Below are 72,089 nucleotides of genomic sequence, written 5' to 3'. Positions count from 1 at the left end.
TATGTGTTGAACTTTTTTCAAGAGAAATCTAGCGTGAGGTTGAAATAGGATCTGGAGCAGCAGGCAGAGCAGTGATGACAGAGAAGTGAGCGCATCAATGAAGGATGCAAAAAGGAGAGACATTGTACGAGGTTAGGCACTGTGAAGGAGGGATGTATATAATTAGGGTGTCAGTGCATTTAAGTATGTATGTATGTATGTGAGTACATGTGAGTATGCATGTATGTGTATGTATGTATATGTGTGAGATATATATGAGTGTGTGTGTGTGTATGTGTCAATGGCAGTGGGTATTGGCTAAGGTGAAAGGAAGGAAGTCTTTGGCTTCATAGCATAACCTCAGTCCTCAGAAGACAGAAGGCACTCAACTGTATTAACTACTCATTCTTCACAAACAACCGGTGTGACACAAATTTATCTATTGTATTTAGACACAAATTCAGGGTATGGAAAGATAGGAATATGTTGCTGATTTTTCTCTACAAACTTGCAGGATTTAAAATGGCCTCAAAAAGCCAGAAGTTGGCCCCTAATTGAGAAGAACAAATTTAGCAAGGTAACCTTGGCCAATCCATTTTGAATGGGTCACTGACAAATTAGATGATGCAATAGAGGGTAGTCACAAATGGGAAGGATGCACACGTTTGTGTTATTGGGAAGAGGAACATGATCATGGGAGTGTTTAGCTCAAGAAGGAGAGATGACAAAGAGAATAGAACAGTGGTTCATGTACACAGCTCAGAAACTAAACTCATCCTACCCTCAGCAGAGTTAGGGGCTCTACTGACTGCAAAGAAGTACTCAGCAACAACAGTGTCAGCTGTTCTCAAGAAAAAGGGCTGCTCCAGCACATCTGGTTCTGAAAGTGTCAGGTGTAGCTTGAGAGGAGTTCCTATGAGAGGTGAATGAATGACTGAGCATACTCAGGCTCTTTCAACTCAGAGATCTTTTTTCCCCAAATACAATAAAAATGACAGAATTCTGTAAACAGGGTATGTGAAAATGCCCTTTTACTGAAGGCAGTAGACGACTAAGGTTCAAGTCCGGTCTGTGTGACTCTGGACAAGTCACTTAGCATCTCTGTGCCTCCACTTCCCTATCTGTAGAATGTGGTTAATGAATTCTAATACCTAGGAGAGTGATTGCAGAGGACAGTTGATGGTAGGAGGATACTTGCTGATAGAAAGGAAGAAACTTTGGTAGATGTCAGGCACCCTTTTAGCCCATGAAAAGCAGAGATGGGGATCTTTATTCCATTCCTAATGCAAGGGTATGGAAAGAGCCTGTGCAAAGTTTCTCCTTTGGCAGTTAAAACTTCCTTGATGGACTTCTAGGCTGTCTGACCATCTTATTTCATATTGCTGGTTGGAAGACTAACATTGCTGAGGAAGACCTAGTCTTCTGGCTCCTGAAAATTTGACAAATACTCAAAAGGGGCCAGGTGGATAACAGCATTTCAGAGGTTTTTTGTCATTAAAAGCTGACTCAGAGAACATGAATTGGAGCTGAAGCCAAAACATTGCTTCCTAGATTTTGCCAACTGAAGGGAAATTTTGTGCCCAATTGGGGAAAACCAGGTGGAGCCCTGGTCCTTAGCCCACTTTTATAAGAGACAGCTAATGCCCATCTGCTCTTCTGAAGTAAAACTCTAAGATAATATTACTTACATGCACATGTAATTTCAAATTGTAGGTTGATTTAGTGTCCTAATTATAATATGAAGGAGAGGTAAAATGTTAAATTATGACATCTCATATGTGCTTTTATGCATTCATTTTAGGATGCAAACACATATGGTAGGGTATTGAAAGACCAATGATTTGGTGGACACTAGAATGAAGACCCATCATTGCAAAAATTAATAATAAGTTAGGATTTTTTGTATTAATAATAGCTTAGGATATTTGTATTAATACATTCTGGGAGAATGAGGGACCCCAACTTCATAAAGTAAGGATAGCCATTGGGAAGGTGGTGGGCTGTCAGCATGGAGGAAGTGAGGCAGTGTGATCCCTATCCCCTAACCTCTACTTCCCCTGTGAACATGCTGGGCCTGTGTGGAAGTATAGTGAAGACAGAATTCCTCATGGCATGGGTAATGTTGTCATGAGTCCATCCCTATCATATGGCTCTGGAGGCATGGGAATAACACAGGGTCAAGAAAAATGATCTTTTGTCTTACAACCTCACAAGTCTGGGCATTTATTCAGTCTTCACTAGTTAAAGAGACTGGTATGTCATATCATTTGATATGTAATAGGAAAAATAATTTAAGTAATTTTTATGCTAGATCCCTGAGGAAACAACTATGGCCAATTATATATATATATATGTTTAGTGTGCTATCCTCACAACTGAGATTTTTATACTGTGGTTATGTGTGTATGTGTATGCACACAAATATTTTATTACAATTATGTAAATTGTTTTTTAAAAACAACTTATTGATACAATCAAGTGAAATCTCTGAATTTCAAATGTCTCTGCCAACATGATAACACCTGCTTCTAGGGCTGCATGACAAGTCTTCATTCTGCTCTTTACACGGTGGTTACCAATGTTCTAAGTGAATGTCCCAGCCTATTGGGTAGGGTAAGGAGGAGGAAGGAGAAAGGGAGGAGTGAGCTGTGTTTTTAATGACAAACACTTATTAACCCTGTTTGAAATATAAAAAGCAATGTGTAGCCATTTAAATTTTCTCTAGAAATGTAGAAAATTATGAGAAAGTAAAATTTACCCAAAATTCCAGTGACCAGATAGAGTCACATTTAACATGTTTATAATATTTTGTGTTTATATATTTTCAACTAAATTGGATTAATCCTATGTATTTTTTCCATTAAATATTATATTATTAAAATTTGTCCATGCTACTATTCCTATATACTTTATCTACTTCGCTCCCCCCCTTTTTGGATACCTGTCTTTTAACGTGCTTAATGCTTATAAACAGTGTTCTTTACAGGAAATTGCAAGCATGAATCTCATTTTTGCCACACGAGTAGCTACATACACTTGGTATATCATCTGAAGCTCAAGGGAAACATTTTTCAGCAGCTGATTAGCTGGACTCCCATTTTTATTGTAAGGATGTAAGCATCATAACACTTCAAATATTTTTGTCTATGTAATCACAAACCACAGTAAAAATAAATAAAAGGTTTGTTTTTTTTCCAATTAACTTAAAATTATACTGAGATCTGGGATATCTCTCATTTTTTAGAGAACTCTTAAAATTTGTTATCTCTATCAGAGACACCTTATTGTCAAGAAGAAAATGAGACATATAATAAAAGTTAGGTGACTAAAAAAAATGCTAAGAATCACAGCTAAACCAGATGGTTAAGAAAGTACTAAATATGTATGCTGCCAAAAACAACAAGTGGAGTAGAGTTTGCCCAAAGCCTTTATTAAGTATATAAATGAACTAGATTTCAAGATTCTAAAATGCACAAGGGATATAATACCAAAAGCATAGTTAACAAATTAATATATATATATATATATATATATATATATGTATATATATTGAACTTCATCAAAAGTAAATGCTTTTATGTACCAAAGGATACTATGAATAGAGCGAAAAGGCAACCAATACATGTACATGGAGAAAATATTTGCAAGTCACATGTCTTATAAGAGGTTAATATCCATAATATATAAAAAAACTCTTCCAACTCAATAAGGAAACAGAAAACTTGATTAAACATACGCATAGAAAGACATTTTTCTAAAGAAGATAAACAAATGGTCGATAAGAACATGTTCAACATTACTAACCATTAAAGAAATGCAAATTAAAACCACAATGAGATATCATTTTACATTTATTTAAGACGGCTGTTAAATACACACACACACACACACACACACACACACACATAGAGAAAATAACAAATATGAGACAGGTTGTGGAGAATTTGAAATTGAAATCCTGTGTACTTCTGCTTACAATCTAAAGTGGCACAGTTGCTATGAAGATTCCCAAAATTCTACATCATTTTCTGCAGTGGCTGTACCAGCCTGCATTCCTACCAACAGTGCACTAGGGTTGTGTTTTCTCCACATCCTCTCCAACACTTTTTGTTTGTCAATTTGTTTATGATGGCCATTCTCACTGGTGTGAATTGGTATCCCATTGAGGTTTGAATTTGCATCTCTCTGATGGCGTAATACTGAGCATCCTTTCATATGCATCTGGGCCCTCTGTATGTCCTTCAAACTGGATACCCTTTGGTTTGCAGCCTGCCCTCAATCCACTGAACTATACCAGTGAGGGCAGTAATGTGAATTACATTTAAAGATTTTATCTACCTTGAGTTTATTTTGTGCATGGTGTAAGTGGTGGTCACATTTCATTTTTTTTTGCATGTAGCTTTCCAAATATCTCAACATCGATTGTTGAAGAGGCTATTTTTATTCCATTTTATGTTTCTGTCCCCTTTGTCAAATACTAATTGACCATGGAGACTTGGGTTCATTTCTGGGCTCTCTATCTCTTCCATTGATCTATGTGTCTGTTCTTATGCCAGTACCAGGCTGTTTTGATTACAGTGGCCTTATAATATAGTTTGATATCAGGTATTGTGATTCATTTTACTTTGTTCTTCTTTCTCAAAATTGCTGCAGTTATTTGGGTCATTTAGGGTTTCATATAAATTTCTGAAACGTTTGTTCTATATCTGTGAAATATGCCATTGGTACTTTAATAGGTATTGCATTGAATCTATAAATTGCTTTAGGTAGTATGGACATTTTGATGATGTTAATTCTTCCAATCCATGAACATGGAACATGCTTCCATTTGTTTGTGTCTTCCTTAATTTCTTTCTTCAGTGTTGTGTAGTTTTCTGCATACAGGTCTTTTACCTCCTTGGTTAGGTTTATTCCTAGGTACTTTAGGAATAAAGTATGAAATGGGATTTTTTCCTGATTTCAGTTTCTGATATTTCATTGTTGGCATACCAATATACCTTTTAATTGTGAGTATTGACTTTGTATCCTCCTGTTTTGCCAAATTCATTTATTAGGCCAAGTAGCTTTGGTTGAGCCTATATGATTCTTTTAAAAAATTATATTTTATGGTTGTTCAAATACAGTTGTATGCCTTCCCCCCCCCCCAGTCCCCCCTCACCCCAGCCATCTCCACCTTCATTTCCTGATTCCACCCCCCCTTGGCTTTGTCCATGTGCCATTTATAGTTGTTCCTGAATAACCTTCCCCCTTTTCTCCCCATTATCCCCTCCCACCTTCCCTCTGGTTGCTGTCAGTTTGTTCTTTATCTCAATGTCTATGGTTATATTTTGTTGGGAACCACTGTGCCTGGTTTCAGGAGTTGTAACTGCCCCCGCCCCCCACCATGGCTAAGGCTGAGTGAGCGACCTTTAGACTGTGAGCCACTAAGGAGACAAAGCTTATCTCCCTGGCAGCAACACTGCTTCAGCTTCATCCATCCCTGCCCCCAATGCTTGGTAGGTTAGTCAGTACTGGGTAAGACTCCTCAGAGGAGGGGCAACCTAAGCCAGACATGATTATTTGGGAGGCCCTCAAGGAAGGACTCGGGGGACTGCAGCAAAGAGAGTGATGGACCCTCACCTGCCCCCCCCCCCCCCCCCCCCCCCCCCCCCCCCGGCTATTCTGACATAGCCTGAGTCCCCATTTCCATCCGGGAGAAGCACTTCCTGGCTCTAATCCACTTAAGCCTAAAAACCTGCGATGGGGAGGGAGGTGCAGTCCTTTGCCTGCTAGAGTGGGTTCCTGGTTGATTGGGTGTAAGCAAGAATTCACAAAGTCCTGTTAAGCCTGCTTTGCTAAGAGTGCTTTCATTCATATAATAAGGGTCCAAGCAGGAAATGAGTATGTCTCCCAAAGTTTTTGCAACCCCTTTACCCGACAGACACTGACTCAGACTAAGCCCTCAGATTTCTTTGAAATGTTATCTATTGTTTGACCCTTGCAGCCTGACATTGATTGATGAGCTTTACCTGTATTCCCATGTGTTTCAAACCTAATAAAAGCCATTGGAGAAGAGGTTCTTGGTCCTTCTCCTGTGAGAGATTGACCACCTCTCCTCCCCAAGCAGATCATGTCTTGGTAGAGTTATTTTAATCTGGGGCAGACAGGGGGACTTGCAGGCAAAGTTGCCTCCAAAATATTTTGCTTCCTTGTTTGTTTTGTTGATTAGGTTTCACTTACAGGTGAGATCATGTGGCATTTGTCTTTCACTGCCTGGCCTATTTCACTTAGCATAATGCTCTCCAGGTCCATCCATGCTGTTGCAAAGGGTAGAAGCTTCTTCTTTTTTTCTGGTGTGTAGTATTCCATTGCATAAATGTATCATAGTTTTTTGACCCATTGATTTACTGATGGGCAGGTGGTAAACCCAAATAAAAAATGTGCAAAATTTTTCAGTGTCTCTGAACAGACACTTGTCCATGGAGGACATACAGATAGCTTAGAGACATATGAAATGATGCTCATCATCACTAGCCACCTGAGAGATGCAAACTCAAACCACAATGAGCTACCACTTCACATTGGTCAGAATGGCCATCATAAACAAATCAACAAACAACAAACATTGGAAAGGATATGGAAAAAAGGGAACCTTAGTGCACTGTTGGTGGGAATGCAGGCTGGTACAGCCACTGTGAAAAACAGTATGGAATTTCCTCAGAAAACTAGAAATAGAACTGCCTTTTGACCTGACAATTCCCCTTTTGGGATTATACACTAAGAACTCCAGAACACCAATAAAAAAAATATGCACACCAATATTCATAGCAGCACAATATATAATAGTGAAGTGCTGAAAGCAACTTAAGAATTTTCCATGAACACTATCATGTCATCTCCAAGCAATGAGGTTATTGCTTCCTCTTTTCAAATTTGGATACCTTTTACTTCTGTTTTTGGTCTGATCACTGTGGCTGGGACTTCCAATACTATGTTGAATGGAAATAGTAAAAGCATACATCCTTTTCTTGTTTGTTATCTTAGTCATTACTCTTTTACTTTTGACCATTGAGTATGGTGTTGGCTGTAGGTTTTTCATATATGGTATTTATTACATTAAGTTATGCTCTCTGTGCTCCCACTTTGCTGAGCATTTTTATTATAAATGGGTGCTGTTCCTTATAAAATGCTTTTTCCATATCTGTTGAAATAATCATATGATTTTTGGTCTTTCATTTTGTTTATGTGATGTATTACATTTATTGGTTTGCTAATATTCTACCACCCTTGCATCCTTGGGATGACTTCCACTTGGTCATGGTGTATGATCTTTTTCATGTATTGCTAAATGTTATTTTTCAATATTTTGATGATTTTAAAATTTATACTCATCAGAGATACTGTTTTGTAGTTTTCTTTCTTTGTCTCCATCTGGTGTTGGGATTAGGATGATGTTGGCTTCATAAAAAGAGTTTGGAATCTTCCCTTGGAGTTTTTGGAATAGACTGAGAAGGAAAGGGGTTAGCACTTCCTTGAGTCCATTGGAAAATTCTCCTGTTAAACTGTTTGGTCCAATGCAGGCTTTTTGTGTCCTGGGAGTTTTTTATTACTACTTCGATTTCATCAGCTGCTTTCAGTCTGTTCACGCTTTCTGTTTCTTCTTCATTGTATACTGGGAGATTGTATGTTTCTAGAAATTTGTTCATTTCACCTAGGTTTTCAAATTTCTTGGCATATAGTTGTTTGCAGTAATTTGTTAGAATCCTTTGTATCTATCACTATGGTATCAGTTGTAATCTCTCCTTTTTTATCTCTGATTATATTTATATGGATCCTCTCCATTTTTTCTTGATGAGTCTGCTTAAAGGTTTCTCATTTTTGTTTATCTCTTCAAGAAATCAGCTCCTTGATTTATCAATCCTTTCAATTGTTCTTTTAGTCTCTATGTTGTTTAATTCTGTTCTGATGTTGGCTATTTTGTTTTTTCTAGTAGCTATGGTTTTTTTTGTTGTTCTTTCAGTTCTTGTAGCTTTAGGATTAGGTCATTTATTTGAAATGTTTCTGTCTTTTTTAGGTAGGCCTGAGTCACTATGAACTTCCCTCTCAGGACTGACTTTGCTGTGTCCCATATGTTTTGGGTTGTTGTTTGTTCATTTTCATTTGTTTCCAGAAATTTATTTATTTCTTCCTTGATCTCATTGCTAACCTATTCATTGTTTAATAGCATGATTTTAATCTTCATGAATTTGAGTGTTTTTAATTTTTTCCTTGAAGTTGGTTTCTAGTTTCAAACTCTTTTGATCTGAGAATATGCTTGATATGATTTCAATTTTCCTGAATATGTGAGGCTTGTTTTGTGTCCCATCATGTGGTCTACCTTTGAAAGAGTTCCATGTGCATTTGAAAAAAAATATGCATTTTGCTTTTTGGGGATGAAACATTATATATATAATGTTTCAAATGTGATGTGATATATATATATATATTAGTTAAGTCCATTTGACCTAGAGCATTGTTTAATGCCACAATATTCTTGTTGATTTTTTGTTTGGAAGATCTATCCATTTTTGACAGAGGGATGTTAAAATCCTCTAGTATATGTGTGTTGCTATCTTTATCATTCTTGAAGTCCTCCAGATTTTTGTATGTATTCAGGTGGTAGTCCCACTGTTTGTGTACCCTGTAGGGTACACATATGTTCGTAATGTTTATGTCTTCTTGATGGAGTCCTCCCTTGAGTATTGTGAAGTGACCTTCTAGGTGTCTTTTTTTTTTTGGTCCTTGTTTTTAAGTCTATTTTGTGAGATATAAGTATTGCTACCACAGCTTTTTTCCCCCTCTCCATTTGCATGGAATATTTGTTTCCAGCCCTTCACTTTCAGTTTGTGCAGGTCTTTTATACTGGTGTGGGTGTCTTATAGGCAGCATATGTGTGGATCATGTTTTCTTATCCATCTACTATCCTATATATTTTGATTGGAGCATTTAATCTGTTTACATTTAAGGTTATTATTGATATGTAGTTATTTATTGCCATTTTACTTCCTTTGTACCTTCGTTCCTTCCTCTCTCACTGTTTTACTTCCTCTTCTTAAGGTAGTCCCTTTAGCAGATATTTCAGTGCTGATTTGGTGCAGTTGTTTTCTTTTAGCTTTCTTTTGTCTGGGAAGCTCTTTATTTAGCCTTCCATTTTAATTGAGAGCCTTGCTGGATAGAGCAGTCTCAGCTGCAGGCCTTTGTTTTCCATTACTTGGAATATTCCTTGCCATTCCCTTTTGGCTTGTAATGTTTCTGTTGAGAAGTCAGCAGTTAGCTCCCTTGTATATTAATTCAAGTTTCTCCCTTGCTGCCTTTAAGATTCTCTCTTTGTCTTTAAATTTTGCCATTTTAATTTGATGTGTCTTGGAGTGGGCCTCTTTGGATTCCTTTTGTTTGAGACCCTCTCTGGTTCCTGGACTTCTTCTCTCATGAAATTAGGGATGTTTTTCATTATTCCTTTTTTCAAATTGTTTTTCTATCCCTTGCTCCTCTTCTTCTGATATCCCTATTATATGGATGTTATTCCATTTCATGTCATCCTACATTTACTTTAACTCCTCTTCTTTCTTTTTCAGTTTTTTTTCATTGTTCTTGCAGCTTTGGGATGTTTTTTCCTACTTTGTCCTCCAGCTCAGTGATTAGATCCTTTGCTTCATCTAGCCTAGTTTTGATTCCTTCTACTGTGTTCTTTAATTCAGAAACTGTATTCCTCAGTTCTTCTTAGTTCTTGTTGATTGTTTCTAAGTCCTTTTTTATCCTGATATAGTTTGCCATAAGTTCCTTGTAATTTCCCTGTAGTTTCTAGTATTCACACTGAGTTCATTGAGCTTCCTTATAACTATTGTTTTGAACTCAATATTTGATAGTTGACTTGCCTCTATTTCATTTAGCATTCTGCCTGAGGGTTCTCCCTTTCCTTTAGATTGGGGGTTGTTTCTTTGTATTCCTACTGTATGGGAGACTCTCCTTGTTTGCTTATATTTCTTAAATTGATCTGTTTTGACTTTCTGACTTTGTGGCATGAACTTCTTTGTTGGGAGGTCTGTGAGATACAGTGGTGAAGTCATCTTGATCACTAGAACTTGATTTTCTTGGGATGTCCTTTATACATTTTATGCTTGTTTTCTTGATGTAAGTGGGTTTGATTGTTGGGTCATTCTCTCTCAGGTCCTCCCCACCTGCTGGTTGACTGAAGGTCATTTCATCCACTACATCTTGTTTGCTGTTGTGCAGGTTCTGTCTTATCAAAACCACAGAGCCCAAGAAACAAACTCGACCCACAAATATAACTCCAGTGACAATCTCAATATCAATAGCTCATGAACCAGTATTATTAAGCGTGTAAGGAGATTAAGACTATTATAAGAAAAGAGAGTAGATATGACATGATCTAAGAAGAAGAAATGATTTTGAGAGTGTAGGAGGATCACTGATAAAAGTTGGGAGTTGGAACAATGGAAGGAGAGAAGGTAAAATTTACCTTATGAATATAGAAAGGGAATAAAGAGTTTAAAATGAAGTATGAGAAGGGAAGAATATAATATTAGGTTTAAACAGAAATTAAAATAGTGTAAAATAAAATAAAGCGAGAGAGGGGGAAAAAGGAAGGAAAAAATTAAATAATTAATAGAAATATAGGAGAAAAACTGGAAAGAAAGATCCACCAGAGTGCTATTAACAACAAATGAGCTAAAATTAATATAGATGGTATGGAAATAAGAGGGGGAAAAGGAAACAAAGAAAAGTCTAAGAGATGTTTAGAGGAATGGAAAGTGATTCTCTAATGATAGAGGGAGAGGGAATACTAAGAGCAAGGGACAAAAACTAAACTAAGTGAGGAAAAATTTTAAATTTTGGATGTAAAGGATTAGAAAAAGAGGAGAATAAGGAAAAATAAAAGGACAGGATGAAAGAGAAGTAGAATAAAGACAAAAAAGAAAAAGAATAAAAAACAGGCTAAGATGGAATAATTAAAATTTGAGTCAAATAAAAGTAGGAGAGGGGTACAGTTATTTAAAATACAGAATTAGTGAAGTTCTAGAGATAACCTTGAGAAAGCAATGCAGCAATTACCCTACCCACAACCAGCTAGCAAAGTTTGTTACAGTTATAGAGAGAACACAGGTGTTTTAAATAGCTGGCCAAAAGAATGGGAAATGATCTTAGACAGGAGAATTTGTTTTGAGTGTCTGGACAGGGGAGAAATAGTAAGGTTTGGGATGGAAACAAGTTGTAGCTCAAGAGAAAACCAAATTTGAAATGAGAATGTTGCAAGGACAGAGGAAGGTAAGATGGGCTAAGAGAAGGGTGGGGCAAAATATGTGAATTGAAATACACTATAGTGTACAACCTAGTGAATTATTATATACAAATTTGTTGGACAAGAAATGAATGTTATAAAGCTATGCAGGAAAGAAAATACTGCAAATCATGAAGAAGACCACAGTGGCTTTCGTTTCAGTAGCCTCTTGTATTTACCACTGTTGTTTTTTCTTTTTTTTCTCTCTGGATCTGTCACTGGCTGTCTCCTTCCATTGTTAATATGGTCCCTCTCCACTCAGCAGTCAGGTTTAAGCACTGTAGGGCGGAGCCAAATCCCTCCTTTGGTGTGGGCTATTGTTTCCCTTCATGCTGCTGCTACTGGGAGGAGGGCAGTGGTCTGTCTGAGCTGGATGGATGCTGTATACGGGGGTTGGCTCAACACCAGAATCCCAGCAGCTACTTTCTCAGTTCCCTCTGCAAAGCCTCCATCCCCAGTCTGTCTTCAAGTCTCTCTAGTTCACTCTTCCCCACTTTTGCCAATGATCTACTGTCTCTGCCTCTCTCCTTTGGTTGTTTATCTGGTCAGTAGGACTCTAAAGTCAGGCTTAAATACCAAAGGTCCAGTGCAGAGACCCTCCAGGGGTCAGGGCTATGGTTTCCCCTCAGGTTACTGGTGCTCAGAGGGGAGTGGTCTTCTGAGCACAAAGGCTGCTGCCTTCTGGGGTATGACTCAGCACCGGGATCCCAGTGGCTACTCTCAGTTCTATCCCCAAGGCTTTTGTTCCCAGTCCCTTCTTAGGCATCTGCAGCCCACTCTGCCCCTGACTTTGCCTGAGGCCCAGTAAGTGGCTGCAAATGTTAATTCTTCCAATCCATGAACACGGTATATGTTTCCATTTATTTGTGTCTTCCTTGATTTCTTTCTTCAGTGTTGCGTAGTTTTCTGCATACAGGTCTTTTACCTCCTTGGTGGGATTGCAGACTGGTACAACCACTATGGAAAATAGTATAGAATTTTCTAAGAAAACTAAAAATGAACGTGCCTTTTGACCCAGCAATTCCACTGTTAGGAGTATATCCTAAGAACCCTAAAACACCAATCCAAAAGAACCTATGTACCCTGATGTTCATAGCAGCACAATTTACAATAGCTGAGAGTTGGAAGTCACCTAGATGCCCATCAATAAATGAATGGATACAAAAACTATGGTACATTTACACAATGGAATTCTATGCTGCAGAAAGGAAGAAGGAACCACTACCCTTTGCAACATCATGGATGGAACTGGAAAGCATTATGCTGAGTGAAATAAGCCAGGTGGTGAAAGACAAATACCATACGATATCACCGTTAACAGGAATCTAAACAAAACAAACAAGCAAGCAAAATATGACCAATGACACTCAAATATGGAACAGGCTGACAGGGTCCAGAGGGGAGAGGGGAGAGAATCATAGGGGAAAAGGGGATGGACTCACATGAACAAGTATAAAGGACACATGGACAATAACTAAGGGTGGGGGGTGGAAATGGGAGGGAGATGAGGAGCATGGGGCGGGGGGCGGGCAGGGTTGGGAATATAAGACAGAAAGCTGTACTTGAACAAGAATTAAATAAAAAAATATTTAAAAAATACAAGGGGGTCTGATTTAAACACTACTTTATATTTTAAATTTTTTATGTATTTATTTTTAGAGAGAGAGGAAGAAAATGAAAAAGGGAGAAAAATATCAATGTGGGGGTTGCCTCTTGCAAGCCCCCCACTGGTGACCTGGCCTGCCACCTAAGTATGTGTCCTGACTGGAAATCAAACCAGTGACTCTTTAGTTTGCAGTCCCATGCTCAAGCTACTGAGCTACACCAGCCAGGGCCAATTTCAACGCTTCTATTTAACATAATATTGGAAGTCCTAGTCATAGCAATCAGACAAAAAGAAGAAATAAAAGGCACCTACATTGGAAAGGAGAAAGTAAAACTATCACTGTTTGTAGAGAATGTGACAGTGTACATAGAAAACCATATAGACTTCACCAAAAACTGCTCAACCAACTAAGTGAATTTGGCAAAACAGCAAGATGCAATTTAGTATTCAGAAATTGAAGCACTTTTGTACACCAACAATGAAATATCAGAAAAAGAAATCAGGAAAAATTCCCATTGCCATAACAGCAAGAAAAATAAAGTACCTAGGAGTAAAGCTAAAAAGGAGGAAAAACACCTTTACTCAGAAAACTATACAACACGAAAAAAAGAAATTATTGAAAATACACAAAAATGGAAGCATATACTGTGTTCATAAATTGGAAGGATTAACATTAACAAGATGTCTGTACTACCCAAAGCAATTTATGGATTCAATGGAACCCTGAATGAAATATCTTGCAGGTATAGAGCAAACATTTCAAAAATTTATATGGAACACAAAATGACCCTGAATAGCCTCAGCAACTTTGAGAAAGAAGAACAAAGTAGGAGGGATCATAATAACTGACATCAAATGATACTATAAGTCCATGGTATTTAAAACATTTTGGGATTATAATTGACTGTTAACATCTAAAAAATTGACTGTCAAATGCAGTTGTGATCACTAAGGAAGTCTTCTGTGTGTTCTGTATACAAAAGCTGCACCAAGCACTTGACTCATAAGTATGTATTTATCATTGCTACATGAAAACATGCAAAATGGATCAAGAAACTAGGGAGAGGGAGGAGAAAATGGCGGTGGAGTAGGATAGAGTGACTCCAGTTCTCGTACTCCTGGGAGAAAATCCTGGAAGATCTATTGAGGAACAGAACAATCAATTCCCCAACCAACAATTCCCCAGCATTTATGAAAATAAAAGACCAGAGATAGTGATGGACCAGACAGCTACAGGTCGGTGGGGTCTCAGGGACATGAGTAAGGATGGAGGTGGCCTGGCCAGCAGCCCTTGGTGGGCACCTAATGACCTCGGAGCTGCCGCTGCCACAGCGGTCAGGGCCCAGAGGCTTCCGTCTGCAGCCAGAGCTGAGGGCATCTGCCATGGAGGACTCGTCAGGAGCCTGGCACCCAGCGGAGCCTTGGGCTGGCTGTGGGGTCCTTGGAAGAGAGCTGGCTCCATCCACCCAATCTAGGCAGGGCTGGGTGGCAGAAACCTCTCTGCCTAGGTTTGCAGGGAGGGTGGCAAGGACAGGGGGCTATGTGCAATTGCGATGTCTGTGGTCACCAGCCTGCCAGCCTAGGGGATTTGAGAGGAACATTGTCCTAACCAGTAGGGTTGAGGATTAGGCTGGGTTGAGAGGAAGGCTTTCTGGGGAAGTTTTTACTGGAAAGTGGACTGAGGTGTTCTCCTGTGAAGGCAGCTTGACTTGCTTCTCACCCAGGCACAGGACTGGGAAGGACCAGTACCAGATCCCGTGGGACCCAGGCAGCCTGAAGGGAGGGCGGGCACCCGCACCCCAGTCTGGTAGTCTGGTTGGTGCGTGGCTGTTCACCTGTGCTTACAACCCAGCCCACAGAGGGGTCCTGCTGAAACCAGAAAAAACAGATTGGACAGTTTGAAACCAACAAGGAAGGGTGTTTTTTTTAACTTTTTTAAAACTTTTTTTCAGTAATTTTATATATATTTTAATTTTATTATTGCTTTATCTTTAAATAATTTGTTCCTCTCCTTTCTTTTTTCCCGTTTTAGTCCTTCTTCCTTTCACCCCAAAATTATTGCTTTTTCCTCCCTTCTCCTGCCCTTTTCTTTTTAGTTTTATTTGTTTGTTTCTTGCTTTCTATACTACTGTAAATACTTCACAACACATCTCTCGGGTCTTAGCCCACTTTACAGGTTCCTGAATTCTATTACTGTAGTGATTAACTCTACCTGCTCACATGCTACACCAATTTACTATTCTTTACTTTCACCTTACCTCAAAATCTGACCACCCGCAAACTCACTGCTTTCTAGATCCAACCCACAAGCCTTCCCTCCCCAACAAGAGACTTATCTTTCATCCATCCTTTCTTAAAAGAGGAAATTTGGGTTGTAAATTATGGCTAGTCTAAACATAGTCTATCTCTTCTCTACTGGCTGTGACTGTAAATATCTTAAAGAACACTCCTGTTGTCATAAACAATTTTGCCTCCCCTCCAACTGATCATTCACACACAAAGAAAGTAGTAGGTGGAAGTGGAGGACATCAAGATACCTGCAGAAGACTGCACCACTGAATCCCACAGGTATTCTACCACAGAAGTTCACACCACAAACCCAGGGAGTCAGGACAGATCAGTTTAAGAAGCTGAGGCTAACAAGAACAGTCTCACAAACAATGGGAAAACAAAAGAAACAAGGCCCAAATGAAAGAAAAGGTGGAAGTCTCAGAAAGAATGTTAGATGAAAGAGAGGCAAGTCAGCTATCAGATATTGAATTCAAAGCACTGGTTATCAGAAAATTAAAAGAGCTCACAATGAGCTACCAAAAACTAGAGGGGAGCTACAATGAGTTCTCCACAAACTATATCAACATGAAAAAGGAAACAGAAACTATCAGCAATGACCAAGAGGAAATGAATAATACAATTTCTGAACTGAAGAACACAGAAGAAGGAATGAAAAGCAGGATTGATGAGGCAGAAGATTGGATCAGCGAGTTGGAGGACACAGTAGAAAGAATCTCCTAGAAAGAGCAAGAAAAGGAAAAGATGTTCAGAAAGAATGAAGAGGGATTAAGATAAATGCAAGACAATATGAAATGTAATGAAATCCAAATAATAGAAATACCAGAAGGAGAAGGAGAAGAACAAGGTATAGAAAACCTATTTGAATGAGTAATGATGGAAAATTTTCCTAATTTGATGAGAGAAAAAGTCACATGAATCCAGGAATCACAGAGACTCCCAATCAAGAGGACCCCGATAAGGCCCACTTCAAGACACATCATCATTAAAATGCCAAAATTCCAAGACAAAAAGAGTATCTTAAAGGCAGCAAGGGAGAAACAGAAAGTAACATACAAAGGAATCCTGATAAGGTTAGCAACTGACTTCTCAATGGAAACACTCCAAGCAAGAAGAGAATGGCAAGAAATATTTCAAGTAATGAGAACCAGAGGCCTACAACCAAGGCTAATTTACCCAGCAAAGATCTCAATCAATATAGAAGGCCACATAAAGAGCTTTCAATACAAAAGAAGTCTAAAAGAATATGCCTGCACCAAACCAGCTCTACAAGACCTACTAAAAGGACTGCTTTAAGGAAAGGAGGGAAAAGAGAGAGAGACAGAGAGGAAATCAGGTAAAAAATGGCAATGAATAAGTACCTATCAATAATAACCTTAAATGCAAATGGATTAAATGCTCCAATCAAAAGACATAGAATAGCTGAATGGATTAAAAGCATGACCCACACATATGCTGCCTACCAGAGACCCACCTCAGGACAAAAGACCATCACAGACTGGTCTTTTACAGGTGAATGGCTGGAAACAAATTTTCCAAGCAAACAGACAAGGGAAAAAAGCCCGGGGAGAAATTCTCATATTAGACAAAATAGACTTCAAAAAAGGGGCCATAAAGAGAGACCCAGAAGGTCACTTCATAATACTCAAGGGAAGAATCCACCAAGAAGACATTGACATCGTACATATATAGGCACCCAACAAGGAGCACCCAAATATATATAAAAAAATCTTTAGAAACCTCAAGAAACATATTGACAGCAACACAATTATAGTAGGGGATTTAACACCCCACTGTCAAAAATGGACAGATCTTCCCAACAAAATATCAACAAAGATATTGCAGCATTAAATGACACTCTGGATAAAATGGAACGAATGGATATAGAGAGAGAGCCCTTCATCCCAAAGAAGCTAAATACACATTCTTTTCAAATGCACATGGAACATTTTCAAAGATAGACCACATGGTAGGACACAAAATGAGACTCAACAAGTTTAGGAAAATAGAAATCACACCAAGCATTTTCTCTGATCACAAGGGACTGAAATTGGAAACTAACCCCACAGGAAAAAATCCCAAACACCCAAAATCATGAAGATTGAATGGTATGCTATTAAACAACGAAGGGGTCAAGATAGAAATCAGGGAAGAAATCAAAAAGTTTCTGGAAACAAATGAAAATGAACTCACAACAACCCAAAACTTATGGGACACGAAGGCAATCCTGAGAGGGAAGTTCATAGCAATACAGGCTTACCTAAAGAAAATAGGAACATTCCAAACAAAAAACCTAACCTGACGTCTGCAAGAACTCGAAGAACAACAACAAAGACAGCCCAGAGCAAGTAGAAGGAAGGAAATAACAAAGATCAGAGCAGAATTAAATAACATAGAGACTAAAAGCATAATTCTAAGGATCAATGAATCCAGGAGTTAGTTTTTTAAAAGATAAACAAAATAGACAAGTCTTTAAGTAGGCTCATTAAGAAAAGAAGAGAGAGGACCCAAATAAACACAATCAGAAATGAAAGAAGAGAGATTACAACTGATACCACAGAAACAGAAAGTATTGTAAGAAATTACTATGCAGAGCTGTATGCCAATAAGTTTGAAAACCTAGGTGAAATGGACAAATTTATAGAAAAATATAATCTTCCAAAACTCAATGAAAAAGAAGCAGAAAACCTGAACAGGCCAATAGCAGCGGACGAAATTGAAGAAGTAATCAAAACACTCCCATCACACAAAAGCCCTGGACAAGATGATTTCACAGGAGAATTCTACAAAGCTTTTAAGGAAGAAGTAACCCCAATTCTTCACAGACTATTCCCAAAAATCCAAAAGGAGGGAAAACTCCTGAACTCTTTTTATGAAGCCAACATCATCCTAATTCTAAAGTCAGATAGAGACACAAGAAAGAAAGAAAACTTCAGGCCAATATCGCTGATTAACATTGACGCTAAAATCCTCAGTAAAATATTGGAAAATCACGTACAACAATACATAAAATAGATCACACACCATGACCAAGTGGGATTCATCCCAGGGATGCAAGGATGGTTCCATATCCATAAATCAGTAAATGTAATACACCACATAAACAAAAGCAAAGACAAAAACCACATGATCATATCAATAGACGCGGTAAAAGCTTTTGATAAGGTGCAACACCCATTTATGATAAAGGTACTCAGCAAAGTGGGAATAGAGGGAACATTCCTCAATATAATAAAGGCCATATATGAAAGACCTACAGCCAACATCATACTCAATGGGCAAAAACTAAAAGCTTTTCCACTAAGATCAGAAAGAAGACAAGGTTGTCCACTTTCACCACTTGTATTCAATATAGTATTGGAAGTTCCAGTCACAGAGATTAGACAAGAAAAGGAAATAAAGGGCATCCAAATCGGAAAGGAGGAAACAAACCTGTCATTGTTTGTTAGGGTACATGGATAATCCTGTATCCTCTACCAAAAAATGTTCGAAATAATAGATGAATTTGGCAAAACAGCGGGATACAAAGTCAATATCCAGAAATCAAAGGCATTTTTGTATACCAACAATGAAACACCAGAAGCAGAAATCAAGAAAAAATCCCATTCGATATTGCAAAAACAAAAATAAAATATCTAGGAATAAACCTACCCAAGGAGGTAAAGACCTGTATGCAGAAAACTACACAACACTGAAGAAAGAAATCAAGGAAGACACAAATAAATGGAACCATATACCGTGTTCATGGACTGGAAGAATTAACATCGTCAAAATGTCCATAGTACCCAAAGCAATTTCCAGATTTAATGGAATACCTATTAAAGTGCCAATGGCATATTTCACAGACATAGAACAAACACTTCAAAAATTTATATGGAACCATAAAAGACCTCGAATACCACCTGCAATTTTGAGAAAGGAAAACAAAGTAGGAGGAATCTCAATATCTGGTATCAAACTGTATTACAAGGCCACTGTAATCAAAACAGCCTTGTACTGGCACAAAAACAGGCCCATAGACCAATGGAATAGAACAGAGAGCCCAGAAATAAACCCAACTCTCTACAGTCAATTAATTTTCGACAAAGGGGGCAATAACATAAAATGGAGTAAAGACAGCCTTTTCAACAAATGGTGTTGGGAGAACTGGACAGCTATATGAAAAAAAAAAAAAAAAAAAATGAAACTTGAGCATCAACTTACACGATGCACCAGAATAAATTCAAGGTGAATAAAAGACTTAAATATAAGCTGGGAAACCGTTAAAGCCCAAAGGAGAGCATTGGCAGGAAAATCTCAGATATTTCATGCAGCAATATTTTTACTGATACATCCCCTAGAGCAAGGGACCTAAAGGAAAGAATAAACAAATGGGATCTCATCAAAATTAAAAGCTTCTGCATGGCTAAGGGAAACAGTATCAAGATACAAAGAGAAGCAACAGTTTCCTAAAACATATTTGCTAATGATACCTCAGACAAAGGTTTAATCTCCAAAATATACAAATAACTCACACGACTCCACTCAAAGAAGATGAGCAACCCACTTCAAAAATGGGCAAAGGACTTGAACAGACATTTCTCCAAGGAGGACATACAGAGGATCCAGAGACACATGAAACGATGCTTGATATCGCTAGCTATCAGAAGGATACAAATTCAAACCACAATGATATATCACCTTACACCTGTCAGAATGGCTATCATAAACAAAGAAACAAACAACAAGTGCTGGAGAGGTTGTGGGGAAAAGTGGACCCTAGTTCACTGTTGGTGGGATTGCAGACTGGTACAACCACTGTGGAAAATAGTATGGAATTTTCTAAGAAAGCTAATAATGGACGTGCCTTTTGACCCAGCAATTCCACTGTTAGGAGTATACCCTAAGAACCTTGAAACACCAATCTAAAAGAACCTATGCACCCCGATGTTCATAGCAGCACAATTTACGATAGCCAAGGGTTGGAAGCAAACTAGATGCCCATTGGTCAATGACTGGATCAAAAAACTATGGTACATTTACAGAATGGAGTTCTATGCTGCAGAAAGAAAGGAGGAGCTACTACCCTTTGCAATAGCATGGATGGACCTGGAAAGCATTATGCTGAGTGAAATAAGCCAGGCAGTGAAAGGCAAATACTATATGATACTACCTTTAACAGGAATCTAAACAACAAAACAAACAAGCAAGCAAAATATAACCAAAGACACTGAAATGCAGAATGTGCTGATAGGGTCCAGAGCAGAGGGGGAAGAGAATCACAGGAGAAAAAGGGAAGAACTGAAATGAAGAAGTGTAAAGGACACATGGACAATAACTAAGGGTGGGGGGCAGAGATGGGAGGGTGGTGGGGAGCACTGGGGAGGCAGGGCTGGGAATACAAGACAGAAAACTGTACTTGAGCAAGAATTAAATAAAAAATTTTAAAAATGTCCTTAAATTAAAAAAATGAAACTGAGTGACCTAAAGAAATGGCTGGATATTCCATGTTCATGGATTAAAAGAATTAACATTGTTACAATGTCCATGTCACCTAAAATTATCTACGGAATCAATGCAATGTCTACCAAAATTTCAAGTGTATTTTCTCACACAAATAGAAGAAAAATAATCTAAAATTTGTATGAAACTACCAAAAATGCCAAAAGAATCCTGATGGGAAAAAAAAGTGGAGATATCACACTTTCTGATTTCAAACTATACTACAAAGTTTTAGTAACAAAAACAGTATGGTACTGGCAGAAAACGGACATAAAGATTAATGGAACAAAATTAAGAGGCCAGAAATAAATGCACATGTATATGGACAACTAATTTATGAAAAAGGAGCCAAAGATACACAACAAAAAAGAAAAGACTGTTCAGTAAATGGTGTTAGGAAGACTAGACTGCCACAATCAAGTTAATAAAACTAGAACAGTATCTTACCCCATACACAAGAATTTACTCAAAATTAATTAAAGACTTGAAAAGCTAAAACCATAAAAAATAGAAGAAAACTTAAACAGCGAGCTTCTTAACATCAGTCTTAGCAATGTTTTTATGGTTCAACTCCAACAGCAAGAAATACGAAAGTAAAAATAAAGAAATGGAACTTCCAGTACATCAAACTAAAAAGCTTCTGCATGGCAAAAGAAACCAACAGCAAAATGAAAAGGCAACCTACTGAATTAGAGAAGATATTTGCAAAGCATGTATCTGATAAGATATATGTGTATGTCTGTGTAGTCACATACATATCAACAACAACAACAACAACAAAATAAACACACAACCAGGTTTTTAAAAATGGGCACAGGATCTGAATGGACATTTTTTTCAAACAAGACATAGAGAATGCCAGCAGAAAAGATGAATGCCACATGAAAAAATGTTCAACATCATTAGTTTTTAGGGAAATGCAAATCAAAACCATAATGAGATATCACCTCACACCTGTTAGAATGGCTATCCTCAAAAAGATAAGAAACAACAATAGTCAGAATTTGGAGAAAAGGGGACTCTTTGTCACACTGCTAATGAGGATATAAGTTAGTATAGTAAGTCCTCACTTAACATTGATAGGTTCTTTGAATTTAAAGGAAACAAGATATAATGAAACCAATTTTACTATAGTCTAATAAACAAAAGTTAAGTTCTTGTGGCATCTCATCAATGTTATAATGTTATAATGAAATGATGTTATTCAAGGACCTGCTCTACAGCCACCATGGAAAACAGTATAGAGATTCCTAAAAAAATCAAGAATAGAACTACCATATGATCTAGCTATTGCACTTCTAAATGTTTATCCAAAGAATACAAAAACACTAGTTTGAAAGAATGTAGTCACACCTGTGTTTATTATAGAATTATTTATAATAGAATTATTATAATTATTTATAGAATTAATTATAATTCTATTACTTATAATAGAATTAATTTATAATTATTTATAGAATTATTTATAATATATATACACACACATACATATACGCACAGAGACACACAGTAGAATAATACCTAGCTATAAGAAGATGGAATCCTGGCATTTGAAACAATATAGATGGATTCTGAGGATATTATGCTAAGTGAAATAAGTCACATGGAAAAAAGACAAACCATATGATTTCATTCATATGTGGTATATTTTAAAAAACAAAAATAAAATAAATGAACAAACTCATACAGACAGACAACAAATTAGTGGTTCAAAGTGGGGAAGGATGGTGGAGAAAGGATAAAAGATGTAAAGGGGATCAAGTATATAGTGAGATGGAAACTAGAGTTTTGGTGGTGAGCACAATGTAGTATAAACAAATGATGGATTATATGTTGTACACCTGAAATTTATATAATGTAATAAGCCAAAGTTAATTAAAAAAAAACTAAACTAAGCCCTGGCTGGTGTAGCTCAGTGGATTGAGCATGGGCCTGCAAACCAGAGGATCTCGGTTCGATTCCCAATCAGGGCACATACCTGGGTTGCAGGCCAGTTCCCGGCAGGGGACACACGATACATTGTGTGTCCTCAGCAGAGGCAACCATACATTGATATTTCTCTCCCTCTCTCCTTCCCTTCCCCTCTAAAGATAAATAAATAAAACATTAAAAAAAACTAAACTAAGTTAAATTTTATAGGTACTTTAAAGGAAGGAAAAGTGCCCCAAGCAAGGAAATTAGAACCTAATTCAAGTGACACTGAAGTTCCGGGAAGCTCTCTCCAGAAGAGGATATTTAAAGAAGACATTAAAGACTTGAAGGGAGTCAAAAAACCAAACAAGAACCAATGATAATACCAGGAAAAGAAAGGAAGTTTCAACAACACTGGAGGGGGCCTGGTGACTGCCAAAATAGACAAAGACCTTTTGTGTAGCAGCCCTTTGGGAGGTCAAGTATAGCTTAACTTAAGGTACAGACAAAACCTCTCCATGAAAGTCCTTGTGGGATCTTGTAAAAGTTTGGGTGAGAAGAAATTTAAGCAAGAACTGACATTCCTGATTTCTGAGAACAGAATGGATTCTGAGAAAGCCATTGAGGATTGCTGAGGGCAGAGAGGTGTTTCAATAGCATTCTCCTATAATTCAATTCAATTCTGACACTAACTACCTAAAGTTAGTGTACACCACACAATTTAAGGACAGAGTCTTTCACAAGACTATCCCACCTGTACTTCTTTTTTTAAAGATTTTTATTTATTTTATTTTATTTTTTTAGAGAGGGAAAGGGTGGAGAAAGAGAGAGAAGGAAACATCAATGTTGTGGTTGCCTCGTGTGGCCCCCACTGGGGACCTGGCCCGCAACCCAGGCATGTGCCCTGACTGGGAATCAAACCTGCGACCTTTTGGTTTGCAGCCCACGCTCAATCCACTGAGCTACGCCAGACAGGGCAAGATAACCTGTACTTCTGACCAATTAGCTATAACTTTGAGGATTCACATGACCCCCTTAAGTTTAATAATTCACTAGAATGACACACAGAACTCATTGAAAGCACTACACTTATAATTACAGTTTTATCATAAAGGATAAGGATCAGGAATAGTCAAACGGAAGAGGTACATAGATCAAGGTCCTAGAGAGAGAGAGCTCCCATGGCCTTTCCATGTGGAATATGGACATGTCCCCTCCAAGTACATCACTGTGTTCACCAACCACTGATGGTTCAATGTCCAGAGTTTTATTGGGGTTGTATCATGTCATTGGCCACATGATTAAATTCAGTCTCTATCTCCTCTCTCCTCCCTGGAGGTTGATCTTTTTGATGTGGCTAGCCCCTCCTTTGAAAGTAAGGGCCCACCAGGAGTCATCTCATTAGCATATAACCAGACATGGTTCAAACGGATTCATTATGAATAACCAAAGATACTTCAATCACTGAAGAACTTCCAAATGTTTTGAAACTCTATTCCAGAAATCAGAGACAAGAACCAAATGGATATATTTTTTATCATATCATAAGAGTCAGAAAAATTGGGTGGGTGACCTTTCAATACTTAGCAGTTAGAAACGTAAAGAGATTTAGCCTTTTTAAAGATGGTCAGCAAAGAAGAGGTTGTGGTTGAACCAGAAGATTAAAAAAAAAAACCCCACAAAAAACTCAGGCAGGAATCAGAAATGGTTCCAAGGAAAGAAGCAAGCAGGGTAAATAAATTCCAAGGTTTTTTTTTAAAAAACAAAACTTACAGTGGACTCTATCATGAGCCTGGGAAATAAATCCAAGGAGGAAGAAATGAATGTGTGTTCTAACACAACTACCATCTTCTATAACTCTGGAGTTTTTGTGAACATTTTGGTTTTGACACAGTTTTCATAGCTGTGAAGAGATTTGTATTGATAAGTGAGATTAAATGACCAAGAAAAAGAAAGAAAATATTCTCTAATAGAACATTGTTTTACTCTTAAAAATAACAAAGCTAACCCGTTCACATATCTGTGCTGGGAGATTCAAATTTAGGACCTCATTGTTAACAATTCACAGAAATTCCCCTTCAGCCTTTAGGGAGGTTAATCTACATTGCAATCTGTAATTCCATGGGCAAATTATCTTCATTTTCATTTAGCTTAAAATTCCCAGAAGAAAAAAATAGTGAAAGTGATAATTATTTTATGAGCACAAAGATGAGGCACATAAACAGCTTGGCACTAATTTTTGTTAAACTGATATACAATAGAAAAGCAGGACTGAGCATGAGTATGACATAGCTGAATGATTTGTGAATACCTCAGGTATTATGTCAGTCTGGCTGGGGAGGAGGGACAGAGGTCAGTCTGGCTGGGGCGGAGGGACAGAGGTCACTAGGAAAACTCCTGTGTTCAAAGTCCTAAATATAGTTCCTAGCTGCCTGAAACTTGGAGCAGTAGGCTTATTGCTAGTTTTCCCTCCATTTATAGCTGTTACCAGCCTGTTCTAGGAAGGGTTTGTGCTCTGAGTTTTGCATTTGCTGTATGATATCAAAAATACAGCTTTGTGCTGGCTGAGAGCTAACATTTTATCTAAAATAATACTCTGATTTATGATACCAATGGCCTTAAACAAAATGGAGGATTTGAAATTTGATTGAACAGAGCACCTAACCATTAACTAAGTGAAGTGAATTCTTCACCCTGCGCCCACCTGTGACATCTTGGATCAGATCTGGGACTTCCAAACAAAGCCTGATGATCTACTTATTTCTACATATCCTAGAGCAGTTAGGTAGGTGGAAGGGAAGCAGAGAATGTAAAGAAGAGAGTTAGGAAGGTAAGAGGGAAAGATGCATTAATAAAGAAATTGATTTGGGTTTGAGTGGAAAAGTGCTTACTTGGAAGAATGATAAAACTAAAAAAATCACTGTGGAACCTGAAACTACATAAAATATTACAGTGACCTACTATTTTTATTAATTCAATTATTCCTGTACTGAACATTATTTTTTACTTCAGCAGAAAAGAGTGAATAAAACATTTAAGAACAAAAAGGCTAGAGTTATTTATTTATTTATTCCCCAAACAAGTCTTTATTGCAGATTTTGTAAAAAGCTCCTTTGTGTGAATGAGCTAGAAAAGGGATCTCGGAGCTGAATTGGGGACAAATTAGGGAATCTCTGGCTCTGCAATGCTGTTTTCACCTCAGCAGCTTTCAAAAGCCCTCAAAAGTCTCCTGATTCAGGGTATGAACATTTCTTTCTAAAGAACGATGCAGCTAAATCAACAGGATAACAATCCAAATTCATGATTGTGGCAAACAAAAATGACCTCTGTATTTATCAATATAAAGTCTACTTCAAATTGTAATCTTTTAAAAACATTTCATATTATTATGAAACATTATATAAAGAATGATGTTTTCTGAACATTATGACCCATTATGAATCCAGCACCAAAATTCACATAAATGTTCTGACAAGTATTTGATCATCCTTTAAGGAAAGTAGTATACTAAATGTGTATGCATCTTCATCTTCCATGTAAAATAAGAAACACCATGGACTCAGGAGATAATGGACTTAATAATGGATGCTGAGATAGTGGATGCTGAGAAAAGTTGATGAGCACCTCCTCATGTGTGATTTCTTTTCATTGAATGAATAATCTCATCCAGAGGATCTGGTAATAATCTCACTTAGATGTACTCCTAAATATATATTTAAATGTTTTAATATCAAATAGCTTTCTCAAAATTCTAGGCATTCAAGCAATTATTGATAGTTTTGTGGCTTTGTCTTTCTTAAAAATCTATATCTGGCCATTGCTGTACTCCAGCCATTTTCTAATGGACTTGCGATGTATACAAATGTTAAATTTTGATTCTCTAATTAGAAATTAATTTTACTCCACAAGGATGAGCCTAAGTAATCCCGTGGTTAAAGGTTTGAATTTTTAGGTTCTTATTTATTTGGTTTGTTGTTATTTATGGTTAGAAATTGTTCTAGCCAAAAAAATTCACTGATACGTTAGGCATGTTCTTTCAGATCAGATCTGAAGACAGTTACAGTGCTCTTAAAAACTGATTAAAATTGTTCAAGTGTTTCTAAGGTTGCAATAATCTAGGCAGCACTATTTTGAAACAAATAGAAGAAAATAGTGAGGAATAATTAAAAAAAAACAAATTTTACAGGTTTAGAACAAGCTAATGCAATGCCTTCACCAGGGACCCTGAAGACACATCTTCCCATCTACTTGATGCCTCTATCTTTCCTAGAGAAAAATGTAAGTTAAAAGGAAAAAGGAATTCTGAATTGTACTCTGGTCTTCATTCTATTTTCTCTTAAAACACTTCACTTATTATTAAAGAAAAATAGTTCACCTCTTCACAATGACTGATATGCAAACTAACATGAAACCTTTCATCTCCCATAAACACTAAGATTGCAAGAATGCAGCGTCAGAAAAATACACCTGAAGAAAATGTATCCGTCCTAACATAATTTAGGTAATAATTATAAAAAGGTCTAATCTTGTTTCTATTTCTTCCTCTCCTCCTACCATTCCCAGATAATCTATGTAGAAAAAAATCCCAAGGACAATATGGTGTCTTATTTCCATTTCCAAAGGATGAAAAAAGCACTTCCTGCTCCAGGAACATGGGAAGAGTATTTTGAGAGTTTTCTGACTGGGAAAGGTATAAAAATTCAGCTTTGAATCCTTCCTTTGTCAAAATCCTCAATCATTATAGGGAAATTTTTTTCAGAGAACAGCACGGGCTCTGCCATCTTTGGTGTGAAGGAATAGTCAATGTGACATTCAGGAATTCTCATTTTGATGTAGTATTTGTTGGTTGAGCTCATGCGGCTCATTGCCCTGTTTCACATCCTGTCTTATAGTGTGCTGGGGCTCTTTGTATGACCATGCTGAAGGATGGTGAGAAGCTAAAGACCAACACTGAATTCTCTATCTCTTCTATGAGGACCTGAAGACGGTGAGGGGCAGTGATGCCTAATATGTCATATTTGATCATAAAATACTTAAGTCATGGTGCATAGAACCCATCAGGAACTCACAGATTGAAACAAAGAACAGAAAATTGTTGCATCTTATTGGCTATAGTTGTCCATGTATCCAAATGTACATGGGATGTCATGAGTTTATATATTACATAGTCTCACCTGCAACTTCTTGGTGCTTCGTGGCATGGTATGCCTTTTCCTTATGGGCATATTTATTATTAAAATTCTGTTTAGAAAGAAATTTTTCTACCACATTTTTTCATTAGTACTTGAGTAACAACATCAGTTTCAAGAAACAGTTCTAAGTAATTGTGGTTTAATGGAAAGTGCTAATGCTTAGAGTATTGAATTTTCTAAGAAAGCTAAAAATGAATATGCCTTTTGACCCCACAATTCCACTGTTATGAGTATATCCTAAGAATCCTGAAACACCAATCCAAAAGAACCTATGCACCCCAATGTTCAAAGCAGCACAATTTACAGTAGCCAAGAGTTGGAAACAACCTAGGTGCCCATCAGTAAATGAGTGGATCCAAAAACTATGGTACATTTACACAATGGAATTCTATGCAGCAGAAAGAAAGAAGGAGCTACTACCCTTTGCAACAGCATGGATGGAACTGGAAAACATTATGCTGAGTGAAATAATCCAGGCGGTGAAAGACAAATACCATATGATCTCACCTTTAACGGGAACCTAAACAACAAAACAAACAAGCAAGCAAAATATAACCAAAGACACTGAAATACAGAACAGACTGACAGGGAGCAGGGGGGAGAGGGGAGATAATTTCAGAGGAAAAGGGGAAGGATTCACAGGCACAAGTACAAAGGACACATGGACAAAAACTAAAGGGGGTGGAAATGGGAGGGAGGTGGGGAGTACTGGGGGGGGTGGGCTGGGATGGGAGTAAAAGACAGAAAACTCTACTTGAACAATAATTAAATAAAAAAATTCTTGATTTCAAATTCTGGTTTTATTACCTACTGACGATTTTTCTTAGTGAAAACACTTAAAATCTTTAAAACTTACTTAGTTTCTTCAAATTAAAAAAAATGAAATAGTAGTATATACTCCTCTGAGCTCTGTTATGAGGCCTAAGTGAAATGATGTTTACAGGAGCTAGTTGTAAATGATAATCTACTTAGTACGTGCTGTTACTCTACTAAGTACAGATATCTATGAAGAATTACAGTCTCTCTTCTTGAGTTTATTATTGAAAGCCTTGGTAATCAAAAGATGCCTCACAGATGAGCAGCAAGGACTCTTAGAGTCTATACCAGGCCTGCTAAGTCACAGTGGGCACTTTTACAAGATTTCTAGGAAGTTCATGTGCAGAATAGTTTTGATGCACTTCTCTTAGGCTAAATTATAGCTGGCGATTTTCTAATTGTTCCTAAAAATATCAAGTATGAAAAACACAAAATCATTTTCTGTTTTTTATAATTGATATATAACAATATATTAATTTCAAGTATACAACATGATGATTTGATATTTGTATACAATGCCAAATGATCACCACGATAAGTCTAGTTAACATCTGTCACCACATATAATTATTTCCTTGTGATTAGAACTTTTAAGATCTACTCTCTTAGCAACTTTCAAATATGCAATACAATATCATTAACCCTAGTCACCATGCTGTACATTATAGCCCTAGGACTTACTGACTTTACAAATAAAAGTTTGTACTTTTTGAACTCCTTCCTCAATTTCTCACAATTCCCTACTTCTTGCTTCCTACAACCATCAGTCTGTTCTGGTATCAATTAGTTCTTCTTTTGTTTTGTTTTAGACTACATTCTATGGTTTTTCAAAACAGAAAAGTTACTACATTTCTGGTGTTCTCAGAACCATGATTAAAGAGCTATCAGGACAACCTACACAGTTATCAGTATAAAATTCCCTCTCTTCTTGTGTTTACTTGATACAAAAGCATTCAGACACCACAGAGTCCACTGAAAAACTGAATAACAGGAAAGCACACAATAAGAGATTGTCATTGACCATGTGCTGAGGAATACCTTTTAGATATATGCACTATTTAAGTTCAGAGAGTTATTTAATCACAGAATCACAGATACTAATGTTCAATTAGGGACTCGTCAACGTAAGAAACACCCAAACCTGTAAGAATTTTTGAATATTTGAACCAAACTGATGACAATTGTCAGAAAGAAAAATCTCAGTGGATTAAGAAAATGCTCCAGAGAATGGCAGTGCTGCACTTCATTTTATACATTACCATCACAGGTGGAGGACTAGGGGTTTACATAAAATCTATTGGTGACAGATTAGGGAGGTGGGTGAAAGCAAAGCAAGGGAATGGAGGGGAATGTCTGAGATTGCATAAAAAGTAAAATGATAGACATATGTTTCTTTTATATTGGCTGATACAGCATAGTTATCAGTCAGTAATTAACATGATTATGATAACAATGAGGAGATTTCTCCTCTCTGGTGGATTAATTGTGCTTTGAGAAGTCAGGAAAAAAGGAAGTCACTTTTATATTCCAAAGTCCTAATTGAAAAAAAAGACAATAGACTCAGTTAAGGTAATGACTGGCTTTAGTCAGGGAAGATTCCAGCCTAGTACATTACTGACCACCAAGACCTGTTTTTAGTGAAGAAGTTTTTATTTCTGACCATACCGTGTAGTTCCTTTGGTCCCTGAATTTGTGAGGCTGCCACACAAACCTCCCTGGAGCTTGTCCGATTTAGTATATGCCCCCTTTTTGTCCACAGAATATTATGATAGGGAATTATATAAGGGAAGAGTTTGCTCTTTTATGAGGAGATGCAACAAACTAAGGGTTCTGTCACACTTGAAAGAGGAAAAGTTCATTGGATGATGCTTCCCCACCATATGTATTATAGCAGTGTCAAAGAGAGGACATGTCTCTGGGAATGGCATGTTTTTGTTTGGGTAGATCATAAAGATATTATGAATGGAAGAAAGAAATTTTACTGAAATAGGTAGTCTAACCTCAGAGTCCCTAAAACCCTTTTAAATATTTATATGATCATATTCTAGAATATTCCTCACATGTAGTCACACAGAGCTCACAGTTTTCAGCACTGTTGCTGATTCCTTGTCTCAGTGAGGTCAATTAAATTAAGCACTTCTGATATCCAAGGTTTTACAGCTGGAGATAGTTATTAGGGTAAACTTCATATTTGCTCCCTCACCACTCCAGCTAGAAATGGAGGACTTCTCATGGCCACATCTTTCCAGGATTTTGTATCCCTCTGATAAGAAAACAGTGGCTACATTGGAACTAAGTTCCTGTCAGAGACTCCTGAACACCTGGACATGCAGGGCACTAGAGTTATTAGCCATGAGTGTCTCTTACATGCCTCATGAGTATAAAGAACTCCTCTCCTATCCTTCTGCCACCATGGCAGTGTCTGTAGACACTTCTATCATTGTCAAAAACAAGAGAAATCCCCTTTTTGGTCAGAACTTACATTGTCTGCCCCCATGCTACTGCAATATTTTTGTTCTCATCACTAGTTTATGTACTCTGCCTGTTAGACATTTAGCTGGCCAAGATCCTTTTAATATCTCACTTGAGCAGGACATTTGAAAATACGTTTTGACACATTCCTTTAGTGGCACATTCTCCACACATTGCATGGCAACATACTCAATGGATGCTCCATCTTAAAGCAAGAAAAATGTAACAATTCTAATTAATAAAAAAGTGTCACTATATTAAAACGAGTCATTTCTGGAAATTTAAACATTTATGAGGTAAGGCTTCTAAAAACTTTAACTTGTGATATTACTTATCACTATTATTCATTTAATTCAATATTCTTTCAAAATTATAATATTTATATCAACTTTTCACTTTTCTTTTTAATGTGATTATAGAACCTGAGGCATGAGATTCATAAGCTGGGAGAATTTATTAGAAAGAACCTAGATAATAATATTCTAGATAAAATTATCCATCACACTTCATTTGATGTTATAAAGCTAAATCCAATGAAAAATTATTTATCAGTTCCTACTGAAATCATGAGCCACTCTATTTCTCCATTTATGGGAAAAGATTTTTATCTTTTATTTTAGTCATAATGTTAGAAGAACTGCCTAATATTTCAGAGTCTTTGGGGAGATTTCTATAGATAAAAATAAGATCTTTAATAAATGATACTGGCAAAAGAGTGTTTTAAGAAACCACAGATGAAATGAAAACAATGTTTAATCACAATTGGACAATGTAGTTTAGTGTCCAACCCCGGCCCCTCCTTATTCACTTTCTCTCCTGAGTCCTAGATGATAAGGTAAAAATACACAGAATTAAGTCAGATGGAGCAAAGGATCAATTTTATAGATGGCTCTATAAAACCAGTTGATGGTTACTCATTCACCCAAAAATATTTATTGAATGGTCATTCTGTGACATGCACAGTTCTAGGTGTATTTAGAACAGTAAACAAAGTACACAAAATTCCCTTCCATTATGGAAACTATATTCTAGCTATAGACAAAATAAGAAGAATACACAGTATAATAGATGATGGTAAACCCTATGGAGAGAAGGTAACAGGGATTGAAATTGTTTTCTTCCTCAGATTGTACCCTGATTTCTCTCAGAAACAGGCCTTTCTTGGTCTGTCTACAGCATGGAGGCCATCAACATAAGCACTTACCATGCTTTTATATGCAAGAGGGCAGAATAAAAAGACAAAAAAACTCCATCCCCACACACTTGTTGTTTTAATGCAGTGGTCTTATTCCCTGACAGCTCCTACCCCCACCAAGAATATGGCTCCGTAAGTAATAGGCTCTCCCTTTCTCACAATCAGACAAGAATATCTCTTCCCTTCAGGATGAGAAAGTGATATGCTAAGAGAAAGGTTTCGTCCAATACTGCCTCTCCTGGAGGGTGAGGTATAAATTATCATACAAAAACAGGGGAATAGAGAAATACAAATTCCTCCAGCAGCTACTGACTCTTCCATGTGACTATTTCAGGGGTGGTTGGAGACTGGAAGAATCCAATCACTTTACTGTGGCCCAGAATGAGAGATTTGGTGAAGAATATGAGAAGAAAATGGCTAATACCAGTCTTTCAACTTCCAATTCTATAAGAGAGAAAAGTATTTTAGTTAATTATCCAGCTTATTTGGTAGTAATAGTCAATGAAATTTTATTATCCAGACCACATGATATTGGATTCAAGTTCTCAGACTAGATGTTTATTGTGTTTGCTTTTGTTCACTCTGAAAGGAAAATAATAGAGCTAGCAAAGTTTGGGAGTAAGGTAGAAAGTGGGAACAGAATGGCAATGTGGAGAGACAGGTTCAATAAATTACTAGTTACAAACATGACATTGTTGCTTATACTTCAGTTTACAGATCATATGCTTGTTAACATATTAAACATGCTTCAGTCCTCAAATAAAAATACACTAAAGTTTTCAGATTAAGTATTAGTTCAAATGAAGTATTTTTTATTGATTTTAGAGAAAGAGGGGAAGGGAGAAATATTGGTTTTTTGTTCCTCTTATTTATGCATTCATTGGTTGCTTCTTGTCTGTTCCCTGACCATGGAAAAAACCCACAACCTTGATGTATGGGGACAACATCCTAAGGAACTGAGCTGCCCAGTCATGGCTGAGCTGTTTTAATGTATCACTAAAATGTGTAAACTGTGACTATTTCCAGAAATTTCTTGATAGCCAAGTAACCATCAAGCAACTTTGTTTCCCTATGAAAATCTTTCAATTCACTTCTCAGTTCATACTGTAATACATTCATCCCCATTTCTCTCCACAACCTATTTACTGGACTCTCTCTTCTACTTGCAGTGTGTGCTATAATTGAGTCATGTTCTGACTCCCTTTAATGACTCCATAATCACATTTCAATATATTAGCAGTATCAGTCAGTTTTTCTTCTATGAAGTTAGGTTTCTATAGCTACCCTCTTGTTCAGAAACCTTTTATCTCTTGTCTACACTAATGTAAGCTTCCTAATTCATTTCTTTGTTCATTGTACATCTGCCAAGGTTACTTTTCTATAACCAAACCTGATTATATTTCTTTTTAGCTATAAATTTTTCAATGGTTTTGAATTTTTACTACATGAAAGATAGATCTCAAGACTTTTATCTATGAAACAGCAATAAAAAAAAACTAAAAAAAAAAATAAAGGCAGCTATAACTAAACCACCTCCATACATCAGCAAATAACACTACTCACTGAATCTTGATCACATCTTTCAGGTTCCTACCCTACTAGTTTTATTTTCCCTGTGTGTCTACCTGAAATTTCTTTTTCTGTCTTTCAATCTATCCAAAATGTATAACATGCTTCAAAAAGCAGGACAAACCCTCTCCTTCCTCCTACTCATGAAGAAATCATTTGTTCTTCTGAATTCTCTATACTTAATATAGTTATTTTAATTAATATTAAAATATGATATCACTTGAATGTCTTTCTTGTACTTATTGTACTTTCTTGTACTGTGTAAATTTTCTTTGTTTATTTTTCTCTAAGAAATCCATTGCAATTTATTACACAGCAAGCAACATAAAACTTACTAAAAATAAGGAATTGAAAAAATGTCACTCAAGAAAATTCTAAAAAGCTAACTCTTTATATTCGAAGCAGTCTAATAACTGGGTGCAGCCCAACAAAAGATTTGAAATAGGGTCCAGAACTCGGGGTATCCAGGAAATACAAAAATGTAGGATATTGCCACCCCACAAGTCTGGACTGGGGGATGGGACACATGGAGGAGAGTCATTGAGTTATTTTGGACATATCAACAGTTGGACAACTTCATACCTGATACGCAAAAATGGTTATTTTACATACTTCTAACAGCTGGCTAGCTTCATGGATATGTTAAGTAGCTGTGACCATACTTTGAATCAAGGATATGGGAGTGACTTAGACCCATGATATAAATGGGAGGCAGCTCCCCCTGGTTACAGCACCTGCAGGAGAGCTTGGAGATGCTTTGCTCCAGGCTAAAGGTCCATGCTTGCCCAGACCTACTATGGCAGTCTAGAAAGGCTGGAAAAATACAGGAGTGCTGGCAGGCATAGCCAATTATGGGAGGATTCGGAAATGGGATTGCAGAAGATGATTCACACCAGATTTAAACCCTGGTGCAGCATTTAAACCCCTGCATCAAAGGGTTGAAATCACACACTTTGGGGATCAGAGAGAGGGCTTCCTTGATCATGCAGTTTAGGTAGCTGGAAAGCAAGATATAGTGGCCATGTGGAGCTCTCCCTTAGTGGTTTGAAAAAATGCAGGAGAGAGACAATGCAGGACTAGAGATGGGGGACAGTGTAGGACAATAAAAGAGGACAATGGGAGACCATGTGGGAAGGAAAGAGGTGAAAGGATTCTCGCTCTTGGGCCATGAGAAGGTGCCACATGGTTCTGGATTAAGAACTGAAGATTGCAGTGACACAGCTGATAGTGCTGGGGACTGCAGGAGACCTGCCCAACTGAACACGAATGACTGAGAGGAACCAGGAGAACTGAGTTGTGGACTTATGTTCTTTTTCTTCTGGAGGATGGTACTTCTGATTGGAATGTTCTGAGACTGACCTGCCAGGCAAAAGGCATAGGAAGGACTGTGTATTTGTTGGTGTTTTAAGGGACTTTAAGGTTATCAAGATACAGTAGCCACGCAGACCTCTCTCTCTTAGCAGTTTGAAAGAATGCAGGAGAGACAATGCAGGAAGGAAAGGGATGAAAAAGCCCTCTCTGGTGGGCCATGAGAAGGTGCCATGTAGTTTTAGATTAAGAACTGGAGATCATGGTGACATAGTTGATGATGTTGGGAATTGTAGGAGGCCTGACAGCCAAGCACAGATTACTGAGAAGAACTGGAAGCTAGGCAAGCCACAGACTTCTACTTTTTTTCCTGAGGAATTGCACTCCTTACTGGCTTGGTTGGGTAAAGAGGGAAAGGAAAGATTGTGTGTGTTTGTGGATGTTTTAAGGGATTTAAAGATTTTTAATAGCAACATTCTGCCATTACTCCAAATATGTATAACTTTTAAATAAATAGTTCCTTTCCTTTATACCAAACCCTAGCATTGAGAGCCATAATTCCTAAGGGTGGTGGGCAAGGTGAACCTAGTACAAAGGGACTTCGGGGAAAAAGGAGTCCATTTGGTAACATATCTTGTTGCCCCACCCATGGGTCCATCCTATAACAGTCTCTACAACAGCTATCATTTATAGCTATGCTGTCTAACACAGTAGCTACTATCCCCATGTAGCTATATAAATTAATTAAGATTAAATAAAATTAAAATTTCGTTCCTCATTTGTACAAGCCAAATTTCAAGTGCTCAGTAGCCATATGTGACTGGAGGCTATCATTTGGATAATGCATATTATAAAACATTTCTATCATCAGAGAAAGATCTACGAGACAAGGCCTTTTATTTTTATAAAAATCTTTTGAGTGTGGCATTATTCCAGTGGGAAATCTGAAACTAAAGTTAGGGGGTATTAAGTAAGTTACTCAAATGGAAAATACTGGACTCTAGTTTCAAACATAACTTCAATGGTTCCTAAGCCTGGGTTTTTAACTGCTCAAAATAAACCCTCTCCTTTTCTGTTCCTGATACAGTGGCACCACAGATTTCTATTATGATCATGCTGACTAAAGGCTGTCCTACCCAGTACCTGACCCAAAACCAGCCCAGACTGGTAAGATGTTGGCCATTTCCCATCCATGATCAAGTAAGGTTTAATAATAGTCCACTAAATGGCTATAACATTCCTACTGTTGAAAAACTCTGAATAAGACAGGGCCCTGGGCCCTGGGCCCTGGCTGGTGTAGCTCAGTGGATTGAGCGCGGACCTGCGAACCAGAGGATCACGGTTCGATTCCCAGCCAGGGCACATGCCTGGGTTGCAGGCTGGTTCCCTGCAGGCCAACTCCCAGCAGGGGACACATGAAAAGCAACCATACATTGATATTTCTCTCCCTCTCTCCTTCCTCTCTGAAGATAAATAAATAAAATCTTAAAAAAAAAAAAAGACAGGGCCCTAAGCTGACTATAGCTTCCCACTTGACTCCCAATGCATTTGCTCAGTCTAACATCTATCATATTTCTAAGCTTCCCCACTGAAATTGAGTATAGCAAGGATCTATAGGCCCTGATCTTAATGTGGTACATTTTGTGGCTGTGTTCAACTTTGACCATCAGTCCTCAGAACACCAAATTCTGTGCTTGTCCTGCTTCATTGAAAAACAACTCAGGAAAGTAGGCTTGAGCTCAGCCCATGGCTCTTGGACATTTGACCTTGCTCTCAAGTTGCTATCTCTTACTTTCCTCCAAACCACCTAATTACACTTGGCAGGCAAAAACAATCTATACATTTTGGTCATTTAACCTTAGTCCAAACAGACTAACTCAAAGTAGCCTTAACTTGGCCTATCCCTTCAAGTCTTTTGAAACTAGAGATTAGCATATTATATTCTTGATCTATTCAAGATCATTTCTATGTTTGCAGAGAATTACAATAATGTATTTAGGCTTTGTACCCCTTCCGATACACCAAGTCTGCTAATCTGTGGTACATATTCTCTGTGTTTTATTACACCTGAGCAATATCCTCTGATTCCTGTAGAGTAAGTTTGAGCTTGAATGAAAAAAAATTTTTTTCAAGAGCAAACTGCATGTACAGAGATGCAAGAAGTAAACTAGGGCAAAAAAGTTAGTATTATGATTCTATATAAAGAAAGATGGCTGTAATTGAACAACAATAAAATAAATTTTAAAAAGAGGTTTTTACTAAAAAAAATACATACAAAATAATAAAAAGGCTTCCAGCTGTTTTGTAAGGAACTCTCACACAGCATGGCTGGCTCACCCCCAGTGTGATTTTAGGTGCAAACCCGCGCTCTGCTCGGGCTGCTCACCTGACATAGGATTCCAGACACATGACCACGATTGACTCAAGGGCTTGCCAGGCAGCTGATTTTCCCTGCTCTCCCCGAGGCTGATTTGTGCTACTTGCCGGCTCCTGAATTGCTCTAGTCCAGCAGCTTAGTCTGGCAGCTTGGTCCCACCACTTCCCTGTAGGCTGACTGGCGCAGTTAGGCCCTGTGGCTGAATCCTGCTGCTCCAAACACCACTTGCCTGGAGACTGATTTGAGCTATGCTCCGGAGCTTGATTCATGCTGCTCACCCAGAAGCCTGGTGGTGTGGGTCCAGCCAAAGTGGGCTCACAAAGAGCAAGGAGGAGGTGCACCTCCTTGCACATCCACAAACACGCAGACCTCCAAAGAATTGGTGGATTAAAGGCACAGGCCTGGCACAGATGGACAGTGAGGGCCTAGCAGCTCACAAGAGGACCTGGGCTGGAGGCTGGGCAACTGTGAATATTGCAGCCCAGACCCAACCCCCATCCTTGCAAAACCATAAGAAGGGAGAAGAGTGAAGCCCAGCCCCCCTCTTCTTATGGCATCTGGGAAGACCAGCAGAACTCAGTCAATGGATTTAAAGTAGGCGGGAGGCTTATTTTTTCTTTCCTTGCTCTCTTCCAGCCAAGTGAGATAATAAGACCTAGAATTGTGAAAGGTCTAGAGACAGGTGCAAAGGGGGAGCACAAGGCTAACCCCCAAAACTGAGAAACTGAGACAAATTTCACTTTGTCATCCCATAGAACTGGCATTTTTTGTTTATTTCTATTATTATTTTTTATTATTTTTACTTCTTTAATTTTCTTAATATTTTTATTTCTCTTCTTTCTGTTTATTTTTATTTTTTAATTGCATTGTTTGACTGGTTTTCTTTCTTTCACATTGTAATTTAATTTTCCTTCTTTCACCTCATTTGTGTTCCAATAATACTCTACTCTTGATCATACACTTCCTATTCTTGTTATTCAGATCAAATATTTATTGCCATATTATCGTTGTTTCAGTACTATTATAAATAATAGTTTTTCCATACAATTAGAAATACTACACACCACCCCTCCCTGATTTTAGCACATTTCACTTTATTCATGACCTTTATTATTGTTGTGATTAACTTTACTCTCTGACACACTACACCTAATTTCTATCCTTTACTCTCACTATATCTCATCATCTAACCTTGCATAAAAACTCTATTTTCTGGATTCAGCTGAAAATCCTCCCCTCCTCTAACAAAAGAGTATTATCTATCTTTCATCTTTTATTAAAAGTGGGTATTTGGGTGAAATGTCATGGTTAATGTTATACTTATCCAAAGAATCACCTATCTCTTCTCTACTTGTTGGTATTATAAATCCCATAAAATATTGTCCCATTGTCTTAATCCACTTTGCCTCCCTTCTTCCACTGACCACATACAAGAATAGGTGGGAGCTGCAAACAACAGTATACTCACAGAGGAGAAGACCCACCAAAAAAAAGAAACCACCAAAAAGTGAAAACCCAAGTACAACAAAAGAGCCCATACAAACAGATGAAAGGGCAAACCTAGAACTCCCAGATAAGAAAATCAAAGAAACCACCCCATAGAATTCATACAATAGAAGTTCACCCTACAAAGACAGCAAGCAAAGCTAAACATCAGGAAGTGCAGAAACAAACAAAAAGAGTCACCTAAAATGAGGAGACAAAAAAGAACCTGCAGCCAAAAGGAATTGAAGACTCCCCACTTAAAGAGCTAAATGAAATGGATCTAAGCAAACTATCAGACATAGAATTCTAAATAATAGTTATAAATATGCTCAAGGAACTCACAGACAACTACAAGTGACTGAGTGAGAACTTACTACAAAAGTATGAAAAATGAAATAGAAGTATAAACAAAAACCAGGAAGAAATGAACAATACAATTTGGAAATAAAAAACACACTAGAAGGAATACAAACTGGCGGGATGAAGCAGGGGACCGAATTAGTGAGCCTGAAGACAAGGTGGAAGAAACACCTAGGTAGAGCAGCTGCATGAAAAAAGACTAAAAAAAAAAAAAAGAAAGATAGTGTAAGGGAACTCCAAGATAACCTGAAATGCAACAATATTTGAATCATAGGAAAACCAGAAAGAGAAGAAAAGGAACAAGGGAAAGAAACACTGTTTGAAAAAATAATGACAAAAAACTTTCTGAACCTGGGGAGGGAAAAGCCATGAAAGTATAGGAAGCAGAGAAAGTCCCAACCAAGATGAACCCGAAGAGGCCAACTCCAAGACATGTAATAATTAAAATGCCAAGTATTAAAGACAAAGAGAGAATCTTCAAAACAGCAAGGGAGAAACAAGAAGTAACATACAAAGGGGATCCAATAAGACTAGCAGCTGATATCTCAATAGAAACACTCCAATCCAAGAGAAAATGGCAAGGGATATACCAAGTAATGAAAAACAAAGCCTGCAACCAAGATTAGTCTACCCAGCAAAGCTCTTAATTAAAATGGAAGGTGAAATAGGATTTTCCTAGACAAAAGAAGGCTGAAAAAATATATCTTCATTAAACAAGCCCTTCAAAATTGACTAAGGGACTAATATAAAAAGAGAAAGGAAAGGACTGAAACAGAGAGAAACACAGGTACACAGGAAAAAAAACAAACAGATACCTATCAATAAAACCTTAAATGTTAATGGACTAAATGTTCCAATCAAAAGACATAGGGTAGCTGAATGGATAAGAATATATGACCCACACATATGCTGTCTACAAGAGGCCCACCTAAGAACAAAAGACTTACACAGACTGAAAGTGAAGGGTTGGAAAAAAATACATATTTCAAGCAAATGGATAGGAGGAAAAAAACAGGGGATAACAACACATATCAGACAAAATAGTCTTCAAAACATGTTGTAGACTGCTTTGTCTGGTTCTAGGAATTATATCTCAACTCCTTGTGGCTAAGGGCGAGGGATGACCTTTGGAATGCGAGCCACAGGAGACAAAGCTTGTCCCTGGTAGCAAAGCTGCCTCAGTTTCATCTCCCTGCCCCCAAAGCTTGGTCGGAAGTCAGTGATGGGTAGGATCCCTCACAGCAGGATGGGGGGCAACTTAAGCCAGACTCGATTACTTGGGAAGCCTTCATGGAAGGACTTGGGGGCCTGCAACAAAAAGGGAGCAATAGACTCTCGATAACCCGCCCCCCCCCCAGCTTTGACAGAGCCCAAGTCCCCATGTTCTCTGGGAGAAGTGCTTCCTGGCTCTAATCCCCTTAAGCCTGAATACCTGATGGGGAGAGGTGTAGTTCCTTGCCTTGCTAGAGTGTGTCCTAGAGAAAAATTCTGGCATCACAGAGACTTCCTGATAAACCTGTGAAATCTGATCTGCTAAGAGTGCTTTCATTCATATGTTAAGGGTTCGAGCAAGAAACCCTAAAACTCTGTTCCTGACAGACTCTGACTCAGACTAAGCCCTCAGATTTCTTTGAAATGTTATCCACTGTTTGATCCTTTCTGCCCTGTATTCCTGTGTATTAACAATCGAATAAAAGCCTCTGGAAAAGAGAGCTTAGAGCCTTTTTCCCATGAGAAACTGGCCACTGCTCACAGCCTTTTTTCTCTGGGAAAATGGCCACTTCTCCTCCCCAAGCAGATCACATCATGTCTCAGTCATATTTACTCTCATCCGTGGTGGCTGAGGTACTTGCGAGGAAAGTCACCTCCACAAAAACAAAGGCTATAAAACAAGACCCGGAAGGACACTTCATAAAACTCAAGGGAAGAATACATCGAGAAGACATAAACATTGTAAACATATATTTACCTAACATATGAGTACCCAAATATATAAGGAAAATCTTGGAAGACTTCAAGAAAGACACCGAAAGCAATGCTATTATAGTAGAGGATTTTAACACCCCACTGTCAAAAATGGATAGATCTTCCAAACAAATATGAACAAAGACATCGAGGCATTGACAGTGTTCTAGATCAAATGGACTTAACTGATATATAGAGAGCCTTTCATCTCAAAGAAGCTACATACACATTCTTTTTAAATGTACAGGAACATTTTCAAAGACAGAACACACGATAGGACACAAAACAAGCCTTAACAAATTAAAGAAAATTGAAACATATCAAGCGTTTTCTCAAGCCACAAGGGACTGAAACTAGAAACTAAATCCAAGGAAAAAAATAAAAAACACTCAAATTCATGGAGATTGAATAGCATGCTATTAAACAATGAATATGTCAAAAATGAGATGAAGGGACTTCCGCCAAGATGGAGGCATAGGTGGAAACACTGTGCCTTCTCCCACAACCAAGTTTGAACACAACAAAGGTTTGGAGAACTAGGACACACCCAAAGTCCAGAAAACGGAATGATACAGGAGTCCGACAACTACAAACCATTCAACGGGACGGTAAGAGAGGCAGAGCCAGCAGCGGAGCTGGGTCGGGCAGGACAGATCCCCCGACCTAGGCGCACAGGCAGCCTGGAACCAGTCTGGGTGTGGGGCAGACTGACCATGGCCGCACATTCGCGCACAGTGAGACGGACCACACAGGCCCCAGGGGGCGAACCCAGTGGTGGAGGGCTGACGGCAGTGGCACACTCGTGTGCAGTGGAACGAAACGCGTGGGCCTGGTGACAGTGGTGGCTGTGGTGCTGGTGGGGGCTGAGGCAGCAGGCGGCAGTCGGGAAGCCATTGTCCCTCTTTGACCCCGCCACCACATACAACGTCACAACCCAGCAACTTAGTTGCCCTGTTCTAGTGAACACTTTAGGGCTCTGATCCTGCTATGGAACAGGCACGAACAGCCCAAAAGATGGTGCAAGAAGAACTCAAAGTCCCAGAACCAATAACTCTAAGCGACCGAGAAATTGCCAGCCTCTCAGAAGCACAATTCAAGACACTATTTATCAGGATGCTCACAGAACTGGTAGATTATAGTCACAAATTAGAGGAACATAGTCACAAATTAGAGGAACATATGAAGGCTAAACTAATTGAAATGAAGGGAGATGCACAGGAAACCAATAGTGATGGAAAGGAAACTGGGACTCAGATCAATGGAATGGACCAGAAGGAAGAACAAAACATCCCACCAGAAAGGAATGAAGAAAGGAGAATTCAAAAAAATGAGGAGAGGTTTAGGAACCTTCAGGACATCTTTAAACGTTCCAACATCCAGATTATAGGGGTACCAGAAGGGGGAAAGAAACAGCCACAAGTGGAAAACGTATTGGAACAATTCATAAAGGAGAACTTCCCCAGTCTGGCAAAGGAAATAGACTTCCAGGAAGTCCAGGAAGCTCAGAGAGTGCCAAAGAAGTTGGACCCAAGAAGGAACACACCAAGGCACATCATAATTACATTAGAAAAGACCAAAATGAAGGAGAGAATCCTAGAAGCAGCAAAGGATAAGGGGACAGTCACCTACAAAGGAGTACCCATCAGACTGTCAGCGGATTTCTCAAAAGAGACCTTCCAGGCAAGAAGGGGCTGGAAAGAAGTATTCCAAGTCATGAAATCCAAAGACCTACAGCCAAGATTGCTTTATCCAGCAAAACTTTCATTTAGAATGGAAGGACAGATAAAGTGCTTCTCAGATAAGGTCAAGTTCAAGGAGTTCATCATCACCAAGCCCTTATTATATGAAATGTTAAAGGGACTTATCTAAGAGAAAGAAGATGAAAAATATTAACAGTGAAAGGACAGCAAACATACAGTTATTAACAACCACACCTAAAACAAAAGCAAACCAAGAGGACAGCTAGATCAGGAGTGAAACCATAGAAATGAAGAACACATGGAGGATTAGCAACAGGGGAGTGGGAGGAGGAGAAGGGGGGAGAAGGCACAGAAAATAGCATAGACGGTAGGTAGAAAATAGATAGGGGGGGAAGGCGAGAATAGTGGGGGAAATATAGAATCTAAAGAACTTGAGACACATGGTTATAAACTAAGGGGGGGGGAGAATGGTGGGGGAGGGAGTGTGCAGGTGGAGGGGAATGAAGGGGGGGAATAGAACAACTGTAATGGTATAATCAATAAAATATATTTAAAAATGAGATTAAGGAAGTTATCAAAAATTTCCTGGAAACAAATAAAAATGTTTTCACAAGAATCCAAAACTTATGGAACACAGTGAAGGAAGTCCTGAGAGGGAAGTTCATTGCAATACAGGCCTACCTAAAAAAGATAGAAGCATTTCAAATAAACAACCTAACCTTACATCTATAAGAACTAGAGGGACACCAACAAAGATGGCCCAGAGCAAATAGAAAGAAGGAAATAACCAAGATCAGAGCAGAATTAAATGACATAGAGACTGAAAGCACACTTCTAGGGATCAATAAACCCAGAAGCTGCTTCTTTGAAAAGACAAGTAAAATTGACAAGCCTTTAATCAGACTCACCAGGAAAAAAAGAGAGGACCCAAATAAACACAATCAGAAATGAAAGACAAGAGATTACAACTGACACCACAGAAATACAAATGATTGTAAGAAATTACTACAAAGAACTATATGCTAAGAGATTTGAAAGACAGGGTGAAATGGACAAATTTCTAGAAAAAATGTAATCTTCCAAAACTAAATGAAGAAAGAGCAGATGGCCTAAACAGACCAATAACAACTGATGAAATTGAAGCAGTAATCAAAGAACTCCCAACATGTAAAATCCCTAGACATGATAGTCACAGGAGAATCTTACAAGACCTTTCAGAAAGAGCTAACATCTACACTTGTCAGATTATTACCCAAAAATCCAGGGATATGGAAAACTCCTAAACTCCTTTTATGACATCAGCAACATCCTAACACCAAAACCAGATAAAGACATAACAAATAGAGAAAATTTTAGGCCAATATCACTGATGAGCATAGGTGCAAAAATCCTCAACAAAATATTGGCAAACTGCATCCAGCAATACATTAAAAAGATCATATACCATGAAGAAGTGGGATTCATCCCAGGGATGCAATGATTGCACAATATTCACAAATCAATAAACATGATACATCAAATAAACTAAAGAAAAGACAAAAACATTATCATAACAATAGATGCAGAAAACCATTTGATAAAGCACAGCACCCATTTTAGATAAAAATAATCAGCAAAGTAGGAGTAGAGGGAGGATGCCTCAATATAATAAAGGCTATATAGGAGAAACCTACAGCCAACATCATACCCAATGGTCAGAAATGAAAACCTTTTCTATTAATATCAGGAACAAGACAAGGATGTCTTTTTTCATCGTTTCTATTCAACATAGTATTGGAAGTTCTAGCAACAACAATTAGAAAAAGGAATAAAAGGAATATAATTTGGAAAGGAGGAATTAAAACAGTCACAGTGTGCAGATGAAGTGAGAGTGTATATAGAAAACCCTACAGAATCCATAAAAAACAACAACAACTACATGGTCTTATAAGTGAATTTAGCAAAACAGTAGGGTAAAAAGTAAATATTCAGAAATTGAAGGATTTCTGCACACAAACAATGAAATATTAGGAACTATAATTAGAAAAATATCCCATTTGTTATAGCAACAAGAAAAACAAAGTATGTTGGAATAAATCTAATGAAGGAGGTAATAGACCTGTACTTGAAGAATGAAATTATGGAAGACACAAATAAATGGAAGCATATACCATGTTCATTGTTGGGTAGAATTAACACCACCAAAATGTCCATACTACCCAAAACAATCTATAGTATTGATGCAATCCCTATGAAAATACCTATGGCATATTTCACAGATACAGAACAAACATTCCAAAAATGTATATGACATCATAAATGACCATGAATAACCTTAACAATTTTGAAAAACAGAACAAAGTAGGAGGAATCACAATACCTGATATCAAACCATATTACAAGGCCACTTTAATCAAAAGTCTGTTATTGGCAGACATAAGAACAGGCACATAGATCAAGGGAACAAAATTGACAGCATAGAAATATATCCACATCTTTACAGTCAATTAATGTTTGAGAAAGAGGGCAGGAGCATAAGATGGAGTAAAAGTAGTCTCTTCAACAAATGGCATTGGGAGATCTGGACAGCTACATGCAATAAAGTGAAACTCAACCTCCAACTTACACCATACACAAAAATAAGCTCAAGAAGGGTAAAAGACTTAAATAAAAGTTTTGACACCATAAAAATTATACAGGAGAACTTTGGCAGGAAAATCTGATACTCTTCACAGCAATATTCTCATTATATGTCCCAAAGAGTAAGAGATATAAAGGAAAGAATAAACAAATGGAACTTCATCAAATTATAAAGCTTCTGACCAGCCAACAAGAATATCAACAAAATAAAAAGGGAACCAACCACATTGGAAAATATGTTTGCCAAGGATACCTTAAACAAGTATTTGATCTACAATATATACAAAGAATTTGCAGGACCCACACCAGTAATACAAACAGTGTTATTAAAAATGGGCAAATGACCTGAATAGACACTTCTCCAAGGAGGATATACAGAGGGCACAGAGATATATGAAAGGATGCTTAGTATCACTAGCCATCAAAAAGATGCAAATTAAAATCACAATGAGATACCACTTCACACGGGTCACAGTGGGCATCATAAAGCAGCAAACAACACATAGTTCAGGAGAGGCAACTGCACATTGCTCTTTGTCTCCTTCTCTTTCTCCTTCCCTTCCCCTCTCTCTATAATTAAATAAATAAAATCTAAGTAAAAAAATAAAATCTAAAAATAAATTAAAAAGGTTTTTATAGTGAAAATACTATGCAGCAAAAGGAAAGAAGGAATTCCTACCCTTCACAACAGCATGGATTATTTTGGAGAGTATTATGCTAAATGGAATAATTAGAGCAGTGACAAACAAATACCATATGATCTTAATATAATTGAAACCTAATCAACAAAATAAGTGAGTTAAGTAGACCCAGAGACATGGAAATAAAGAACAAACTGACAGTTACCAGAAGGATGAGGAGAGGGATAATGGGGAAAGTAGGGGAAGGGTCAAATCAAAGATCATATATAAAGGACCCATGGACAAAGACAATGGGGGTGAAGAATATAATGTGGCAGGTGTAGGGTTGGTACACACAGGAAAGTAATGGGAAAAATGGGGACAACTGTAATTGAACAACAATGAATTTTTTTTAAATGTTTTGAGCAGTGGAAAGAATGTATTGCATTAAATGAAGAGTATAGTCTTACCTTGGTACTCGTCAGCTTCAGACCTAATCAAACACTTTACTTGTCACATTTTGGTGAGAAAAAAATGTTTCAGCATTCCGTGCTTGCTCAGAACTCATTGCACTTGCTAGAACTTTTGAGTCGCAACACTGCCCAGACAAAGAAAATGCTTCATCATTTGTTGCTTGCTTGCCACTTGGCACCCCTCTCTACGAAGTAAGCCAAGGTCAGTGAGTCAGTCTCATGGTAGCTCAGGAGCAGTGCAGAATCCCAACATACTCATCGTTACTGTCTTGTATTTTTGTGCATTTAAGTACTAATCATGGGTTACAAAATATACCACCAAGCTTAAAAGGCAGTTAGTAGTAACATGATCAAAAACAAACAAACAAAAAGATATCATAGCTAAGTATAAGAGTGGTATAAGTGTGACTGATATCACTCTTAGTTTCAAGATGCTTAGAGCTATGATCTTGATGATAGTGAGAAATAAGGAAGCAATTAAAGAAGCAAGTACTGCTAAATTTGTAAAGTCTGTGTAAAAGTGTAGAGCAACATTCAGACATTAGAAAAAGTTTAAAAATTCCTTTACATCTGGATTAATAAAAAGCAGTGAGTGACAGCATTTCTGACATAATATTTGCAAGAAAGCTAGGCAATTACATGCTGATCTGTTAAAAGACAAGCTTTGAACAAGTGGTGAGATCACTGAGGTGTTTAAAGCCAGTCATGGATGGTTTGATAAATTTAAAAAGAGAACTGGCATTCATAATGTGGCAAGCCATGGAGAGGCAGCCAGTGCCAACAAAGAAACTGCTGAAAGATATGTCACTGAGTTTAGGGAGTATGTAGTGGATGAGGGTTTTGTCTCCCAACAAGTGTTCAAGTGCAACACGACAGGTTTGTTGTGGAAGAAAATGCCTAACTAAACCTACATCACTCAAGAGGAGAAGGAATTAGCAGGGCACAAGCCGACGAGGACAGGCTAACTCTGTTGTGTGGGAATGCTAGTGGGGATTTAAAATTTAAGCCTCTGCTAGTGCATTACAGTGAAAATCCTTGAGTTTTTCAAGAGAGAGAGAGTGTAATAAAAAGTCAAGTGTGATGTAGAGGGCCAATACTAAAGCTTGATTGATGAGGAAGTTCTTTACCGAGTGGATGAATGAATTTGTTTGGTCCAGTATAAAAAACATTTGCAGGAAAAAGAACAACCTCTGAGGGCTTTGTTAGTTATGGACAATACTCCTGCTCACTCTCTGGGGTTGGAGAACATCTTACTGGAGAAGCTCAATTTCATAACTGTAAAGTTCTTGCTCCCTAACTTGACTTCTCTGCTCTAGCCCATGGACTAGGGGATTATTTCCAACTTCAAAAAACTCTATACAAATGTCCTCTCCCAGAGGTGTTTTGAAGTAACCTTGGATACAGTGGATGGCCAGAGAATTTTGGAAGGACCATTTTAATGTCCTCCACCATCATACTCTCATAGCTGAAGCCTAGTGTGAATATAGTCTCTTACAAGATCACGAACTTTGCCTGGAAGAAATTATGGGCAGAAGTTGAAACTCCAAGAGACTTTGAAGGCTTTGCGAATGATTGTGGTAGCCCAATAGTGGAGCATATTGTGTCTCTGGTCAAGTCCATTGGCCTGGAGGTCAATGATGAAGATGCGGAAGAGTTAAGGGAGGAGCACAAAGCAGAGGTCAGCACTGAGTAGCAGCAGGAACTTCAAAAGGAGCGGCAACAGACAGTCACTGAGGAAATTTCTTCAGGTGAGGAGGAGGGAAGGGAGGTAGCATCTAATTCACTGATAAAAGAAATGTGGAGCAAATGGGTTGAAGTTCAAAACTTTGTACATAAATATGACCCACACAAAGCTCTAGCAAGCTGAAATGTGGAACCTGTTTAATGAACAGTGTCATACTTTAAAAACATTTTGAAACATAGACAAAAACAAGTTTCTCTTTATAAGTTTTTACTGAAATTCCCTTAATCTGAGTCTCCAACAGAGTTCAGTGAATCCAAGGGAAAAAGAACATAAGTCCCTGAGAAATCAACTGAAATTGTCTTGAAAGAAGACTCCTTGACCTCCCTGCCATCCATTATTCCAGAAACTCCTCTCAGTACAAGGGAATTTTTATCTTATTTTTATGTAGTTAATTGGTTTTTTCTAGTCCATCTCTGTTTAGTTTTAAGGATCTATGTTACAAAACATTAGATCATTACTTAGTATTACTTAATATTAGCCTAGTAAAATGTGCAAGTTCTGTGAACTTTCACAAATTACTTCTAATTACATTATTTATTATGGAGAAAAATGTGTTTGGTCCTAATTGGTTTTGACACTCATCACAAGTCATGGACCAAATTAAGGAGGAGTACCAATGTACCGCTGTACTTTGAAGGTGACTGAAGTTTAAACATGTAAGAATAAATACATAATTTTTATAAATAAGTTCCATATTTTTCATATATTCAAAATGCTAAAAAAACAAATAAACCCTGTGAACCAGGAATCTTATAACCAGCAAAAGTGTCCTTCAAAAATGAAAAACAAATTAAGACATTCCTAGATAAACAAAAGCTGAGGAAGTCTGTTGTCATTAGGCCTATCCCACAAGATGCTCAAGGGAGTTCTGCAGGATGAAATCAAAAGACATTTGTTGGGAACCGCTCTGCCTGGTTTCAGGAGTTGTAACTGCTCCCCATGGCTAAGACTGAATGAGCGACCTCCAGAATGCCAGCCACAAGGAGACAAAGCTTGTCTCTGCTTCCTCTCCTGCCCCCAATACATGGTTGGTTATTCAGAGATGGGTATGAATCCTCAGAGGAGGGGCAACCTAAACCAGACACAATCACTTGGGAGGCCATCATGGGAGGACTTGGTGGCTGCAACAAAGAGGGAGTGATGGACCTTCGCCGCAAAGTTGCCCCCACAGACATTAGATAGTAACTCAAAGCCATATAAAGAAAGTATCATTTATTCAATCAAGGTAAATACTCAGGCAGTAACACTGTAACAATAGTTTTGTTTTCTATGTGACTTAAAACTAATGTGTTTTGAAAAACAAAAATCTAAAGCTAGTAGTATTGCAACTTTGGTTTGTAATTCCACATTTTGTTATCTGTGTAATTTGAGAGAGCAATGCCTTTGAAAGAATTATTTGTTTGTACTTTGGGGCAAACAGTGTAAACATATGTATTCTCCATTTAAGAAACATGACTATCAAGATCTTTTTTCCCAATGCTCAAAACAGTTTTTAACTCATCGATTCTGATGCCCTTTAATGCTTCTGCCATCTTTTGTTTCACCTGTTCCATTGTGGCAAAATGGTTCCTTCTGAAGACTTTTTACATTCTGGAATTAAAAAAAAAAGTCACTTGGGCAAGACTGGGTGCATAGGTGTAAAGTAGGATAGTTAGTAAAGTAAGGCAGGGTAGGAAGGGAAGAGGGAGGGAGACATGTCTTATCCATTGGTTCAGCAATCCTGAACCTTGCCTGATAAAATTGCCAGGTATCCCATACATCACAAGCAAAGATAGCATATGAGGAAGGCAATCCTTAAGACTGTGTGCTGGAAAAGTGAGCATCTGTAGAAATCTCACTAACCAATAAAAATAATTTACTAACTGAGAAAGAAAATCTTTGTAGCTGTTTGTTATCCCAAGGTTTAGAAGGGGGGAAAGGAAAGGGAACCTAGAAACTGACTAAAATGCATAACCCCAAACCCCAATGGTTGTAACACTCATATTAGCTGAGTACCCATTTGTAGCCTCAGCTCAAGTGTATTGAATGAACTTACTAACAACTTTATTTCCTGTATATGTGGGGTATTCAGACTAGCTGTGTACAGCTTCATGCTCATGTGTTTTTCACAAATAAACTTGCTATCTCATTTCCACTATATGTGCTGTCTTTCACTTGAATTTGTCTCTTGTGAGCAAGGCAAGAGCCAAGGAACAATCTTGGGGTGGGTGGCCTTGACTAGGGTGTCTCCCTAGTAACATACTGAGGTTGGGGCACAGGTCTCATGCTGTTTTTGGTCAAAACAGTAATGATGGTGTAGGCAGATGCATTCATTAATCACCCATCATGAAATAGACAAATGAGTAGAAAGAGTGTTCTGAAAAAATTCACTGAAGCAAAATGCAGTCTCTCACAACAATGCCAGATAGTATACTGATACAGATGGGTTCCTAGAACACTCACCTAGCAGGGGAAGCTGGCTACACAAAGGGCCCACTTTTCAGAAAATTATTATTGGATTTTTTGGGCCCCCCTCATAGAAAACAAAGAGCAAAATGACAGAAATCCTAGCTTATCAGTAATTACTTTAAATGTAAATGACTTAAACTCTCCAATCAAAAGACAAAATTGGAATAATGGATAAAAAATATGTTATTCAACTTTGTGCTTTCTCTGAGAGACTCACTTCGGATCCAAAGACACAAATAGATTGAAAGTGAAAGGATGGGAAAAATATTCCACTAAAATAATAATCAAAGTAGGGCAAATGTTGGCTATACTTATATCAGACAAAATACTCATAGACTCAAAAAAAGTTGTAAGAGACAAAGAGGGCCACTATATATTAATAAAAATACATTATCTGCTAATATGATGAAACTATATAATCGTAAATATTTACTCAACTAATAACAAACTGTCAAAATACATGAAAGAAAAACTGACACAGGCAGAAACAGACAGTTCTATGATAATAGTTGGTGATTTCAATAACTCATTCTCAAAAAACAATTAAAAACAAACAGAAGATAAATAAAGAAATATGTCACTTAGCAACACACTAAACCAACTGATATAGCAAAAAAAATGCAGTACACTTTATCCAACAAAAACACTACACACATTCTTTTTGAGTGCACACAGGACATTTTCCAGGGCATAACCATATGTTACACCAAAGGTTAATTCCCAAAAGATTCCTTTTTTAATTTTTTACCCATTCTAGTTTTTTTTTTTTTATTTTTAGTTTCACTTGTATTGTTTATGCTGTTTTAGTTGTTCCTGTTTTTCTTCCTTTCCCCACCTCCACCCAGCCCCATTCTTTCCCCATCCCAAGTGATTTCCTATATTGTTGTCTGTGTCCATGGGTTGTGCATAAATGTTCTTTGGTTAATCCCTTCACCATCATTTATGATGTAATCACTCTAAAAATCTCAATGACATTTTTCATAAATAAAACATATTCTACATTTCACACAAACTTTCTAGAAACACTGAATATCCAAAACAACTTGATAAAAAAGGACAAATTGGGAATTCTCCTACATTTTAACTTAAAAACACACCATAAAGCTAGATTAATCAAAACAGCATGGTACTGGTTGAAAGACAGACATATAAACCAACGGAAAAAATAGATTCCAGAAATAAATCTTCACACATATAGTCAAATGATCTTCCACGAGAGTACCACAATCACATAAATGGTAAAAGGAAAGTCTCTTTATCAAATGGCAGTTGGAAAACAGTATATCTATATGAAAAAGAATAAAGATGGACCCTTGCACGGCATATACAAAAATTACCTCAAAATGAATAAAAGACTGAAGCATAGGAAAAATATATATGAAGCTCCAAGAGAAAAAGCTGCATAAAATTGGATTAGGTAATTATTTCTTGGATATAACAACAAAAGGAGAACCTGGGCAAATGGGACTGTATCAAACTGACCTTCTGCTTTTCAAAGAAGACTACCACTATAACTAAAAGGCAACCTATTGAATGGAACAAAATATTTGCAAATAATATATTTCATAAGGAATTAATACCCGGAACACATAGAGAACTAAAACTCATTAGCAAAAAAAAAAAAAAAAAAAACAAAAAAAAACACACGACAACAAGAAAACAACGTGATTTTTTAAACCAGCAAATTATTTGTTTATTTTACTTTTTATTTTATTAAACTCTTGTTCAGGGACAGTTTTCTGTCTCATATTCCCAGCCCTGCCCCAACCGAGTGCTCCCCACCTCCCTCCCATTTCTGCCCCCCACCTTAGTTATTGTCCAGGTGTCCTTTATACTTATTCATGTGAGTCCATCCCCTTTTCGCCTAAATTCTCTCCCCTCTCCACTCTGGACCCTGTCACCCTGTTCCGTATGTGAGTGTCATTGGTCATATTTTGCTTGCTTGTTTGTTTTGTTGCTTAGATTCCTGTTAACAGTGATATCATGTGGTATTTGTCTTTCACCGCCTGGCTTATTTTGTTCAGCATGATGCTTTCCAGTTCCATCCATGATGTTGCAAATGGTAGAAGCACCTTCTTCCTTTCTGCAGCATTAAATTCCATTGTGTAAATGTACCATTACTTTTTGATCCAGTCATTTACTGATGGACATCTAGGTTGCTTCCAACTCTTGGCTATCGTAAATTGTGCTGCTATGAACATCGGGGTGCATAGGTTCTTTTGGATTGGTGTTTCAGGGTTCTTAGGATATACTCCTAACAGTGGAATTGCTGGGTCAAAAGGCACGTCCATTATTAGCTTTCTTAGAAAATTCCATACTATTTTCCACAGTGGTTGTACCAGTCTGCAATCCCACCAACAGTGAACTAGGGTCCCCTTTTCTCCACAACCTCTCCAGCACTTGTTGTTTGTTTCTTTGTTTGTGATAGCCATTGTGACTGGTGTAAAGTGGTATCTCATTGTGGTTTGAATTTGCATCTCTCTGATAGTTAGTGATATCGAGCATCTTTTCATGTGTCTCTGGATCCTCTGTATGTCCTCCTTGGAGAAGTGTTTGTTCAAGTCCTTTGCCCATTTTTTTAATTGGGTTGCTCATCTTCTTTGAGTGCAGTCAAGTGAGTTCTTTGTATATTTTGGAGATTAAACCTTTGTCTGAGGTATCATTAGCAAATATGTTTTAGGAAACTGTTGCTTCTCTTTGTATCTTGATACTGTTTTCCTTAGCCATAGAGAAGCTTTTAATTTTGATGAGATCCCATTTGTTTATTCTTTCCTTTAGGTCCCTTGCTCTAATGGAGGTATCAGTAAAAATCTTGCTGCATGAAATATCTGAGATTTTCCTGCCAATGCTCTCCTTTGGGCTTTAACGGTTTCCCAGCTTATATTTAAGTCTTTTATTCACCTTGAATTTATTTTGGTGTATGGTGTAAGTTGGTGCTCAAGTTTCATTTTTTTGCATGTAGCTGTCCAGTTCTCCCAACACCATTTGTTGAAGAGGCCAGCTTTACTCCATTTTATATTGTTGTCCCCTTTGTTGAAAATTAATTGATTGTAGAGAGTTGGGTTTATTTCTGGGCTCTCTGTTCTATTCCATTGGTCTATGTGCCTGTTTTTATACTAGTACCAGGCTGTTTTAATTACAGTGGCCTTGTAATACAGTTTGATACCAGATATTGTGATTCCTCTTGCTTTGTTTTTCTTTCTCAAAATTGCAGCTGCTATTCGGGGTCTTTTATGGTTCCATATAAATTTTTGAAGTGTTTGTTCTGTGTCTGTGAAATATGCCATTGCTACTTTAATAGACATTGCATTGAATCTGTAAATTGCTTTGGGTAGTATGGACATTTTTATGATATTAATTCTTCCAATCCATGAACACGATATATATCTTCATTTGCTTATGTCTTCCTTGATTTCTTTCTTCAGTGTTGTATAGTTTTCTGCATACAGATCTTTAACCTCCTTGTTTAGATTTATCCCAGACATATTATTTTTGTTTTTGCTATATCGAGTGGGATTTTTTCTTGGTTTCTGCTTCTGCTGTTTCATTGATGGTATACAAAAATGCCTTTGATTTCTGGATATTGACTTTGTATCCCACTGTTTTGCCAAATTCATCTATTAGTTCGAACAGTTTTTTGGTAGAGGCTATAGGATTTTCCATGTAGACTATTATGTCATCTGCAAACAATGCCACTTTTATTTCCCCCTTTCTGATTTGGATGCCTTTCATTTCCTTTTCTTGTCTGATCTCTGTGACTAGAACTTCTAATACTATATTGAATAGAAGTGTTGAAAGTGGATAACCTTGTCTTGTTCCTGATCTTAGTGGAAAAGCTTTTAGTTTTTGCCCATTGAGTATGATGTTCGCTGTAGGTCTTTCATATATGGCCTTTATTATATTGAGGAATGTTCTCTCTATTCCCACTTTGCTGAGTACCTTTATCATAAATGGGGGTTGTACCTTATCAAAAGCTTTTTCTGTGTCTATTGATATGACCATGTGGTTTTTGTCCTTGCTTTTCTTTATGTGATGTATTACATTTAATGATTTGTGAATATTCAACCATCCTTGTATCCCTCAGATGAATCCCACTTGGTACTGGTGTATGATCTTTTTGATATATTGTTGGATGCGATTTGACAATATTTTATTGAGGATTTTAGCGTCGATGTTCATCAGCAATATTGGCCTAAAGTTTTCTTTCTTTGTTGTGTCTCTATCTGGTTTTGGGATTAGAATGATGCTGGCTTCATAAAAAGAGTTGGGAAGTTTTCCCCCCTTTTGGATTTTTTGGAATAGTCTGTGAAGAATCGGGGTTAGCTTGTCCTTAAAAGCTTTGTAGAATTCTCCTGTGAAACCATCTGGTCCAGGGCTTTTGTGTGATGGGAGTGTTTTGATTACTTCTTCAAATTCATTTGCTGTTATTGGTCTGTTCAGGTTTTCTACTTCTTTTTCATTGAGTTTTGGAAGATTATATTTTTCTAGAAATTTGTCCATTTCACCTAGGTTTTCAAATTTCTTGGCATACAGTTCTGCATAGTAATTTCTTACAATCTCTTGTATTTCTGTGGTATCAGTTGTAACCTCTCCTCTTTCATTTCTGATTGTGTTTATTTGGGACATCGCTGTTCTTTTCTTGATGAGCTTACTTAAAGGTTTGTCTATTTTGTTTATCTTTTCAAAAAACCAACTCTTGGATTCATTGATCCTTAGAATTGTGCTTTTAGTGTCTATGTCATTTAATTCTGCTCTGATCTTGGTTATTTCCTTCCTTCTACTTGCTCTGGGCTTTCTTTGTTGTTGTTCCTCACGTTCTTGGGGGTGTCAGGTTAGGTTGTTTGAAATGTTTCTATTTTCTTTAAGTAGGCCTGTATTGCTATGAATTTCCCTCTCAGGACTGCCTTTGCTGTGTCCCATAAGTTTTGGGTTGTGTGAGTTCCTTTTCATTTGTTTTCAGAAACTTTTTTATTTCTCCCCTGATTTCTATCTTGACCTGTTCGTTATTTAATAGAATACCATCCAGTCTCCATGATTTGGGGTATTTTGGGTTTTTTTTCCTGTGGATTTAGTTTCCAATTTCAATGCCTTGTGATCAGAGAAGATGCTTGGTATGATTTCTATTTTCCTGAATTTATTGAAACCCGGTTTGTGTCCTATCATGTTATCTATCTTTGAATATGTTCCATGTGCATTTGAAAAGAAAGTGTATTTAGCTTCTTTGGGATGGAGGGCTCTATATATATCAATTAGGTCCATTTCGTTTAGGGTGTCATTTAATGCTGCAATATCTTTGTTGATATTTTGTTTGGAATATTTGTCCATTTTAGACAGTGGGATGTTGAAATCCCCTTCTCTAATTGTGTTGCTGTCAATATGTTTCTTGAGGTTTCTAAAGATTTTTTTATATATATTTGGGTGCTCCTTGTTGGGTGCCTATATATGTACGATGTCAATGTCTTCTTGGTGGATTCTCCTCTTGAGTATTATGAAGTGACCTTCTGGGTCTCTGTTTATGGCCCTTCTTTTGAAGTCTATTTTGTCTGATATGAGAATTGCTGCCCCAGCTTTTTTTTTTTCTTGACCATTTGCTTGGAAAATTTGTTTCCATCCTTTCACTTTTAGTCTGTGGTGGTCTGTTGACCTGAGGTGGGTCTCTTGTAGGCAGCATATGTGTGGGTCATGCTTTCTCATCCATTCAGCTATTCTATGTCTTTTAATTGGTGCATTTAATCCATTTATGTTTAAGGTTATTATTGAAAGGTACTTATTCATTGCCATTTGTATACCTGTGTTCCTCTCTATCTCTCTATTTTCCTTCCTTTCCTAATGCAGCCCTTTTAGTAATTCTTTTAGAGCTGGTTTGGTGAAGGCATATTCTTTTAGACTTCTTTTGTCTTGGAAGCTCTTTATTTGGCCTTCTATCTTGATTGAGAGCCTTGCTGGGTACAGTAGCCTTGGTTGTAGGCCTCTGTTTCTCATTACTTGGAATATTTCTTGTCATTCTCTTCTTGCTTGGAATGTTTCCATTGAGAAGTCAGTAGCCACTTATTGGGACCCCCTTGTATGTTATTTCCTTTTTCTCCCTTGCTGCCTTCAGGATTTTCTCTTTGTCTTGGAAGTTTGCCATTTTAATGATGATGTGTCTTGCAGTAGGCCTCTTTGGGTTCCACCTGATTGGGACTCTCTTTGATTCCTGAATCCGTGTGACTTTATCTCTCCTCAACTTAGGAAAATTTTCCGTTATTACCCTTTCAAGTAGGTTTTCTATCCCTTTTTCTTCTTCCTCTCCTTCTGGTATTCCTATTATTCGGATATTATTACGTTTCATGTTTTCTTGCACTTCTCTTAAATCCTCCTCATTTTTTCTGATTCTCTTTTCCATTATTTGTTCTGTCTGAGAGATTCTTTCTATCCTGTCTTCTATCTCACTTATGCGATCTTCTGCCATATTGATTCTATTCTTCATACCTTCTACTGTGTCCTTCAGTTCAGAAATTGTATTCTTCATTTCCTCTTGGCCTTTACTAATGGTTTCTATTTCCTTTTTCATGTTGGTGTAGTTTGCGGAGAGTTCATTGTAGCTCCCCTGTAGTTTCTGGTAGCTCCTTGTAAGCTCTTTGAATTTCCTGATAACCAGTGCTTTGAATTCAATATCTGATAGTTGGCTTGCCTCTATTTCATCTAACATTTTTTTCTAAGACTTCCTCCTTTTCTTTCATTTGGGGATTGTTTCTTTGTCTTCCCATTGTTTGTGTTGCTCTTCTTGTTGACTTCAGCTTCTTAAAGTGATCTGTTCTGTGTTCCTGGGTTTATGGTGTGAACTTCTGTGGTAAGATGCCTGTGAGATTCAGTGGTGCAGTCTTCTGCAGCTGTCTTGATGTTCTCCGCTTCCACCTACTCCTCTTGTTGGTTTCCAGCTGGTCAAACCTTTTCTTCTGGTCTCCCTAGCTGCAGCAGCCTGAGGGGCTATTAGTGTGGCCTTTCTCTGGTCTCGGTGAAGTTAGCTGGTCTCGCCAGTGCCCTCCCAAGATCCAGAATGGCGCCGCTCTCCCGAGCTCCGCTGAGAGCAGGTTTTTCCCCAGGCTTCCCAGCTCTGGCCTGGCCTGAGGGCACGTACTTCCAGCCAGGCTTTCCTGGTCTCGCAGGCTTGGGATTGTACCTTTCCCAGTGCTGTGGCTGCACACACTGGGCAACTCACAATTCTTCCAAGCTGGCAGCCACAGACTGACTCCTGGCGCTTCTCAGTCTGAGCCCAGCTGGGTAGGGATGGAGCTGGTGACTGGAGCTCTTCCAGGGGCCCTGCCAGCAGCCGGAAGCTCCCCCAGACTGCGGGAGTGTAGGCCCAAGTCCCGAGCTCTCAGTTCCCCACTGGCGCTCTGTCAGGGGCCCTGCCAGTAGCCCACAGCTCCCCAAGGCTGTGTGCGCGCCGGCTGGAATCCCCCGATATCAGGAATTCGCACCACCGGGAATGCACGGGACTCCTAGACCTCCAAGCTGGTAACCACACCGAACTCCCAGTGCTTCTCAGTATGCACCCGGCTGGGTAGGGATGGATCTGGGGATTGGCGCTCCCCCAGGGGCCTTGTCAGTAGCGCGCAGCTCCCCGAGACTGCAGGAGCGTAGGCCCAAGTCCCAAGCTCTCAGTTCTCCAGTGGCGCTCTGTCACAGGCGTTGCCAGTAGTCCGCAGCTCCCCGAGGCTGTGTGCGCACCGGCTGGAGTCCCCCGCTATCAGGAATTCGCACCACCGGGAATGCACGGGGACTCCTAGACCTCCAGGCTGGTAACCACACCGGACTCCCAGTGCTTCTCAGTCTGCGCCCGGCTGGGTAGGGAGGGAGCTGGTGACTGGTGCTCTTCCAGGGGCACTGCCAGTATCCCGAAAATCCCCGAGACTGTGGGAGCACTGGCTCAAGCTACTGGAAATGCCGGGGCCTCTCAGTTCCCCAAGCCGGCAACCACAGCCCGACTTCATGGGTTATCAGAGCTCTCCAGTTTGCTTCCCAATGCCCACTCCTCTCTCTTCCACTTCAGGCAAACCGATCTCTCCTGGTGTTTTCCAATCTGCACCCTACTGGTTAGAGAGGATGCCGGTGACTAGTTCTCTCCCAGGGTTGTTGTTGTTGCCCTCCCTAGGCTCTCAGAGATCAAGGCGGTCCTGCCAGGGCCCTGGCGCTGCCCGACAGAGGGCCTGCAGCCTCTGCGCTGTTCCCTCATACCTTGTTGATCTGAGGTCCATCTCCTCTCCTCAACCTCTGGTCATTCAGTGTCCGCTATACTTTCTGGGGTCCTGCCGTCCCATATGCTGGGTCCCTGTTGGGTGTTCGCTGTGCTCCTCTGCAGAGCAGCCTGGTTTTTCTCCCGTGCGTGAAGGGAAGCGAAATCCTTTGTCCTACTCCGCCGCCATCTTCCCCCTTTGTTTTGCTTTTTAAAATTTAATTATTATTCAAGTACAGTTTTCTGTCTTTTACTCCCATCCCAGCCCACCCCTGAGTGTTCCCAACCTCCTCCCCCATTTCCACCTCCCTTAGTTGTTGTCTATGTGTCCTTTATACTAGTTCCTGTAAATCCTTCCCCTTTGTCCCTTGAAATTTTCTCCCCTCTTCTCTCTGGTTCCTGTCAGCCTCTTCTGTATTTTAGTATCTTTGGTTATATTTTGCTTGCTTGTTTGTTTTGTTGTTTAGCTTCCTGTTAAAGGTGAGATTGTATGGTATTTGTCTTTCAATGCCTGGCTTATTTCACTCAGCATAATGTTTTATATTTCCATCCATGCTGTTGCAAAGGGTAGGAGCTCTTTCTTTCTTTCTGCTGCATAAAATTCCTCTGTGTTCTTGGAGTTTTTGCAACATTCTTAGAAAGATAACAATTAGCTTTTCCTTAAATGTAAAATTCTCATGTGAAACTGCCATATCCAAGGCTTTTGTGTGCTAGGAGGTTTTTGATTATTGCTTTTATTTTGTCAGGTGTTATTGGTCTGTTCAGGCTTCCTCCTTCTTTGAGTTCTGGAAGATTATATTTTTCTAGAAAATTATCCATTTCACCTAGGTTTTAAATGTCTTGGCATTTTGTCCATCATAATAATTTGTTATAATCCTTTGTGTTTCTGTGGTATCAATTGTAATCTCTCCTCTTTCATTTCTGATTGTGTTTATTTTGGTCCTCTGTGTTTTGTTCTTGATGAGTCTGCTTAAAATCTGGTTAATTTTGTATATCCTTTCAAAATACCATCTCCTATATTTATTGAACCTTAGAATTGTGCTTTTAGTCTCTATACCATTTAATTCTTCTCTGATCATGGTTATTCCCTTCCTTCTACTTGCTCTGCTTTTTCTTTGTTGTTCACCCAGTTCTTACAGATTAAGGGTAGGAAACTGCATTTGTAACAAACAGTCAACTCCTTTCTCCTCCTGTTGTGGACTGCTCTGCCTGGTTTCAGGAATTGTAACTGTACCCTCCTCCCCTGCCAACCCAGTGGCTAAGGATGAGGGAGTGATCTCCGGAATTCGAGCCACAGGAGACAATCTGGTAGCAAATGCAGCCTGTTTCCTCTCCCTGCTCCCAAAGCATGGTCGGTGTTGATTATGGGTAAGTCTCTTCACAGTGAGGAGCAACCTAAGCCATACATGATCACTTGGGAGGCCATCCTGGAAGGAGTCAGGGAGCTGCAACAAAAAGCGAGCAACAGACCCTTGCCCCCTGGCTATGTGACATAGCGAGAGTCCCCATGTCCTCTGGGAAAAGCGCTTCCTGGCTCTAACCCACTTAAGCCTGAATACCTGATGGGGAGGGGTGCAGCTCCTTGCCTTGCCAGAGAAGATCCTGGGGGGAAAATCTGGCATCACAAAGAATTCCTCAAAATCCTGTGAAAACTGCTCTGCTGAGTACTTTTATTCTTATGTTAAGGGTCCAATCAGGAAACCCTAAAGTTTCTGTAAACTCCCTTCCTGATAGACTCTCACTCAGACTAAGCCCTTAGATTTCTTTGAAATGTTATCTACTGTTTGATCCTTGCCACCCTGTATTCCTGTGTATTACAACCCCTTAAAAAGCCCCTAGAGGAAGGGGCTCAAGGCCTTTTTTCTCTGAGAAACTGGCCACCGCTCCTGGCCTTTGTTTCCTTGAAGAAACTGGCCACCTCTTGTCCCCAAGCAGATCATGTCTTGGTAGTGTTTACTTTCATCCATGGTGGATGGGGGGACTTGCAGAAAAAGTTGCCCCCACATCCTCCTGAATATTACACATTTTTATTCCTTTTTGTAAATGTCGTTACCTCCCACTTTTTTATTGTTGTTGAAATACAATTATCTTGGTTTTCCACCCACCAATTCCACCGACCCCAGCCATACCCACCACCCATCCTCTATCCTACCCCGTTTGGCTTTTTCCATTTGTCCTTTATACATGTTCCTTAATCAGCCTTCTCCCTTTTCCCCTATTATCTCTTCCCACTTCCCCTTTTTAAAAAAAGTTACTGGCTAGAGAATATTTACAAGCAAAATCTTCACTGAAGTTTACTGAAATTTACCATATCTGAATAAAATTAATTTTAAGAGTTAAACAAAGTGAATGTATCCTCTGAACTAGTCAAAGAATCATGCTTGCTTATAATTGAACTTAATACAACTTCAAAAACTCAATCAAGAACAACTAATAAAGTCTCATGTTCATTGTCACAAAATTCAATAAGCTTGGGAGGTGGAAAGAAGGAAGAAAGAGACCCGATCCCCCCCCCCCACCCAGGTTCTATAAGATAGGGAGGGCTTGGTGTGTCTGCTGTACTCCAGAGTTGCTTTCAACAATCATCCAAGCAAAGAAAATAGTAAAGCAATGCTATTGTTACTTCAAGGTTTTGTGAATCTGCAGTCGTGCTTTGAGAATGTGCTCTATCAAACACCAGTTAGATGATGGAGATTCTTATTGAAACCAAGAATCCCTTTTTGATCTTGAGATCAAGTGACTAAATCTAGCATCAGGGTAATTCTATTTAAAGGATGAAGTGTTCAGTTCCATTTACAAAGGCATTTGTGGATTGCTAATAAAATTCATTCTCATAACAACTGTGTCCCAGTAAGAGGTCTTGAATTGTTTACCACAAGAGAACAGTTTGTAAATATGCTCCACATGTCATTTAAGGGCAGAATCTTTGTCTGTGATAGACTGAGAATACCCTCCCCACTTCTGAAGTGTGTAGCAGTGATTAGAAATAGAACTGCTTTCATGGAGAAGTAAAGAAGGAGGTGCCCAGGATGGCCATGGGACCTGTGCATAATCAGGAAAATTGAAAGCTTTCTTCAGACAATTTTCCTAGGAATGTGATTGGAGAGGAAATATGATATTGTAGAAGTAAGTCTGAGAGCAATCACACCTATATATGCTGAGCTGTGTTCCTTCTGACCCAATCAAAATTATTTGTTTTGCAGTTTCCTCTGTCTCTCTCACTCATTACTTATGTGAAATGTGGCTATTCAAATTTATCAAACTTCTGTTGATAACATTGTAGTAACTTTAACATTTCCAGGAAGGCAAGAGGTCAGGCCCACTGCATACAACCTGTCACAATGAAATCAGTTTTTGATTGAATCCCATGGAGGGAAACATGTTTTAACAATCAGGGAGAGAGAGAAGAGGAGAGGAGAGGAGAGGAGAGGAGAGGAGAGGAGAGGAGAGGAGAGGAGAGGAGAGGAGAGGAGAGGAGAGGAGAGAAGCCATGCAACCTGCACTCTGCCTTTTATGAAATTTTTCCTCCAAGGCAAAGATAAGGCTGTGTCACGCAAGGAAGAAGTTTCATCTCACATTCTCTTGGATGCTGGTGGTGGGTCTCCTAATAAGTTGGAATTCACATCTGGGTGGAATTCTGTACACAGGTACCAAGTTCTGGATTTTTAAATTCTGTTTGTGACAGACTGTATGTGCTATTTCCAGCCAATTCTGTTTTTGAACACCACTTACTTCATCAAATAAAATATCACCTCTTGTGTATCAGTTAATGACCTTACTGTGCACATAGCCTGTACAATGGGGAAGCCTGAAAAGTGGGCTTCTTATTCTTTGGATCTTTTAGATGAAAACTGGACTGCTCATGTAAGCCTCACACCACTAATATGCAGATAAAAGCACAACTTCTCTGAAATCACTCTAAGGTCATTAATAATTTTAATATTGCTGTATTTATTAAACACTATCCCAGTCTCTGCCAAAACTCTTCAGTGTTTTTAGCTCTTCACCACCTCCCCCTACTTAGATTCCAGGAGGACACACCTCCTGGTTACTCAGCATCACTGGTATTCCTTCTGAATGTCATATCTGTAGTCTCCTTTTCCACTGTACCTTTAAGTTTGATGTTTCATAAGGAAAGCCTTGCTCCTACTCCAACTACACTGTCTCTGAGAGATACCATCCATCCCCATAACATTAAACACCATTTTCCCTAATAACTTTTACCTGTATCGCCTGCTAGAATTACTTATGTAACATCTCCTTTTGGATGTATCCTGAATCTTAAGTTGAATGCTTGGTTCTCTTTCTTGAGTGCTGTCCTCTTCAAGCCTTCCTCAACTCATTAAATGACAGTTATCATCCCATATATAAAGTCATAAACCTGCATTCATCGCTGGCTTTTCCTTTTCTTCTTTCACTCCCCATAATCTGGCCATCTCTGAGTCCTCTCACTTCCATCTCTAAAGTAAATATCAGTCTCTCCTCTCATCATTATAGTCCAAGCCACCACTACCTCTTGCCTAGACTCCTGAGGTAACTCTTTCAGTTGTTTTCATTCTTCTCATTTTATGCTCTTCAAATTCATTCTTCATAGAATGCCAGGGTAACATTTTGAAAGTCTGAACTACATGATACATAAAACCCATAAACAAATAATCATTGCACTTGAAATCCCTGTCAACTCATCACAGCTGCAGGACTGCATGATCTGGCTCCTGCATGCCTTTGTATCTCATCTTACACCATAGTCTTCCCCACTCACTTACACTATTACCTATGGGCCAGGTTATGGTCTTTGTGCTTTCAATGCAAATCAACTGGGTTTTGAAATGTTTTGTGTTCCTTTCCAATCTCCAGGTGTCATCTGAGAATCATTCTTGGGCTGTTCCATCTAAAGTAGGCTTCTTTTTATTGCCTATCCTTGCACCCTGTGGATTTATTTCGCTGTTCTTATCTTAATATGTAATTATTTATTTGTATTGTTTATTGATCTTTGTCATCTCTCTCACCAGAATGTAATATCCATGGTACCAGGTCCATCTTCTCCACCATTGCATCGCTAACACGTAACTATGAGAGGTTATCCACCAATGCCAGTTGAAGGAATAAATGATGGCTATTACTGGGGAAAGAGCCCTGTCAGCCTTTTAAAGTTTTGCCAACACCCATCCTCACTGGGTCTTAGTTATGTCATCAGCAAAATGCACCCACGGACTAGTTGCTTTTCAAGTCTTCTTTAATTCTAATCTTTGTTGAAGCAAGCTATGAGTCCTGGGAGGCCATTTCTAGATTACACACCGTTCTGGGTTTAGGTCTTTTTTTTGGATAATATTTTGGACATTGTTGTAGTTGTCATTGAATCTGTATATGTTCCATTTCCCAGGGTAATAATATAAAGGAAAAACATCACTGCTCATGACATTTAGGATATCAGACTTCTTTCCATAGTAATGTGACAGCACAGTAAAACTCTGGTGTGAGATTGGCCCACAGAAGAATTCTTTCATAAATATTATTAACTTATCTTCCATGTTTTCCTCTCCCTAACTTGAATGAACTCGGTACAACAGGTATATCAGGGGATATTCCATATATCCCTGACTCTTTGATCTTCATTTTCTCTAATATTCAATACTAGCTACCTGTTTCCTTTGGCTTTTGGTTCCCATGTTATCTACTTTTTATATATCAGAAGACCTGGATTTACTGTAAATGATAATGGAAAAAGCAAGCCAATTCCAACATGATTTAGTTGAGGTAATTGTAAGACCTTTAAGATAGACAGGAACTTCATTACAAAATGTGGCTGCCAAAGTGCAAACAATTTCAGCCCTGCAGCCCGCTGATTGAAGTCAGGATTTTGTGATGTTACATACTGTTGAATTTGGTCGAATCTCACTGAGGCTCAAAATGTGGGGAGTTACGGGGTTGCTATAGGAAACTTTTCCTTTCATGGGATACTTGTAAGGCCTAAATTAAATAATGTATGCAAAATATTTAGCACAGTACCTGGAATAAAGTGACCACCTAATAGTCATCAAGTTTTGTGGGTGGTAAAGCATGTGACTGGTGGGCTCACAAGTCCCTTACCAAAGTTTTCTGCATATGATAGGCCTGAGTCTCTGTGACATCAGGTTGGTACATGACCATCCCTTCTTAATACTCCTTGAGAGAAGTGAACAAAGGAGTACAGTCCAAGGGAGTAGGAGTTCATGGCATATGGGTGGGATGGAGACAGTTGTCCTGGTGGATATACCCGAAGAAGTGAAATATCTAAGAAAGAGTTGAGGTGGGTAAAAGAGAAATGTCAACCTATCTTCTGGAGGTGATAGTGGTGAAACTTACTACATATTTTAGATAAAAGATTTTCTTCTGAAAGCCAATGACTAAATCAAACACAAATTGGATGATATTGGAAAGACACATGCATGGCAAGATAGACTGGCCCCATGTAACTGCAACATTTTACTTAACATATTAATACAGATTTAACTAAAATGTGTTAGTCAGTAAAGTGAGGGAAGGACTGGTCAGCAGAAAATGTGTAAATGTTGAATGAAAAGTTAAAGAAAAAATGTTGAAGTGCCCATTTACTTACTGGTCCAGGTCTGGATAAGAGGAATATGGCTATTGACTCTTCTTGAATGACCCAAATAACATTTTTCTCTGAGTTCATATACCCTGAGTAGCCTTCACCTCCTCCTCTTCTTCTTCTTCTTCTTCTTCTTCTTCTTCTTCTTCTTCTTCTTCTTCTTCTTCTCCTCCTCCTCCTCCTCTGTGGAAATAGAATGAACTAGAAATGTAGGGATGCCAGGGTGAGTTGTCTGGTCAACCTGAGGAGTGCATTTTTCATCAGAGTTTCCTCAACAGTATCTTTATTTATAAATCTGCATCTTGTGAGATTGGCAAATATCTAAGAAATTTATCAAATATCCTCATTGCAAATGAGGATCTGTCTTTATGGTCAGGTTTACACTGTGAGAGCTGACAAGATCAGATTTATGATACTATAGAGCACATTGAAATACCATTTGACAGATATTTTGGTAGCCTATGGGGTAGGACAGGTCAATATGAAGGCCCCTCACAGATGTTCAGACCATAATATGGAACTATTATTTTAAAAAATACACAATAAAAGTTCTCACTTTGCTTAGTCCTATAGGGTGCAGATTTTCATTCCAATATTCTAATTATGATGTCATAAACACTCCATTTTTTCTCAGTGCCACCCCAATGCTACAACATCTGAAAAAAAGCAGCTAAGTAATCTTGCTTAAGAAGAGTAAAGAATAAACTTTCAATCTATAAATCAAATGGAAATATGGCAGGGTACAACAACAACAACAACAACAACACACACACACACACACACACACACTAAAAATGAAAACATAAATGACTTTTTCAGACATGGCATTCCAGTGTTCCACACTTTCATATATAAATTTTTCTCAGTACCTATAGTCACTATGTCATTGAGGAGCCCAACACCCAGCATACCATTGTGGTTCTTCAGTGCATGTGAGACTACCTTCCTAGCCTCAGCCCATGAAGCTGCATAAACCAAAAGCTGGTAATGGTTTCTTCATCAAGAGAAAGTTGGCAGATTCTATCCATGGTGGTGGTGAAGTGAGTGGCCAATTTGGAGATCAGTGAGCTTAGCAGAAAAGGGGGGCCCAATTATTTAAAAAAATACTTATGTGGTTCACTGAAAATGTTTTCAAAATAAGGTGCTAAGAGTACAGTTCATTCTTTCTTCTTTTCGATGCTTGTCTTAGCAAGATATACTGTCAGAGAATCTAGGTTGAGGTTTCCTTGAAGCAGACAATATTTCTTTTTGTAAATTATATTTTATTGATTATGATATTACAGTTGTCCCAACTTTTTTCCTCCCTTTATCCCCTCTCTGCCCCGAACCACCCTACCCTCCAGCATTCTACCTGGTTAATTCATGTCCATGGGTTGTACATATAAGTTTTTCAGTTTCTCTGTTTCCTATACTATTCTTAACCCCCTCCTGTCTATTTTGTGCCTACCGTTCATGCTTCTTATTTCCTGCACCTCTCCCCATTCTCCCCCTCTGTACTGATAACCATCCATGTGATTATGTTCCTGTTCTAGTTGTTTGCTTTGTTTTTGTTTTTTTAATGTTCAGTTGTTGATAGTTATTAGTTTGTTGTCATTTTACTATTTATAGTTTTTATCCTCTTCTATTTCTTAGATAAATCCCTTTAACATTTGATATAATAAGGGCTTGCTTTAACTTTATCTGGGAAGCACTTTATCTGCCCTTCCATTGTAAATAATAGCTTTGCTGGATGGAGTAATTTTGGATGTAGGTCCTTGCCTTTCATGACTTCCAATACTTTCTAGCCTCTTCTTGCCTGTGAGTTTTCTTTAGAGAAATCAGCTGTTATTCGTATGGGAACTTTTTTGTAGGTAACTCTCTCCTTTCCTATGGCTGATTTTAAGGTTCTCTCTTTATCTTTAATCATTAGTAACTTAATGATGATGTACCTTCGTGTGTTTCTATTTGGGTCTAACTTCTTTGGGACTCTGGGCTTCTTGGACTTCCTGGAAGTCTGTTTCCATTGCCACATCGGGGAAGTTTTTCTTCATTATATCTTCAAACAAATTTTCAACTTCTTGCTTTTGTTCTTCTTTCTCTGGAATTCCTATATCTCTGATTTTAGAGCACTTAAAGTTGTCCCAGAGTTTCTTAAGCCTCTCCTCATTTTTTTGAATTCTCGTTTTTTCATTCTGTCCTGGCTGGATGTTTATTTCTTCCTTCTGGTACAAATCATTGATTTGAGTCCTATTTGCCTTCCCTTCACTCTTGGTCCCTTGTGTATTTAGCTTTATTTTACTTTGTGTAAAAGTAAAGTAATTACTTCATTTCTTCCTCCATTGTGTGACTGAGTTCAATCAATTCTGTGAGCATCCTGATTACCAGTGTTTTGAACACTGCATCAGATTGGTTGTCTATCTCCTCATCACTTAGCTCCTTTTCTGGAGTTTTTATTTTTTCTTTCATTTGGGCCATATTTATTTGTCTGGGCATACCTGCTATGTTGGGAGGGTTGGAGCCTTAGGTATTCACCAGGTTGTAGAAACCCTGTTCGTTGCACTTGTGGTGCTATCTGTGGGGGAGGGGTAAGAGAGGAAACAATGCTGCTGGCTTGTTCACTTAGCTGTAGCCCAACTCTCCAACAAACTGTCCTGTGAGACTGGAAATTTCTCTCACCTTCACAACTCTACAATATTTTACAATGAGGCATTTTGAGTCTTTAGTTTCCCGGTGAGCCACTCTCCTCTCCTGCATGGTCCAATGCCTTGCCATGGGTTCTCTCTGCCTGTCCAGTTGCCTATCTCTCCCCTTCCAACTGGTGTGGATGAATGTATCTTTAACTCCTTGGTTGTTAGAGTTCCATGCAGTTTGTTTGTCTGGCAGTTTGCTTTTTGTACATGCAGCTTGCTTTTCTGGCAGTTCTGGTTATTGTTTTTAAATTGGTTGTGAAAGGAAGTGAAGGGTTTCTACCTATACCTCCATATTGGCCAAATAGCAGACAATATTTCTTAGTGAAAGCCAGATGCTGGAAACAGCTACAGCCAAGACTCTAAGCCTGTTGGGAGACCTACTTCTTTTTTTCCCCAACAACCAGGCCCAACTGGCTGTTGTGGTTTATGTTTTATGAGGCCTAGAAATCTTTTGAGGTGCTTTACTTCAGGGACTTCCTAGTTTTACAGAGTCTTTTCTTCCACAGTCTTTTTAAGCATGGAAAGAAGGTGGCAGGGGCAGAGAGAGATCAGCCTGACAGATTTTGGGGGGCCCATGGGGATTTACTCAATACTGGTGAAGGAGGTAGAGAGAGAGAAATTTTATGGTGGAAGCAACATGCCTTAGAAACAATATGGAGGAGAGAGGCACTTTTTTCAATAACAGATAAGTCTTCCTAGGCTGAAAGTGAAGGGGGTGCAGTGCAGTGGGCAGGAGACTTCTCACTCCAAGCAAGGCATGGGCAGAGCAGTCCTTGTAGTATGCAGGGAGAAGACTACTTGATCTTTGTGAAATGCACCTAGAAAATTAGAACTCTGGGGCCCTCATAGAAGATTCTTCTTATAGCAATGGACATGAATGGGAAAGAAAAAAGGTGGGAAATGAAGCTTTATGTAAAAACCGAGCAGGTAGATAATGGATGCCCAAGAACCTCTCCCTACACATGGTCTCCTTCCAGCCATTTTGTAAGACAAGATTCTAGAAACACAGCATATTCCTACTTGTCAATATCAAGGTTAAGTGAGGTGCATTTCCTGCCAAACCAGTCAGGTGGGATCCAAAAAATTCAAACTAAGATAAAGACTGCAGACTGAAAGCCCCTCTTACCTAAGCTTCCAAGAGTTCACATTATTTTAATTAAAAAACAAAACATCTCTTTCTGTTTTTCTTCCTTGAAATATATGATAGGGAAGGGATTGATACTATGGGGGCCTGACTTGACTGGATCCCAGAGGCTATAGGCTGATGTAGGGCTGAGGTTTCTCCAAAAGAAAATTACGGGATCAGTTGGACTCGCTTGGTTGTGTGTCATTCTGCACAGTGAAAGGTCACTGTTTTGATTAATTGTTAGGGCATATGCCTGGGTTGCAGGTTTGTTTGTCAGTCAGGGCACGTGCAAGAGGCAACTGATTGATGTTTCTCTCTCACATTGATGTTTCTCTCCCTTTCTGCTTACCTTCCCCCATCTCTAAAACTAAATAAGTAAAATATTTTAAAATATATATAAGAATAAAAAATGAAACAGAAAGTTGTTTACCCCAGATGGTTCAAATGAAGAGATTTTAATGAAATAATTATTTAGAGGTGAGGAATGGGGCTATGGAACTAATCAATACAGTGAAGGCACTTTGAGTCTAAAAAGATATAGCTGTAGAGAAAGGTCATATAGTGTAAATGTTGTTGCAGATGACCCAGTTACTACCAGAACAAGTTGCTAAAACTGTGGGTTGTGTCTTAGGGAAGAAACATCCAGGCTGTCACTACTTTAACCTTTCATTTCCTACTGATGTATTATTCAGACGCACCTTAAAACTCATTGGTCTGGGAACAAACAGCCTCTTAGTCCACAGTTGTCAGCTTCCTGGGACATAGAGCAGGGCAGAGAAGGTTGTGGAATAAATGTAAATAGAAAACAAAGTAGATGGTGAACCAGGTGTTAAAGTCTAAGGCAAGATGAATGATGTAAGTCAAATTCTTCAGTCCCTGTGGTCAGTTCAGGAATGGCAGCAAATCTAGCCATGGAACCAAAATGGTGCTTCATGGTGCAGCACAGCAGATGATTAAGAAGGGAATCTGGAGAACTTTTAAGATTACAGAGAACTATGATCCTAGATTGGGTTTTTGAGATGTCAGTATGCTTGTTGTAAGTGCATTTCTAGAGAAGTTGAACACTTGGTTTCTCTGTTGCATTCACAATAGTTGCACTTAAATCTGCTGAACAAGCCACTCATGTGACACAGAGGCAAAGACCAATATTCCTTGTCTTTGTACTCAGCTAAGCTGAGTTTGTCTTCAGTACTCCAGAGCTCATCTTTTAAAAAATATATTTTTCTAAAAATTTTATTGGAGTGTAACTGACATATAAAATTATATGGGTTGTGTTGTACAACATAATGATTCAGTATTTGTATACTCTATGAATTACCACTATAATAAGTGTAGTTAACATATGTCATCATATATGTGTGTAAGTTTATATATACATAAATATATATATATAAGGTTTTGTTTTCTTGTGAGGAAAAATATTAAGAACTACTCTCCTAGCTCCCAGGTAAATGGGAACAATGAGATTCATCTCCAGAAATATTTTACAGTGCAAATAATTTCAAGATAAAAAAATTGCTCTAGCCAAAAGTAGTTAGTATCCTCTAAAGCATTTCCATCAAAAGTAAAAATGCTCAATTCTGACTTTTATTACCCATACAACATCAATTTAGTGAAACATTAAACAGAACAAAAGATTTAGCACATGAAAGAAAAATTAGAACGAGAGCATTATAATCCTATAGTGCAGGCACCATGCATCAAAAGAGGGGCCCCTGCTCTGGCCCTCAAACACTGTTGCCAGAAGCTGAGGATCAAGGAGACACACCCATCTTGAGTCCCTCTCCTACCACAAAACACATTCCAAATTCCTAGGACAGGAATGCTCTCCCCAAAGTACCGTGGACTTGCTTCTATGAGCTGTGCAGGTAGCTAAGAGTGACAAAAGAGCCCACCAATGTTAACCATGGATCTAAAAATAGGTGAAATGAAAATTTGGGAACGTGATGTCAGAAATCCAGCTGAGAAGAAGAAGCATTGTGGAATTAAGCACTAAGCTGTCTCAGAGAAAATATTTCTTTACCACCACTTTTCTGTCCGTTCATCTACTTACCTTGGATAATGAGTCAGAACAATGGTGAGGACAGGATGCTTGAAAAATGGGTTTGTGGACATCTTGGCAAAATAAAGAGTTTGTCCAGTGACTGGCTCCTTCCGGAAAACCCCATAGCACTCTGCTAAGAAGATAGCTTGGAAGTGGAAACTGAGCCAGGGTTTCTTTAAAGGAGTATTGAAATTTGAAAGGAGCAAACAGAAAACTGTGTTGGGTCAGAAATAAGAGTTTATAGAGTTTATATTTGGATTCTAGGGAGTCTGTTGGCAGTGAGCCTAGTGTCTGCAGGAGAGCAGACAGTTTGTGAGCAAACTGTTGAAATATCTCCAAGATATTACAGAAGTATCTGCTTCCCACTGCATCTGGGTCTGTGGGAAGTTGTGTGCATACCTCTCTCACAGTTGCTTTCCCCCTCAGATTTCTCCAGTGTAAAATTCAGCTTCATTTGCTGTCAGTTCTTATCCCATGGCTTCTTTCTTGACCCAGAAGAGGAGGCTTACACCTA

At 38.4% G+C, this 72,089-nt stretch overlaps 1 pseudogene; it reads left to right on the top strand.

Moving 5' to 3' along the window:
- The first annotated feature begins 25,195 nt into the window (after nt 1–25,195).
- On the top strand, nt 25,196–48,427 carry LOC118993043 (sulfotransferase 1C4-like; annotated as a pseudogene).
- Nucleotides 48,428–72,089: the final 23,662 nt, after the last annotated feature.

Source organism: Sturnira hondurensis, unplaced genomic scaffold, assembly GCF_014824575.4.
Source record: "Sturnira hondurensis isolate 20B ecotype Veracruz unplaced genomic scaffold, ASM1482457v3 Scaffold0008640, whole genome shotgun sequence".
NCBI classification, from domain to species: domain Eukaryota; kingdom Metazoa; phylum Chordata; class Mammalia; order Chiroptera; family Phyllostomidae; genus Sturnira; species Sturnira hondurensis.
The sequence above is the reverse complement of the archived record's forward strand: the minus strand, read 5'-3'. Positions and strand labels throughout refer to the sequence as shown.